We start from the raw sequence: 53,786 nt of genomic DNA on the forward strand, positions 1-53,786 counted from the left end.
ATAGTGAACTATAGAACGGGCGATCTCGGGCGCTATGAGGTGTAGAGGGTTAATGACACAATTATTTTGAAAAACCGCCATAAGGACACCCATTAGAAGAATTGAAAGTACCCACTGAGACAATAACCTCTTGTCGCAAAAATGTATTGACTTTATATTTTGAGTGAGAAGTTGGGTTGTGGTCCCATTGACTTGAGTCTTTTTGGAGCCAACTCCCTGCTGGGTTAGGGTTAGAGGAATTGCTGCCTGCTGCCACTTGCTTATTGACTTCAAAATTCACCCGTGGTTTTGGCCGATTGGGAAAAAACATATAGTAACCCTTCCGGCCACTCTTGAGACAGCGCATCCAGGCACAAAGGACCCCATGGATGCCTCAGGGAGAACCACATCTTACAATGGGTTGTCTCCCTGGATGCGAAGAGATCGGCCTGGGCTATGCTGAAGCCAGCCCACATACTTGCAACCACCTGTGGGTGTACTCTTGACTCCCCTGTGAGAGGCATGGACCTCGAGAGAAGGTCTGATGCCCGCTTCACAACCCCTGGTACATAGACAGCCCGACACAGTCCAGACATCTCTATCATCCTGCCCTCCCAGACTTCTCCCCAGCCTGTCATCTATACATTATAATGTGGGCATCTGACATACACACACTATCCAGACTTTCACACGCCTGTCCTTCTGTACATTGACTATTAATAACTTACATTTTCTCCAAAACTGCACCAGGTTACTGTCACGTGTGAGAAGGGGGGCTGGACCCAAATCCACGACCGGCTCAGGACAGGGGTAACAAAAAAGGTTTTAATGAAAAACTAGGCAAACATACAAAACTAAAGTAGACAAACCAAAATGGCAAAAGGCAAAACTAACAAAAGGCTAACCAAAACAACCACAACCAGGCTGGCAAAACAAAAGGCAAACAGAACCAAACCTGGGTGGTGACCGACAAGGAGGAAGACAGGGTAACAAGGAATGATGCAAGGAAACAGGCGAGACAACAGAACACATAACAGGACACAACGAACTGGCACGGACTACAAGGAACAAAGACAAGATATACACACAAACTGATCACACATGAGGGGCAGCTCGCTGGCAGGGGGAGAGTCCGGAAGGTGATTGGTTGGAAAGCAGGCTGGTGAAGGGGGAACAAGGTAACCGGGCTAATGGGCTGACGGAAGACAGGTGTGGTGGAAGCAGGAGGGGGAGAACAGGTGAAGAGGGGAAGTCAGAGGACATCTGGTGGACAGGTGGAGAATGGCAGGACTGGGGAGTGAAGGGAGAGAGGCAGGTCAGGAGGTGAGACACAAGGGCAGACAGGAAACACAGAAACAAGGAAATACAAACACACAGTTACAGGACCTTCTCTCACTCTCACTCAAACAAATCTCAAAATATAAAAGTGCTCCAGGTTACTGGACAGAGCTTTTCTGTACAAATAGAATCCAACTGAAAATTAATTGCAGTATATCCTACTTTATCTAACATGTTTTACTTTCCCAAAAGAAAACAGGTGCAACAGATCTATATAACAACACACCTAATGTCATTTATTTACATCAAAAGGTTATCCATGGAGCCCAGCCCAATGTAATGAAGATTTAAAGAGTCATAGTGCCATCTTGTGGTGAAAAAAAAGACTTTTTGTTTTGACTCCGCTGAGATCAGGAGATAGCTTGTTTCTCCCACACAGTAAGCAGGCTGACCAATATCATGCATGTGATAAACTGAAGCTTGAAAAGTAAAATCTATACAATTACATCATATCACCGTTTATTTCCATGCATATGCGCGAGCTTCTGTCGGCGGAGAGAGAGACACACAGAGTATGGTGGTTTCGGCGCATCGGCCGACGCTTCCGGGGGTTCCCGGGTGCACGGTGCCGGTCCGAGATTTCGGCGGGGGTCCCGACGCTAATGCGTCACCGGGTGCCCGGCGAACGGGTTTTTCGGCAGGATCGGGAGGATCAATGCGTGCGCGGTGGAAAGGACAGCGGCGGGAGAGATGGGACGTGCTGGAACGGAGATCAGTATGGCTGTATGGACTATTACAGCGGAGTTTTTACCGTTGTCTTAAATTTGACTGGCACAGAATCGGATATATGAGACTGATCTGCCGGTCACCGGTCATGGCCGATCAGCTGAAAACCGTCCGATTCCGGTCACCGGCCGATCGATCGGTGCATCTCTAATTTAAAGAGAAGTTGTCTGTGATTTCTTATGCATATGTGTTGTGGTAACTGCTGGTTGTGAGGGCCTGTGTACGAATTCACCCTTCACTGTTCACTCATAAATATACAGTGGTACTCAAACACTGTCATTTGGGGGTGAACAGCCATTTTGAGGCTGAATTAAAGGTAACCCCATCCCCTAAAAAAAAGAAAAGGAAGACCAATCCAGTACTGGATTTCCTCAAGCAAGAATCTCAAAATGAGCAGAAGCGCTATGAAGAGAGCGAGGCCAAAATTGAACGTTTCTTAGGTCTTTTTCAAGAATATATTTGTAATTTCAATTTTAAAGTTTTATTAAACAATATACTGGTATAAAAATAACATCAAGTGAATCACAAGAGAAAATGCAGCATGTCAAACGACAGTGTAAAAGTTAAACAATGGTGTGTTCTTTTTGTTCTTCCAGGCAAAAGAGTAATTTTTCAAAGTGTAAACTATTAACAGGTTAGAGTTCAGGCAGCATCCCTACTGTGGGGCTTGCACATGGCCAGAGAGCGGGGCAGCAAGTCTGTCCCTTGTGGCACTCCCTGACCTCTCGTTTTGTGCAAGGGGTTCACGTGGAGGTTGTGGGTCGAGGGTGTCCTGTGCCACATCTGCAGCTGGACAATTGCACAATTTGGATTTGGCGATCAGCAAATGAGAGAACTGTTGAGGTCACTAACAAGAACTTACATTTTGGTTCTCATTGGTGTTCATGTTCCTATGCCCTTCTGAAAAGCTTTGTTTTTTGTTTTTTCGCAAGATCACATTCTAATCTGTGTAATAGCGTTTTTATGGTGCAACTTAAATATAACTGCAGTTTTGTACATCAAGTATTGGATATCAATTTTATTTTAGAATTTTACGGTTTAATGTGATGACCTGACATTAAAAATATTTGAAACCTGCTATTGAGTTCATAAACTGGCACCATAAAAAGCCTGCTGAAATGGTATGTGTGTTGTAGCGGATTGCCTATAGGGTTTTGGGGTGCCAGCCAGAGTTTAGTCCGACAATTTTAACATTTAAGATTTTTAAGGTCAATCCCCCACATGGATACATGATTCAGTGCTCCATACACTCTGCCATGAACCCACATAACATAAATCTGAACCACCAAGCAGAATGCAAAAAAATATTCAAAGCAATAATCAGAGCAACAATGCAAACACAGGGAAGTTCAATATAAATCAGTGTATTGGAGGTACAATGAAAATCACTCACAAAAGAAAAATTTCCTTTACAAGTCCAAATAATCAACCAAACCAGATGTTATTCACCAAAATAAAGAGTTCAGAGTTCAACAAAAAAACACCACTCTTCGGGGATTCAACAATAAACAACAAAAGTTAGAAATTCAGTTTGTTCCCTTCAGTTCTCAAATCTGTTCCGAGTAAACCCTCTTCCCAAACAAATCAAAAAAGGATCTCTGGCAATGTTATCAATTCAGTTCAGTTAAGTTTTTCCCCGCGAGTAAATCCTCTTTCCAAACAAATCAATAAAGGGTCTCTCCAAAAAGAAATTTAGCCAAACATCTCCAATGCTGTCGGTTACCCCTCTGACTTGTGCACACAGGATATGAGTGCCTGGGCTAGGGTTGCCAACTGTCCCGTATTAGCCGGGACATCCCGTATTTGGGTCAAAAGTGGTTCTTACCGTACGGGATGTCATTTGTCCCGTATTTGAATCATTAAAAAATAAATAAATAAATAAATAAATAAATAATTATATGCATATTCCCTTTAAATCTGGCCTGTGTGCTGTGTGGGAATGGCGCTAGGGGGCGCTCAGTTGTTGAAAAACCTCATAAGGCCTATGTGTACTCTCGCCTCGTCCTCTTTCCTTGTCTGGAAAAAATGAGCGCAAGAGGAGATTCGGGGCCTCCGAAAAAGAAAAGACTTTGTGCATACAATAAACAGTGGGAAGAAAAGTATAATTGGGTTAAACCTGTTAGTGGTGATTTGTCCAGAGCCTTCTGCACATTGTGTCGTCGGGAGTTTTTAATCAGCCATGGAGGAGAGAACGACCTGAAACAACATGCTGCCACAGAAATCCACAAGAGGACTACACAAGCTAAAGGTGCATCTAGCATTAGCAAGTTCTTCGCCACGACTACTACCGAAAATGACAAAGAATCAGAATCAGAATCAGAATAAAGTTTATTGCCAAGTAAGTTTTCACAGTACAAGGAATTTGCTTTGGCATGGAGGTGCATACAATAACATAAAAATAATAAAATAAAATAAAAATAATAATAATACAATTAAAAATGTAATAAAAAATATAATAAGAAATAAGAAATAAAAATATGTACAAATATATATGTGCAATATAACAATATATATTTTTTTTTTCCAAGTGAATGAAATGTACAGTTTGTACAGGTATGTGCAAAAAATTTTCCAAGAATGTGCAAAGGTATGGGGGGGGGGATAAGGGACTGTGTCAGTGGGGGTCCCGGGCCTTGTTGATGAGGCCAGCTGCAGACGGGAAGAAACTGTTCTTGTGGCGTGAGGTTTTGGTCCTGATGGACCGCAGCCTCCTACCAGAGGGGAGTGTTTCAAATAGTTTGTGTCCAGGGTGAGAGGGGTCGGCCACAATCTTTCTTGCTCGCCTCAGGGTCCTGGAGGCGTACAGGTCCTGGAGGGAAGGCAGATTGCAGCCAATCACCTTCTCAGCAGAGCGAATGATACGCTGCAGTCTGCCCTTGTCCTTGGCAGTGGCAGCAGCGTACCAGATGGTGATGGAGGAGGTGAGGATGGACTCAATGATGGAGGTGTAGAAGTGCACCATCATCGTCTTCGGCAGGTTGAACTTCCTCAGCTGCCGCAGGAAGTACATCCTCTGCTGCGCTTTTTTGGTGAGGGAGCGATGTTCAGCTCCCACTTGAGGTCCTGGGTGATGATGGAGCCCAGGAAGCGGAAGGACTCCACAGTGTCGACTGGGGAGTCTCTCAGGGTGATGGGGGTGAGTGGGGCTGGGTTCTTCCTGTAGTCCACAACCATCTCCACTGTCTTCACAGCGTTGAGCTCCAGGTTGTTCAGTCCGCACCAGGACACCAGGCGGTCGATCTCCTGCCTGTAGGCTGACTCATCCCCACCAGAGATGAGCCCAATGAGGGTGGTGTCGTCCGCGAACTTCAGGAGCTTGACAGACTGGTGACTAGAGGTGCAGCTGTTGGTGTACAGGGAGAAGAGTAGAGGGGAAAGAACGCAGCCTTGGGGGGAACCGGTGCTGATGGTCCGGGAGTCAGAGACATGTTTTCCCAGCTTCACGTGCTGCTTTCTGTCCGACAGAAAGTCTGTGATCCACCTGCAGGTGGAGTCAGGCACACTCAGCTGGGAGAGCTTGTCCTGTAGCAGAGCCGGGATGATTGTGTTAAAGGCAGAGCTGAAGTCCACAAACAGGATCCTGGCGTAGGTTCCTGAGGAGTCCAGGTGCTGGAGGATGAAGTGGAGGGCCATGTTTATTGCGTCGTCTACAGACCTGTTGGCTCTGTAGGCGAACTGCAGGGGGTCCAGGATGGGGTCAGTGAAGTTTTTGAGGTGTGACAGCACAAGGCGTTCAAAAGACTTCATCACCACAGAGGTCAGGGCGACGGGTCTGTAGTCATTAAGTCCTGTGGTCCTTGGCTTTTTGGGGACAGGGATGATGGTGGAGGTCTTGAAGCAGGCTGGAACGTGGCATGTCTCCAGTGAGGTGTTGAAAATGTCTGTGAACACCGGAGACAGCTGATCGGCACAGTGCTTCAGGGTGGATGGAGAGACAGAGTCTGGCCCGGCTGCTTTGCGGGGGTTCTGTCTCTTGCTGCGTGTGAGATTTCATCTGTATATCATACAGTTAAACACGGACTGAGCTACAATAGCATGGACTGTCTCAATAAGCTTAACAATGCAAAGTTTAATGATTCCAATACTGCGAAGAAAATCCACTGTGGAAGAACCAAAGCCGAGATGCTAAGAGCCAAAGTACTTGGTCCAAAAACTGTACGAGATATTCTGAATGATCTGCCAACCGAAGGTGAGCAGGAGCCGGTCTATTTTTCAGTCGCCACAGATGCCTCGAACAAGGGGAACTGAAAAATGTTTCCTGTGTGCCTTAGATACTTCAATCCATCTGACGGAGTACGGTGTAAACTACTTGATTTTTATGAAGACAGTGATGAATCGGCCAATGGCATCCACCGAGCTATAATGGATTGTTTAGGAAAATATCAACTTAACACAGAGTGTATCACATCCTATGCTGCAGACAATGCGACTGTCAATTATGGCAAGCATCACTCTGTTTACCAGTTACTGCACAGTGAAAACAGTCGCATTTTGAAAGCAAATTGCCCAGCCCATATAGCTCACAATTCTTGTAAACATGCATGCGATCAGCTGGCGGTCAGTGGACATAGAGACAATTGTCTTGAAGATTTACAGCCACTTCTCAGCATCTGCTTCTCGGCGAGAGGAACTTCGTAGTTTTTTGGCCTTTGTGGACATTGAGTGGAGAGAAATTCTGCGTCACGTCTGCGCTAGATGGCTGTCACCGTATCCAGATGTTGATCGTCTCTTACAGAGCTGAATGAAGTGGTTTGATTTATCCTCAGACAATGTGATGATGAAGCTTAAACCAATTGGCCTCTTTGAGAAACTCACTGTCTCTGACTTGGAGAAGGTGGCGGTCGCCCTCAAGTTGACTGACACGGTGTAAAGGGCATACACCGTACTGGATGCCCCCTATGATTTCACTATAGTAAGTTGACCTGCTCATTCAAAGTAAACTCAAAATCCCTTAATGACATTTAATCTGACATACAGTGCTAATAATTTTTTTTTTTTCCTTTTTCAGATGGACATGCCAGCTTTGCGAAAATGGTGGTGTGTTATGCTAATGGAGAATTTTGACCTTGGGAGGTGAGACCACAAAAATTTTGACATTTGATTGACTTGGAAATGGTTACACAGCACTGTCTCTGTTATACCTATAGTACATTTATTTTTTCTTTGTTTAACCCTTTTTATTTGAGCCATGGCAAAATGTTTGCCCACTGGACGGAGACATCAAAAGCCCTCCTGCGAGGTGAGGTGCCACCAGTGTTCAGACTGAAGAAGCGGAAGTTGGATGACATCACTGAGGTCTGACTTTTTTTTAATGCAATCCATTTTGCTTGAGTTGTATTTGTGTTTTTCCCTTGAGACTACTCTTACACCAATGATTCAATTTCCCTATTAAATTCCCTTTAAAATTAGGTTTACTTTGGCAATATTTACTTAACATATTCTTCCTTGGTAGTATCAGTATCCCACTGCTATAATTGGAGAGCGGTTTGTCTGTTTGTATGTCCCACCATGGAGAGGAGAGGAGAGAGCAGAGGAGAGGAGAAAAGGAGAGGAGACGAGGAGAGGAGGAGGTTATAAATTCTAGTTTAGAACAATCTTGAAGGCCAGTACCATTGTCTAAGTTCTCTGTATAGTTTTTAGCTTATTAAAACAGGGTCCTTAAACCTAAAAATATGCTAAAAATTGCATACTTTACTAAAATTAGGGTGGCTCATAGCAACGGCCCCTTTTTTCCAAGTTAACTCCTATTGTGCAGTCACTGTAAAGAATGTGCCATCCCTGTAGCAATGACAGTCCTTTATGATTTAAAGTCACACCTTACGTTGTCTTTAATTTAAAAATAGACAGTGCCTAGATAATGCAAGATTAATAAATGAATACTCTACAGTCAACAGACCTAAATTGGTAAAAAACTAACAATTTTTGAGCTGGTTAACATTATGCCAATGTGGATTAGTTCAAGAACTGGCCCTGATGGGATCATTGCTTGTATTTGAATATTAAAAATGAATTATTATTTTTTTTTTTTAAAGAAAGAGGAAAGAGAGCAACTACAGCCTCAGCAAGCTGATGTCTCAGTTGGAAAAGATGATACTGTTGGTGCAGCAATTATGCTATAGGAAGACAACTTTTTTTCTCTCTCCCTTTTCCATAGGACAGAGTGGAGCCCAGGATTATACATGACTGCAAAAAGGCAGCAGAATGGGTTAAAGCAAACCAGCATGTGTTTTCAGCCAAGGTGGAGTTGCCCAATGCACTGCAGATGGGGGAAGAGGAACTGGCAGAGGCTGCACAGCTGTATGGAAAGCTTTGGGTTGAGGAAACAAGTGAGGGCCTGGACGAAGATAAGAGGGAATCAATCTTGGAGCCATTCAAGTTTGTATTTTACCAGATTGAAGACATGTTGAAGTTTTGTGAGGAAATTACAGATACCCAAGGGTATTTGACGTACTGTGAAAGGGTCCATTTTGAGCGGTGGAGACCTGGTTCTGCTACACAGGCATAAAATCAACACAGTACATAAAATCACACAAAACGTGCATACAAAGAGACACTAAGAGATACACAAGAGCATATAAAAGTGCATAATCAGGAGTTCAAAATATTGATTTCATTGGGAATAAAGGATTTCCTAAAAACATTTTTGGTTCCCCAAGGGACCCTATAATGCCTCCCAGAGTTCATCAGCTCAAACTGAGAGAATAAAGGATGAGAGTCGTCTCTAACAATGCTCAGGGCTTTGTTCCTGGTCCTGTGGAGGTATAAGTCACTCAGCTGGGTCTGGGGGTTTTTCACAATTTTGCTGGCCATATTGACAATTTCTGGCAAGTTTACCCCTTAATCTGCAGTTAAGGTTGCAACATCATTTAATGATGGAAAACAATACAGGTGAAAGAACACTTCCTTGCGGGGCTGTACTAATCTGATCAGACATACTTCCGTTTACACAGACTCTTTGTGGTCGGTTAGAAAGGAAGTCTCTTAACCAAAGAATGAGGCCACTGTTAAAGGATAAGGCTGGTGTTTTTTAATTGATTTCTTACCATCAGCAAAATAACAAAATCAGCAATGAATTTGCTTTGCTAACAAGTCTCGTCCATGTAGCCGTTGCCCAATGAAGCTATGTCTCACTGGCCATAGAACTCCATTGTATAAAAAAAAAAAAAACTATTAAAAACATGTCACAGAGCCATGCCGTTGCTCTGGCAGCATATTTCATCATCATGATGCACCGGGCCAGCCGACTTTTTCCTCAAACAAATTAATAAGCCGACCATAACCACGTTTCCATCTCAGGAAAGTAGTTCCGTAGGACCAAAAATAGTCCCCGTCATAATTAAGAATTTGTTCCCATTTTAATTTGATTTGGTAATAACTACAATATAGCCTGACTTTTCATGGTAACAGTTACTAATTTTTAAAACTAAAACTATGTCTTTGTGAGCTGTATTTAGGTTTTTAGCTTACAATTGAAGCCAATGACTTCCAGTTTGAAGGCTAAAAAGGGAACGTGGGAAGTCGGAAAGTAATGGGAGTAGAGCAAATGCATTGTTGATTTTGTTATTTTCATAGGATTTGTTGACTATAAGAAAGTCGTATCCTTTAACCTCAAGGTCAATAAGTCTTTTTAAAAGAATAGGTGTATAGTTTACACTGCCCTTTCCGACTATTTCAGCCTCCTTCCCCATAACTGAAAAATTCTTTGAATTTTTTGTTGACAAGATGGTCCATTTGGTCCATGTCATGCCCTCTCTCTATCTTGTCTTTCCTGTCTCTCTCCTGTCTCGCCATATCCTGCCTTGTTTCCAAGGCAGTGTAACCCAACTTTTCTGCTGGCCAGCCGCCAGTCTGTGCCTTCCCTCAACCTGATGATATGAGAGGGATGCACCAACCACCACGCACAAATTGGAAATGTAAGGAGATGGAAGTTGATCCTGTCTAAATCTCTCTCTGCAATGCAATGTCATATAACCCCCTCTCTCTTTCTCTCTCATGTACTGTATAAGTCACTGCATAATTCAATAACTGGATAGACATTCTGAAGTGAGCAGATTGAGTGAGCAGAAAGAGTCAAACTTCATATTATCTACTTTTAAAATTCCATGATGTGGCATAAATGGTAAAAAAAAATAAAAAAAAATAAAAAACAACAAAAGGGAATATTTATAAAGCCTCTTAAAAAAACGAGGGTAGGTCTTTTTGATATAGAATAAGGAAGCTCACCAAGGAGTAGATGTAAGAATAAATCAGATATCCTAATTTGAGATCCTTTGTAAAAAACAGACCCAGTGAGCAGAAATCATATGGTTTATTTTAAATTGTATCAACTTGGCAAAATTACAGTGAGGAAAAAGCAGTTGACTAATCTAGTAGGCTATATAACCTGGGACCTCAGTGTAGGGTCTCACCAGTAAAATCTGGCCATTTCTAGTACTGGAAACAGCAATGTGACCAACATATTTATGAAAAATAAGTTCATTATATGTCCTTGATTAATATCTAGTGAATAAACTGCAACAGTAAAATGAACAGTGCTAATGATAAAAACTTAAGTATAATTTTCATAATTGTTATTGTACATAAAATATAAATAAACGACTAGAGCATATACGTAGATAGAAAATGAAGGCAATTCATCAATATCCTGTGTTCCACAAACAATACAGTGGCCTAGCAAGTAAATATTAATTACAGTAAACAATTCTGTGATCAGTATCAGTATCACAGAAAAACTTGAAATGAACATGATTTGTTAACAGCAAATTACGTGTTGGTGAAACTGGTGGAAATGACGTATTCCCAGCACAAATCGATTACCTGAAGGAGACACGACTATAAACAGGAAGTAGTGTCACACTGAAGGAGCACGGTGGAAAGTGAAGCTGTGTTCGGTATGGTTCACTCGTTCACTCACTCACTATTCCCTATGCAGTGTTTGTCATATAGTGAACTATATGGACAATGACAGAACAAACTTTTGGACACTACATTAAACATCATGGCTTCGAAAAAAGTGAAACTTAACATTCCACAATTTGTTCCAAACTCGCCTGTGTAACATCTTCTGCTGCCCTAAAACTTTAAGGTAGGTAACGTTATTATCTTGTCATATTTGTCGCAGTGCTTCAGAACATAGAATTGAACACGCACGCTGTGGGTCTGTACAGGATCTGTGCTTAACCATGACCAAGCCCTTTCCCTAACCCAAACTTTAATAACCAAGTTGTTTTAGTTGCCTAAACTTAACCATAACCTTAACTCTAACCTTAACCAAATTTGTTTTACTTGCCTACACTTAACTGTTAATCAACCTGGAATGTAATTAAATTTGTGGCAGAGGAATGCATTTGAATTTGTGTCAGAGGAACGTATTTCAATTTGTTGCGGGGAAACAGAATTCATGAATTCAGTTCATGATGGAGAAACATTATTTTCCCATAATACGTGTCCACAGCACATAAATCGCCGTTTCAGAGTTCAGGTTCATTTCATGTATTTGTGTGAGATCATGTTGTCCAGTATAGGTGGAAAACAATAACACCTTGTCTCTTACATACAACAGCATTAAAAAGTATATTCTCCTGACTGCCATAGTGGCGCTACTAAGAGGCTAGGGGAAGCTAAGCTCACTTGCCATGTTCATTTCATTTGTTTTGTTTTTTAAGCCTAGATACTCATCATATTCTATGTTGAAGTAGAAAAGGTTATGATAAAAAGAAATTCATGCCTTCACTCAGTATGACCAGGTCAGCATTAACAGTTAAACTCAATCATTGGAAAATAAACAATGGATAACCGTAGCCAATCTTAAGCACTTATTACTCTGTGATTATTTTCCATTTACTATGAACTGTAGCCTAATATGCTGATAAAATAAAAAAGGCTATTAAAAAAAAGGTTTAAGAGGCTTTATCTCACAATATAACTATAAAAAGATTTCAATCGTAAATGGAATGTCTTTGTTCACACTACAACTAAAAACTTCCAAAACGACAACTATATTCTTGGTTCAATCTCAGAGCGATTTTTTGGATGTACAGACAACGATAAAACATTTTTAACAAATCAAAATAAATTTCTACAAAGGAAGGGTTGGGAGAATTTGTTAGTTCACTGCAATGAGTTGCTTGCAGAGGAACTGATGACAGAAGTCCAGAGGAACCCGGCGCTATTTGACAAAGACCATCGGCTGTAAAAATTACAGTTACAGTTAAATTACAACAGTATATTGTTATAGTTTATAGTTATCCTTATAGTTGTCGCTCTAGGTGTGAATGGGCCTTAACAGCCGCAACTTAGGTGGTCAGAACACACACTTTTCTGTCATCCAACTGTGATGCTCTTAGTAAACAATAACAAAATAACCATCTCTGACTGGTAAAGTCAAACTGACCTCAGAATAGATGTGTGAGGTGCGCACTGCTTCTGTGTGAAGATTGAATGGAATTATTCTACTGCATCTCAATTTGGCCATACCAGCGATAAATGTAATAATTTTGATAATTTTGAGCTTAATGCATTGATTCTAATTTTATATTTCATGGCAAGATGCAGCCTTTCTTATTCCATAGTGCCAGTCGAGCTGTTTAGGTGGTTTGCCTAATTTTGTCCTATGAAATTTTTTTTTTAATTTTAGCTTCCCAATGCGTGATGCCCTTGCGCTGCCTATGCTGACTGCATATACACAGGCATTCATTCAATACAATGGAAACATTTAATTTGCCACAAATGTACTGTATTGAATGCTGTGTAAATTCTGGAACGACTGCAGTGAGAGGGCTCATTCTCCAGTGAAGGTTGGGTTGGTCACAGTGGTGGTGGCCTTACTGAACAGTGGGTTGTCGGCCTGTTGAGGGAGCAAACACAATGATCTGTTTTCAGCTATACTAATTACAGAGACGGTTTACATAATAATTTACTTTAGATTATGCCTTGAATACGCCTACATTTATAATTCAAGATGATAGATCATTTGGCAAAAAAATTTATAAAAAAAAAATGATGACAATAATGATAATGTTTGATGTCATAATAATGAATGTTCTCTTTGATAATTGTTGTTTGTGCTTTGCTTGTCGAATTATCTGACTTTCATGACCTTTCAATTCATTGTGTTTGGATGCCAGGATTTTGAATAAAATGAAAATAGTCAAGCACATAACTTCTCTGTGAATTCAATCATGGTCCTCTTATCATGGTCTATGTGCAATTTTGTTGTGTTTTTTTTATTGTGCGTTTTAGGAAAGCACATTATTATTATTATTATTATTACTATCGTTATTATTATTACTAATATGTCAAAATTGCATTGAATTAAGCAGGCTCACCTCTGCCCACTTGGATTTCTTCTTTTCATTTTCAAACTTCCTGAACTCTTTCAGGTCGTTCATGTAGATTAGGCCTTTGATGAGCAGCAGTATCAGGAGGCCGATGAGAGCCACACCAGCAATGGAGCCTCCGATAATAGCATAAATGTTTGGTAATTCTGGACATTCTGGAACAAGAGAGATATATATATGTCAAGAAACCATTTGTGTATTGGAGTCCATGTATATTGTCATTTGGGGGGTTAGAAGAAAATTGCAAATAGTAGAGGTGACAATGGCCAGCCTTGCCTTGTGCCTGTGTGTAGAGTCTGTGTGTATTATTATGACTGTCTTCCTTTGATGAAACCTGCCTGGCCTGGATGGATTAGCCTAGGCATGACTGAATCTTATCTGAATGCAAGAGCTTTACATATGATTTTGTTGTTGCAGATGATGAGAGATATAGGTCTGTAGCTGGAACATTAAGTCTTGTCTTCCTCTTTTTGTTAGTATCAGTGTGATTAGGACAGTATTCACATGAGGCGGAAACTTTGATTTGGAAAATATCTCATTGATTAATTTGTAAAATAGAGGTGAGAGTAAATTCCAGGATATTTTGTAGATTTCTACTGGAAATCCATCCAGACCAGAGGACCTACCATTTGGCATGAGTGCTCTGTGTATTTCATTGAGATTTAGTTGAAGATACGTGGCTGTGGCCTCTTCGTCAGTTAATTTGGGAAGAGCAATGGTAAATTATCTGTTCTCCATGATACCCGTTATTCAAATCTGACTGGTTCAAATCCCTAGACAAAGAAATAAATAACTACTATTCAAAAGGTAAATCACCACAAACCAAACTACATACTCTTCAAAAACACAAAAATAAAGGCAGTCTCTCTTCTCCAAAAATTCTGCAGTATCAATTATCTCTTTCTACAAACCAACATTTTCAATAACTACAGCTTAAGAGGTCTGTCAATTTACTATTAATAGATTTGACCCTACCATTCCCACACTATACCAACATCTACTTGAAACACAAAAGCACAAAGTATCCTAAATTTACAGTAAAATACTGCTAGCAGATCACAACATCCATCTTCCCTCAGCCAAATGATGCCAGGACCTGAAAATGAATGAACAATCTCTGAAATGGCCATCCAAAAAAACTTTCACCTACACAACCAACTGCAGATTTACTATAAAAATTATAAAACTGTTCACAGAACTCACAAAATCCACATCTGATGGGAAGCACAGACTCACAGACATGCTACCACTGTTCCACAGCACAACTAGACAACTACATTCATGCACTATGGCATTGCACACCCATTCACCAACTCTGGACCACTGTCACCTCCACAATGTCTAGAATCAAGGGACACTATGTCCCTTTATCCACAACCAACTGGGCGACATAGACAGCCTTGAGCTCCCACCCCATGGAACTAGGCTGCCTCATATTAGCCAAAAATTGCATAATTAAAAATTGGAAAAAAACAAATGTAATATCTCAATTAATCACTGGGACTATCTTCTGCTAAATTACATATATATGGAAAAAATCATGACCAACAAACACTACAACACGTGGAATCCTATACTCAACCACTTTAACATCAATACTGACATTTGACCCTTTACAACTCATACCTGTAGCAGATATCCAGTGTCTTATATCCCTGTCCACTCCCGTATGTGTATGTCCTGTCTAGTTAGTCCCCACTCCCATTGTCAGTAGTTGCTTTCTGCTATCCCTATACTAATACCTATGCCCTGCTCTCAATATTGTACCTACCCCTCTTTCTCCACAGTAATATGTTGGTGAGTCAGTTCATCTCTCCACTCTTTCACTCCCTATCTACTCTCCCATTCTCTCTATCCAATTCCCTATTCTATTTACCTGACACCTTCTTCAGCACTATTATGATTTTATTACTCTGATTAGTTATTATTCTGCTTAATTATTTAATTATTTATTCTCTTGTTACCATGTCCTCCTTCCTTACAATCATTGTTGTCATTATCTGAGACTTGAGAGGGGATGCAGTAACAGGGCACTGTTCTCATTGCACATGTGTCGGTGGTGGAGCATTTGGTGCAAAACAAAGAACTTGGAATGTAAATGTAAAATTTGGAAAACAATTTTAAAAAAAAGTATAATTCTGTCTATATAAGCTTTCTGTATTTCATCATCAGCTTACCTCTGGTTTGTAGGATCTCAGCCATGTAGTTATCCTCTCCGACCAGCTGTTCCATCTTAAATCTGATCCAGCAACCCTCTGCGTCCTTCAGTTGACATTGCTTTTTTGTCATAGTGAATGTGTCTACCAATTTGTGCACAACACTGTTACAAGCTGTTGTGCAGTTTTTATTGAAGGGGCCTGTCCCAAAGCCTAGGCACTCAATGCATTTTCTGAAAAACAAGATTGACAGTAGCAAATTATACTACACGATTCTGGATCTCAAGATGGGTCAACTGTACACTTTTCAACCCCCCATGTGCTATGTGTGGTCCAAAGTTGGACATATAAGTTGGAAACTCAACAGTCAAACTTTTTGATTAAGTGACTCAGATATTTGATTACTGAGCTCCCGTGAGCAGCTTTAACAAGAGGTAAATTTGACTCTGGTGGTGTTTCCATATCTTTGCTTTTTTTTTTTTGGAGTAAAACTTTCATTTATAAGAATAAATATATAAGCCGCCTTACTGTTTGGTCTGGCAGGGGTCAGGGCAGCCATGGCATGTCTCACAGAACGGGCGTTGGTATCCCTCCTTACACTCACACTGGTTACACTTGCAAGTACCTCTGCCGCTGCACACACTGCCCTTAGAGGTGCACTGCTCATCAGACTTCTTACACTGACAGGCTGAGCCATCATATCCTGGTTTGCATTTACATATGCCACACTGGCACTTACCATTTCCTTGAAATTGAGAGGGATGGAGAGTAGTGTTAGACCAATATATCCGTTTGTTAATATATGGGGTAGATATCAGACAGTCAGTGTCCTCCACTGCCAGTTTAATGGAGGTTCCTCCCTGACCACAGCTACATAAAAACTGTCTGTAAAACCTGCAATGATGTTTTATTTTCTTTGCACACTTTATTTATTGACTTTTTAATTATTCATGTAATTGTTCAATAATGTTTTTTGTAAATTATTTCTTCATTTAAAGGCAGTAATGTATCCTAGAGTTTCCCCTACCATTGAATAGGCTGGGTGAGTCACAATGAATTTCATTCATTGGTGTCCCATGATGGTCTAAATGCAGTTTCAGAGGCTTTTCCACCCTGACAAGAACAAAATTCTAGGGAAACACTGAATCCCTGTTTTGCCATGAAAATGGTCCAATTTAAGATAATGAATATCGGGACCAATTATCGCTTTTTGATGACTTCAGTCTAAGAATAGTGATAGAATAGTGATATTTTCAAAAATCCATACAGTGAAACCCTAATGGAGAGTATAAATTATTTTCCTGTAATAATTCATACTCCCGAAATGCTAATTATTTGCAGATTATAGGAACTGTACCTCCACAGAGCTTATTCTGGAACTTCTCACAGTGTTCATCATCACACTGGCAGTAGTCACCATAGTAACTGCCACCTCCCTCCATGGCATGGCACAAGCACCTGCCACACACACAGTCTCCTCGACCCTCACATTCGGTGCCATTCTCCCTCTGGCAAGAAGCCCTTAGAGACCGCTCGTCCTTATCTCCAATGGCACATTCACACTTCTGCCCCACAAAGCCTGAATTACAACTGAATAAGGAAAAGATAGACGGGGCAATAAAAGCAACAAAAAAAAACGTAAACTATAATTCTCTAAAATGCTACATATAAAGCTGCCTGTCACCAGCCTTCCCATCCATGTCAGTCTCAAGCTTACCTGCACAGACCACAGCTGACTCTGCCCTGGCCGTCGCAGTGTGGGTGGTTACTGTTATTAGGGTCATCACACTCACACTCACAGTTCGTTGATAAGGTCACCTTCAGTTTATCTTTAATGCCAAGTGGGCTGATAGTGAAAGACCTCTCCTCCAAACACTCGTCTGCTATCACGGTGATTTTAAAAGAAATCTGGAGAGTGGGGTTAGGGTTGGGGGAGTCAGACAGTGGAATTGTCATAATACATTTTGGACAGCATTTTAAAAAATATAAAAAGTAAAAACAATGATAAACCTGTCTCTACCAAACAACAAAATACATGTATACTGTACCCATGTAGCTAAGGTAACTACAGTAGTAGTACGTTTCAAATTATTTATGATATTGACCATCAGGTGCAACATTCTGACACTTCTTAATGTCCTCTCTTTGCTGCTTTGGATAGGTTGATTACCCACCAGCTGGAAACAAATTAAATATTCCAAGCTTGAGGCTCAGAATTTGTCCCAAATTAAAGAATTAGCTCATCCACCTGAGGCTAATGTTACATGTGATGAAGAATATAGGTAGGTCGCTCACAAAACAATAAACAATGCTTCTATCCTTATTTTTTTGGCACAGGAGAACAAAGAGACAAACATTTTGGGCTGTAGTCATGTTTCCATTCAGGTTTTGCGCAAATTCAAAACAAACTTTTGAAAAGTCGACAATCTTAAAATTCAAATCTGGTGTGTTTCCATCAACGGCTGTTAAGCGAATAAGTAGTTTTGTGTTACAGAGGTGCTGATCATTACTCACAATTAGTTTATTAAGTCAGCATTGTCAATTAGCAGATCATCCTAACTGACAAGTGTTGTATGGTGATCTGATCCATTGGTAGATTGGCAGATCATCATATCTAACAAGGGTTTCAATGACAGACAAATATTGAAGACAATAAACAAGAAAAAGAATCATAAAAGACGCTTAACCCTTTATACTCTGCAATAGAAATGGTCTGCCAGAGCCTACACTGGTATTTTTGCTTACTGTGATGTCATTTTTTTGAGTATCTTCAAATGTTTCATATCCCTAAAATCTGCACAACCCGAGCTAAAAGGCTATGCAAATCAATATTAATCAATGTATATATATATATACTGTATGTACATATACATATATACAGCACTTTATTAGGAACACCTTACTAATACTGGGTCAAGGTTCAACATCTGCCTCAAGGTTCGACGTGTTGCATTCTGGGATGCTTTTCTGCTCTCCATAGTAGTAAAGAGGTTATCTGAGTTACTGAAGCCTTTCTGTCAGCTCCAACCAGTCTGGCCGTTCTCCTCTGACCTCTGACCTCTCTCATCAACAAGGCGTTTCCGTCCTCAGAACCGCCGCTCACTGGATGTTTTTTGTTTTTCGCACCATTCTGTGTAAACTCTAGAGACTGTTGTGCGTGAAAATCCCAGGAGATCAGCAGTTTCAAGTCAGACCAGCCCGTCTGGCACCAACAGCCACGCCACGGTCAAAGTCAATGAGATCACATTTTTTCCCCATTCTGATGTTTGATGTGAACATTAACTGAAGCTACTGACCTGTATCTGCATGATCTTATGCATTGCACTGCTGCGACATGATTGGCTGAATGGATAATTGCATGAATAAGAAGGTGTACAGGTGTTCCTAATAAAGTGCTTGGTGAGTGTATATATTAGACCCTCCAGGATTCCGCGATCACGGAATTTACCGCGGAAAATAGGTCCACCCACGGAATATGTGTTCATCTGCAGAAAATGTAGCATTCACTCTCGAAAACATGATTTTTTCAAAATTACCACTAGATATCACTAGGTATAGGCCCTTTTCACATTGTCATGGCAACAGCTTCTGAATTGAGAAGCAGATGCATTACAACTTCCTGTTGCCAGCTGGCCTGCCACTGGCCTTCTCTAAATCGCTCCACAACCTGCCCAACATTAACATTGGTGAAGTACAAAGACTATTTTTATTGACTCCTGGATCTAAACTAGAGAACAGGCTACAACTTCCCTCTTCGATTATGAAGGTGAGTTTTAGTTTCAGTTTTTCCTCGTCAGCTGTCATCTCTTGGCCTAATCACCGAATTTGCATAATGTTATTATGGGGCTCATTCATAAAATTTTAATTCATAAAAAGATTTAGCGTGACGTTAGAGGCAGATACCGTCATGGTGTTTTCTCATTCATAAACGTGAAATGCCGGGGCATTATTTGCGTTACCATTCTCCCCGTACTTCCACCCCTTTTGATCATTTACATATTGTGAAAGCAATTCATAAAAGCACACGGCACCACAAACGGCAGAGAAGATGACCATAGGCACGCCCCATGCACTTTTTTATCAGCTGCTGGAGTGAAGTAGAGCTGAAGTGATGAATAAATATAGATTTTTCAGAATAATCAATCATTTTTAGCTGTTTTTCCTAATGTCTGCAGAATAATGATTTCAACAGTACCTTTCATTCATTAATAATAGGGTCAATTAGGTAGCATACCTGCTATATCCAATATAATAAATTATTGTGGAAAGCAAAGTGATTCTACTGGTTTGTAAACATGTCACCCTGCGAACAGCACTTCTTACTGTCTGTTAATTCAATATTTAGCCAACAGTTTTCTTTATTACTTGTCGTTTTCATTTGAATACAGCATTCTGGATCCTGTAGGAATGGTGACTCCCTGTTTCCAGAGAGCTAATTGGTCAGAAGGCGGGCCTTTCATCCGTTTTGATCCGATAGCCTTAACTAGCCGTGAAGCATGAGTTACCGTGGTAATCTACCCCGGTTAAAAGTGAACCACCTTCGTGAGACTGAAAAGCCAGAGTTAAGCCCAAAGTTAGCTTGCTAACCCACTAATCTCACTTTGTGAGACAGGCCTCTGATCTGTGTTCAGATAAACATGTTTTCAGGGCACGAGATGTTTTGCCTATATAACCAAAAAACAGGGACATTGTAGTGAATAAATTGCTTACATTTTTTGAGGGTATTGAAGTGTAAAGAGCTGATACATCCAACGTTACTAGCCAGTCATTCATATCAACAGGAGGTAGTAGTATAATAATTCACTTATTTTCATGCCCCGAGGTCAGTAACTTTTTTAATTCTGTACTGAAATTGGAAGTATAATTATAGGAACGTTTATCCTGCATTTTACCGTCATGATATATCTATCAGTGTCCTGTAATACTCAAAACAGTGTGAGTGTGAATGAAGCTACAACATACATATCCCTCCTCCACCATCTACACACACACACATACAACAAACCATACATACACAACACGCAGAGAGAGAGATCGAGAGAGATAAACTCTTGTTCTCTCCACGGCTCCACCAGTTTCTCCTTTAGTTCGACGGTCCAACAGAACCAGGACTTCCGCTTTCCACATCAGCATGTTTACTATGTTTGTGGAGCCTTGTCACCTGTCACTACAGGTGCTGATGTCAGCCAAAGACAGTGCACCCATTGGTTGTTGTTAGTGCAGCATTATAAATGGTGTAATTGACCATCACACATCTATGAGTCAAGACTAAAGACTTAAGATAATATTAAACACATTTTTGTTCTAACGGTCAAGACGAGAAAAAGACGGCTAAGACTGAGTTTTCCACCCAACAATTGTGGTGACGGGAGCGCAACTGCTGTGATTTTTATTCTGACTTTGAAAATTTGTCTAAAACTGAAATCGCTTCAAATATCATCTAGTGTAAGGTCAGCATTAGTTGCAGGATGTGCCTGATGTTCCTGCTACAAGGCCATTCGGCTGCAAGTGTCAGTTGTGAGCTGTCAGATATCAGGCATATGGAGACATGCAGGAGCCATGTTTTGTAATTTTGTCATGTACGTAACTGACCACTATATAGATCACAGGTCTCTCTGACATCAGACTGACATCACTGACTGTGTTCATGCTGTTCCTCTCCAATGATGCATCATTAAATGTCTGCCAATTGATCAGATCGACTCCTATGCTCCAGTATCAGTATCACCATACAACACTTAGTTGTTGTCAGTTAGGATGATCTGCTAATTGACAATGCTGAGTTAATAAACTACTTGTGAGTAATGATCAGCACCTCTGTAAGACCAGCCTATAACTGTGCTGGTGTTTGTCAGTCTTGTGGACACACTGAAGAAGACAGTCAGCCCAAAACGTTTGTGTCTCTTTGTTCTCCTGTACCAACTAAAGAAGATAAGCATAATTTATTGTTTTGTGTGCAACCTACTTGTATTTTTCACCAGTTGTGCAAAGGATCTGTACCAAGTCAGGAGCTGAGTGCAAGGTTTTGATATTTTACATTTAACAGTGATAAAATGATGAGAAAATTCAACACAAAATAACCTCAAGTTGAACTTCAACATCCATTTCACAATCAGTAGTGTGTCCAGGAATGGGATTTGCTAAAGTGGGACCCAAACACATTTTGGTTTTGGTATTTGTTCACATTTTAATCCATTTGTGTCACTGAATTCAGACATAATAGAAGATAAGGCTTCCGGTATATGGCCAATGCTGGCATAGTCCACTGCCACTATTGTTTACGTTTCAGCTGCATCATATCTTGCTTACATCACCCCATTACAACACTTGGGCCGGCCAATGAGATGTCAAAGGTGGCACGGCCACTGTAGGCCGGCTCGTGGACAAGTGCCTGACAAGTGCCTGACAAGCTAAGCCAAGACGGCTTATGGCTGTGTACACTGCTTGGTCCAACTGATGGACATCAATATTTACATTCACCACGTTGTACATCACTACAACATGGTTTAATTCAGGTGCAACTTATAGTTACACTGAAATGAAAAATTGCGTAACTTTTTCACCTTTTTTATCTCATTCCAACTATCATACCATACACCTATTTAACAATTTATGCCAAAACTCACTCCCCACATTATGTTACACCCCTATATCCTGTTTCAATAGGAAATACATCAAATTAAGGAAGCAACATGCTGTCAAAATGCAGTTTAGTTAAAAGACAGTTTTATTTGATGGAAGGGGTGGAGGGGCAGGATTGTTAAAAAATCTGCGATAGTATTCTTGGCTGGAATTTGCATTCACACCTACTGGTACACAATGAGGTAACCACTAAAGATACTCTGTTGTCCAGGAAGTAAACGTAATGTGATTATGATAAAACTATCTAAAAAATTATGAAAAAAAATAAAAAATGGGGAAATTATTTGGCATTTATTATGGCTTGGAAAATCAGGTAAAAAAAAGTCATTTTTCATTTCATTGGGACTTGCTGCTTACCCTGACATATCTGGCAACCAATAAAACGTAATTACGTAACTAGTAAGGGAATTTCTCTAATAACCTGGTTTTTACATGGATTGATTTAATAATCAGTCTACCACTTGCCACACTCCACTGCGCCATGTTGTTTGATTTGTAAAAAGCTGAAAGAAATTTGACTAAAGTGTTTTCATGCCCTAATAAACTGAAAGACTGAGCAAAAATCTAGGCTCTATGCTTACTCAAATTATGATCTTACCCCGATTAAGATAATCAGATAAAGGCATTTACATAACTATTTCAGGAGTCAGGATCTAATTTGATTTTAACCTTAATCAGGGAAAGATCTAATTATTAGTGTGCATGTAAACATACTCCCTGTTCTGCACCGTCTCAGGTTTCTAGACTGCCAACCTCCAGCTACAGCTGGACGGGAGGTCTAGCTCAATAGGCTAAATACAGACAGCACCTTAAATGTTAAAGGAGCACACAGGTAATTGTTGAACTGACCTCCTGTCCCACACCCACGTTGTCACAAACCCCTTCGGTGTCCCGAGATGGTCCTGGATGCTGACAAATAGGGGTGTAAATGACTCTCACATTGTCAGGGAGATCATCATGGGTCACAGTTACTTTGGAGGACAACCTCTGCCATGGGTGACAAAATTTGAGAGGGGTGATTAGAGAGGGGCCAGGGGAGATTAGAGAGACACTAATAACACAACAATGTTACCAGATACTATGGATATAATAGTCAGGTCAGTTTTAAACATGCATGTGCTCACAAAAATACAAAAAAGCAGAACATTTTATGATAAGGGCGGTTAACTTACCCCGTAGGCACTTTCAATCAATGCAACAACATTTGTAGAATCTGATGATAGAACTCCCACTTCAGATTTTGGAATCATTTTTTTGAGTTGCTGTGATAAAAGATATGACGATGGCAAAAGTCAAACATAACTGTCAAAATGTATGCCCTTTAAATGATATAATGATGATAAATATTGACAGCAAGTTAAAAAAAGAGGGACAGATATGAATAGTTAAGCTTATTTACCCTGTACACTCCCTCCACGTTTTTTGTAACAGCAAAGATTGGTTGAATATTGTTTTTTTCCAACTGCGTAGCCAATTGTCCAACAGATGGGTAGTCCTACACACAAAGATATTCAATTTAGCAATCACAATGGTAAGTTGCAAACTTAGAGCATCTTGGTAGAGTATATCCTACTTGACTTCCTTGGCATTGTCTGCCAATTGCTGCTGTGGCACCTGAATTTCCCCAAGGGGATCAATAAAGTGCCATCTTATCTTTATCTTCTTATATCCATAGTGGCACCTCTTCATTGGAAGATCTTTCGCTAGATAATAGGGATAGTTAATAAGTGTCTTATAGACAGCCATCAATCTCGTAACTTCTGAATACATGCACTGTTCTACAGTGTTGGGGGTAATGTGTTACATAGTAACACATTAGAGTAATCAGATTACTTTTTTGTGGTAACAAGGTATTATCAGTTATTAGTTACTTTCTCAAATTTATATTTCTGTACTTTTATTTTTCTTTCAAATGGTTAAATGTTTAGTTAGTGTAAATTAAAGTAGGCCTATAAATGAAAGTAAAAATGAAAGTATTGCGCTACATGATTATTATTAAAAGCAGACTATACAGTAGGCTGGCGGTGCAGTGGAGGCTTGTAGGTCACGACTTGCTTTCAGAATGAACACAACAATAAACTGCAGAACTTGGAAATATTCACATTACTTTGAACTGATCGAAGAGAAGGGTAACATTATTATTAACTGTAAGTTTAGCTTTCACTATCATACTTAAGATTTGAATTGAAAGCGCTTGTGAGTGCTGTCTGCCGTTTATTTTGAGACCAGACAGGATCAGTTAACTCCGTGATCTGACTATTTACTGTGGAACTAGGTAAATGAAAGTTACTTTGATGTTTTCTTTAGATAACAGTAGATTGTTACTTAGTGATGATTTCTATACAATAAGAGTGATGACATCAGCAGAAGACGTATTTTAAGTGGGCAACATGAAAGTACTCTAACGAGTTACTTTTAATAAAGACTAACTTAGTAACGTAACTAGTTACTATTTAGGGCAAGTAATGAAGTAACTAGTTCATTTCAAAAGTAACTTTCCCCAACACTGCTGTTCATCTAGCCAGATGGAGGCAGGAGGATCAGTCTCAGATTAGGGGAGACAGGCCTGCAGAGTTCAGGTGACTAGATGAAAGAAGAAACTTAATAAAGCTAAAATAACTGTATTCCTGGTTTTGCTAAAGTTGTTGTTGGTGCCATCATATAAAAGTGATGCTCGTACTTGAATGCTTGTACACAATAATATTCAGTTCGTAAGAAAGTCTGAACATGTCAGAGCCATGTGGTTATCTGAAATTAATCAACACCACTCCACCCAATCAGAATCAAGTATTCATCCAGGCCATTGTATAATAAATAATAATGGATGATATTTTGAGTGCTTACCTTTTTTGTCATGTCATGTTTACTCTAGAGGAAGCTGAGTTTTGAGGGAAGTGGCAGAAAATATTAGTGATAGCCAGGTACGATCACCTTCAAACAGGGAAATGCTAGTAAAACATGGACCAAGTGAATTGTATTTTTCTTTTTTTTTTAGATTATTTGGGAATTTTGCCTATTTTGGATAGTTGACAGTAGAGATAGTAGTCAGCTGTTAGTGCTAAGTGTGATGGAAATCTTTCATCAATTTAGAATAATATATAAACTAATTCCACTGAAATATAATACAGAGGTATGTTATAAGATCTTTAATTTTATCAATTTCACTTTATATATCACTATGCAGTTGTTAATCAAAGTTAACAACTGCATAGTGATATATAAAGTGTTTCTGTGAAAAGCTCTGTTTCACAAATTATCGCAATACCTGCCATGTTATCACAGTATTTGTCATATGGCCTAATTTGTTTTTGAGGATAAATAATGATAAAAAAACACCATCAGAAATTGGGTTCTGGCAATAAAATGAAAAGAAAAAAATGAAAAGAAATAAAAAGATCTGCAATACTAGAGGTGCCATGAGCCATGCCAAATAATGTAAAAATGCATGAAATTGCACATAGTGAGCAAAAAGTATTCTGGGGGAGAATGTTACCATCAGGATACAACTGTTTGTTTAAACTTAAAATCAAGTTAAGAATTTCAAGAATTTCTCAAACATTGCATTAAAATGAAGCATTTTGTTAAAAAAATAAATAAAAATCCACTGAGGAGGCACGCTCCCCTGGATCCCCCTAAAGAGGTAGGTACCCCAGTGAATTCTGGCCACTGACACCACTGCCCATACCATGTCATTGCTCTTGGCATAAAGATGGTCTTCTATGTGGCATTGTTCATCATTGGGGTCCAGTATGCCTGCCAGTTTGCCATCCCCAGCCATGTGGAATCCAGCATCAGTGGTAAGTACAATGAGCCGTGTGCTGCTGTTCCTCCAACCTATCTTGTCCTGTGCAGAAGGCCCAAATAAATGGAACTGACGACTGCTTATTTAATTAGAGCAAGGCCGTGATCACATAAAACCATTTTTTTAATGCCTTCTTTCAGTTTTTTTTCAATGGTTTGGTTGGGACAGGCACAAACTATGTGACTGCGTTTTGGCCGCAGTGCGTTCTGTGGCCGCTCCAAGTTGTCCAGCATGTCTTAGCTTTAGCTGTATCAGTGTGCAAAAAGCCCTTGAAATGGGCAGTATCTAGGCAGAGCTCTTAACGAGATGATAAAACTCTCAGTACTCCCTATGAGGATGTCATGTACCCACATCCTCCTTTTCAGAATGGGCTCCTAATGCTATTCTACAACAGCAAGAAGAGCAACTTTCTCTTGTCCATTTTCATTTTCAGCAACAATTGTTAATCCAGGTTAGCTAGCTAACGCTAATTAGATATCTTGCAAGTTGTTGTCAAACTGTGTTGCATAACAATAAGAATGTTGTAACTTCTTGATCTATCCGTTACTAGCAACGTTCAGAGCTGAACTTTTCTTTTGAGCTTGATAAAAAATAGTTCTATCTGATCACGGCCAAACAACAAACCCATACTTGGTCAGAAGTTCCCATTGTTAATACAGTACACTGTTATCTCTTTGGTTGGCTTCTTACCCCACAGACAGCAGCCTGCATCATGGCATCAAGACTTCCTTCAGGAGAGTCCAAGTTCCCAGAAATGAACTGCTTTCTCACTTTTGCTTTGAACTCATCCTCCTTGGATGTCATGCTGAGAACATGCCTATAGCCAAAGGCAGGCTGGCATTGCTGCTCCTTCGCATCACAAGGCTTCTTAAGTTTTTCCTTGTTGGTGTTAGTGAAAGGCAGGACTGTCTTATCCACAAAGGAGCCAAATCCTGCAGTGTCAAGAAACAACTATTACCCCTGATTCTGCATTGGTTTTGTCATGAAAGGAGGAGGTGGGATGGCAAGCAAACACATCTTAAAAGGTACATAAAACCTTTCAGACCAATGAGATGTCAAAAGAGCTTATAATAGTATATTAGACCATCAACATTATCAGACTGAGATTGCAATCAGTAATCTTGTCACCTATTTGAGCATGTTCAGTGATTTTCTTCAGAGTCGCAAAAAGCTGCTGTCCCAGTTCTTTGACATTTCTCAAATCATCCGCCATGGAGTAGGACAGGTCCATCAGGTAGTATAGATCAACTGGATAGCCCTGGACTCTTTTAAAAAACAGGGTGAATGTGGTAGGCAGCCCTGCAAAGACAGCAAAAACTATAGTTTTGCATACATTTTATACAAGGAAGGATAAAAAATATTCAAATATTTGCAGTTCAGTGAATCTAGGTTTATGCAACACTGTTCAGCACTGAAAAGATGGGCAACAGATCAGGTGGAAAAAAATAGCGTGGCCTAATTTATGCTAGGCAGTATTTCAATGCTAGATAATAGGGGTGGGTGTCTCTACTTCCACAACAGATTTGATACAGAGGTCAAATATTAAATTATTAATTATTAAATATAAGGTAAAATATTACATTTATTGATTTGCAATTTCAAAAGCTGAAATTGAAATATATATTTTTCAATGTTCACAAATTCAGATCCAAAAATTCAAGTTTCAAAATTTAAAAAAAAAACATATTCAGGTTGCTCAAATTCGACTGGTCAAATTCGGTTCCAGAAATTCAAGTCGAAAAAATTAAAATGGAACATCATTCAAATTCAACTGGTCAAATTCAGATCCAAAAATTCAAGTCGAAAAAATTCAGTTTGCAACATCCAGGCTACCACGGGCAGGCTAAAGCAATAGAGTCTGAATGTAATCGAACCGATTTCTGGCATATCAGAGCACGGTCCGCGAACTGTAATCTGTTATGTTGTCTGTCTGTGACGTGGTAGGTTGCACTGCTGCCTGTCTTGGCCAGAACACTATTGAAAAAGAGATTTTTAATGTTAATGAGGCTTTTCCTGGTTAAATAAAGGTTAAATAAAATACACCATAGTCGCATTTCTTGAACTGTGACCAATTTGCGCATCTGTCCAGCTCACCATGTGAAGGTGATGCATGTCTCTGCCAGAGTATGGACTCGAGGGAGAGAAACACACAGAGTAAATGACATTATTAGGTGCTAAAATTAAAACAAGATACGCCTATAGTATCATCCTGCATCGATTCAGCTGTGATTCCCTCCCATCTCTGGCCTAATTCAAGCTGTTTGAATCGATGCAGCAGTATCCTAGACATTAAGCCTGGTGCATAAATTTGAATCGGTGCATTGTTACAGCCCTACTAGATAAACAAGATCACAGAACTCAAAGTATACCCAATAGTGCTACCTATTGGGTATACCTAAGTTGATTCCACTCACCAGGTCGCAGTTTCAATTTAATCTCTTGAGGATTTAGCTGGATGGGCTCCTGCTGGTCGAATGACTTAGACAGAGGCGTGTCCTTAACTATGTCAATGTTGTTCATAGGAGATATGATTTCTCCCGTCATGCAACCTCTCTTCATCAGCTCGGATCTGGTATCACAGCGAGCTGCTTCCTGTTCCCCTGGTTTGGTGAAATTCTGAAAATGCACAATACAAGATTAAAACAAAGATTTTGGTTTTCACACTTTAGGTGATGTTGAACTTTGGTAGTACCTTGGGTAGCTTCCAGGCCATGATAAAACCCTCAAATTCTCTGTTATCTGTTGCTCCGGTGCTCCGGTAGAGACAACTGGAGAACTGAGTTATTTATCTTTTTCCCATGGCGCAGCTGGGGGCATCATGAGCCAAATTCAGGTAAGGTCAGACTGTCAGTCAGTCAGTCAGTCAAGTAATGCTTAGTGAGATGATGCTTCGTCAGATGGCCTCTAGAGGGCGTCTTTGACTGTGAGATGCACTGTTCCCATATAGAGACACAAAATCAAAAGTTGGTCAGTGTGTAGAAATGGATCTAAATCGATCTCTAATGTGCCTGATGTGCGCATCATGTCATGTCTGTAATTTGGAGATGTACAGACAGTAGACCAGCAGTATTGAACTCAATCCACAGAGTCTCCCGGTGTGAAAACAAAAGTGAAACTTAACATTCTACAGTTAGTAACAGAGATTTGCAGACAGTAACTGGTCTTCGCTGCCCTACAAACTTTAATGGATATCGCAATAAAGTCACATGACTTATTTCCATTGCGGTCCTGAGGTCTAGGCTAGGAGGCAGGCAGGAAAAGGGAGTGACAGGTATATGCTACTAATTTCCCGAAAAGATGTTTCACTATACTAATTTACTCAGCATCCATTTTTTCTGTTATTTTTTAAAACTATTCAGAGAGTGGGCAGATTTAATTTAGTTTGGGATTTTATTCCACTCCTCCCCGCCTGTGTAGAGAAATGTACTTCTCCCTACTTTGCTTTTTAGGTTGGGTTGTTTCAGGTTAGATACACTAGCCCTCGTATTCAGGCCATGAGAGACCCGAACATACTGAAAATACCTGGTAAAATAATTTGGACATAGACCGTGTAAAATCTTATAGACCATAATAAGTTTTAACTGTTGAATTCTACCTTCAACTTTTAGTTACACCACTGTACCAGGTTACGCAGGTGTAATCATAGTGGCATTGAATTAATGATGTAGCTAATGTCCTCATGGTTTCCTTATCAAGGAATTTGGATATTCTTGCAAGATACTTTGTCTTTGAATGGACCTTCCCAATGACAGAGAGGGCCATAGACTCACTAGTCATACACTGTTCCAGTTCGCATCCAAGATAAGTAACAGAACGCTTTTCCTGTATCTTTGTTCCATTACATTCAGAAAAACTGGTTAGGTCCCTTAAATTATGCCTTGTTCCAAAAACAATACATTCAGATTTGCCTAAGTGCAAGGATAACTTGTTGTCACATAACCAACTGCTTATTTTTTGGAGCTCTTTACCAAGTGATATTCTAACTGTTTCTAAGCACTCTCCAGTTACCAACAAAGCTGAATCATCCACATACAAAAATAAAGGACATGAACAAGCTGCCTCCATGTCATTTATATACAATAAAAACAATAAAGGACCAATTATGCTTCCTTGAGGGACACCACAGGTAAGGTTTTTGGGCTCTGAGAGCATACCTTTGGAGCATTTGGACTCTACCAGAAAGGTATGACTTTATCCATTTCAAGGCCTCCCTATTAAAACCTATTGCCTTTACGATCGACCTTCGAAAAGCATTTGACACAGTGAATCCACTGTGTCAAATGCTTTTCGAAGGTCGATCGTTGCCATTCCACAATACTTGCCACTGTCAGTTTCCTTTTTAATTAAGTCGGTTACAGTAAATAAATCATGCAAGTCTCAGTTGAGTAAGACTGCCTAAAACCTGACTGAAAATCATATAAAATATTAAATTGGTTAACATATTTAAGGATTTGTTCATAAAGAGCTCTTTCCAGGATTTTACTTAGGATTACACTTAATATAGATACAGGCCTGTAGTTACTTTGTTCAACCTTACTGCCCTTTTTAAAAAAAAAAACAAAAAAAAAAAAACAGTAACTCTGGCCTTTTTAAATTCCTGGGGGACTTTTGATTGGGAAATTGAAAGATGTATAATGTGTGTGACATAGGGAGCAATAACCTTTGCAGCATCTCTCAGGAACTTAGCTGGGATGGCATCTTTGTTAGTATCCAAGCCCCTGAGCATTTTAGTGATCGTTGTGATTGTTATCTGGGTAAAAGAAAACTGCTCTTCCCTGATCCCTTTAGACTCGTAATACTTTTTCACCTGAGGTTCCCCATAGCCTCCCGTATTAACTGGAAGTTTCTGCACTAAGTCACTTGCTATGGTTGTGAAAAACGGTAGATGTTACTTAAAGGAATAGTTCACCCAAAAATGAAAATTCAGTCATTATCTACTCACCCCCATGCCGATGGAAAGTCGGGTGAAGTTTCTTAGTCCACAAAACAGTCCTGGAGCTTCATAGCAAAACAGCGTTGCAGCATTCTCCTAAACAACCGAAGTTGCTAGGGACTTCTTTTAAAACGTAAAAAAAAAAAAAAAAAAAAAAAAAATCAGCTCCAATCCAAGCCAATCAGCTCGACCGGCGTAACCCAAGCTTCTGAGTAGCAATGTAAACACGGAGGTATGCAGAAGTCGCGAGTTCTGGTTGATCTCGTCTAGCGGCGCATGTACACGCCTTCGAGCTTGTGCACTCACTTCAGCATGCGTGCTAACGTGAACGCAGCTTTGAGCTCAGTGGCTACAGTGAAGATTTTGGCTAAAAAAAGGGTGTAAATGACGTCTTTTCAAGTGAACTTGGGATCTCGGGGCTTCCGGAGACTTGGGTTACGCCGGTTGAGCTGTATGGAGCCGTTTTATGGGTTTTTTTCGGTTGTTTTTTTACATTTTAAAAGAAGTCCCCAGCAACTTCGGTTGTTTAGGAGAATGCTGCAACGCTGTTTTGCTGTGAAGCTCCAGGACTGTTTTGTGGACTAACGGCCGAAATACATGGGACACGGATGAACACGCCACACGTCTGCCGCAGAATGCCCGCAGCAGAGCGCGTCCATTATAATCAACTGAAGCTGCTACACGGACCTCGGAAGCCACGCGCACTTGCGCGGGCATCGCACGGCTCATCTCTATTTTTGCGCGTCTGGTCTATTTTTTCCCCTCTACGCGCGGCTACGCGGCCCTCAAACAGGTAAAAACTCCATAGAACTGTGTAAAAGACGAGTACAATCTGTTTAAAAATGATTAAAATAAATACCTCATTGTACCAGAGGCAATGTGACGCAGCAGAGCAACCTTGTGGGTGTTTTTACATTGCACAATAAAATAAATCAATCAAATCAATGTGTATCCATGTAGTTAAAGCGATCTAGTTAATTAATTCAGTACCAGTTAATATAGCCTATACTTCCAAACCCTGCATAACCAACTGTATTATCACTTGGCAAAACTCAATATGCACACCGTAGCCGATCATCTATGTGGCAACCACATGCTACAAAGACAGAGTCTGTGTAGCAGGTAAAAAGCCCCGCTCCGCCCCGCCTACGTGACGCGTCACGTCAGTGTCCCATGTATTTCGGCCGTAAGAAACTTCACCCGACTTTCCATCGGTATGGGGGTGAGTAGATAATGACTGAATTTTCATTTTTTGGGTGAACTATTCCTTTAAGGCTGTGTCCCAAACGTGATTATTAGTGATGATTTCTGTACAATAATAGTGATGACATCAGCAGAAGACGTACTTTAAAGGCATGATCTTACATGGGTAATGTGAAAGTATAACTGGACGCGCCAGATAGTTTGTTACACAGAACCATCTGGGAAGTCGTCTTTGGAAACTGTTTGGAAAAGGGCAGGCACTTTCAAAAAATACTTGACAGGTGATTGGATGAACCATCTGTCTATCACTAGAGATGCACCGATTGCAATTTTCTTGGCCAATTCCGATTTGCGATTTTTTAAAAGTCTGACCTGCCAATTCCGATTTTGGCCAATTCCGATTTTCTTTCTGAGAACTATAATTGACAGCATACACAAACATTTTTGTAACTTTTCTTTAATGGAAAATTAAAATTCAATTGTATGTTCATAATAAAACATTGACTATTAATAACTTACATTTTCTCCAAAACTGCTCCAGGTTACAGGACCTTCTCTCACTCAAACAAATCTCAAAATAAAAAAGTGCTCCAGGTTACTGCACAGAGGTTTTCTGTACAAATAAAATCCAACTGAAAATGAATTGCAGTATATCCCACTTTATCTAACATGTTATTACTTTCCCAAAAGATCGGCCGATCGATCGGTGCATCTCTAATTTCGACACCTCTAACCACACAGTCGAAGAGCAGAGCCATAACGCCCGGGCCACACCGCTTGCGTGAGCGGTGCGTGACGGCTGCCTCGCTGAACTGCTGCGGCTCGCACGCCTGTGGTGTCCACACAGAGAGCGTTGCTGCTGCGGCGCTGTCTATCTTTCTACATTGAGTTTGCCTTTGATAATGGCCATAGAATGTTTCATTTCATGTCATTATAAATGTCATTTATATGTTGATGAGCGGTCCGAAAAGTCAAGAGTTGTACCAAAGAAGCAGTCGCGTGGTTTTTGTTTACCCTCGTTCAGAGAGAGAGAGAGAGAGAGAGAGAGAGAGAAAGAGAGAGAGAGAGAGAGAAAAAGAGAGAGAGAGAGAGGGAGAGAGCCTATAGCCTACGTGGGGTTTCTGCTATGACTACCCTATTTCCACAATTAAAAGCCAGCAGGCTACTCCACAAATTTAGCCGTGCAAGTCACTGAATTTTCTACAACACGGTCCTGCAAATATTTAACAAAAGAAGCCTTGTGTTAACAAATGAAGGGATTCTGTCCACAGAAACGCTAGAAGGCTTTTAATTTGAAATGGAAACAGAACGTGTTGGGGTAAAAAAAATTTTTTTTTTTTCATGTCTGTGACATATTCTACAGATATAGACATTGAAACTGTATTGAAAGGTGTAATGTTGCTGGTATGATATCAATATGACTACCAACAGATCATTTTCCCTGTCTATTTTTGCTGAGAACCGCACGCATCACGCTGAAAAATGCTGCTGCTCACCGGGCTGTGTGGCTGCTCTAACCTGTTAACATGGGCGGCGAAAAATAAAAGCAACAGGTTCCGCGACGCTCACGCAGGCGGTGTGGCCCCGAGCGTAAGGCATTCACACCTCGCTCACAGCATATGTAGCATGTGTATCTATTGGAGACACCTCACACATGCGGAGTGTGTTGAGACACACACGTCTCTGCACACACACATTTTAAGCACTGGTAAAACACAATACCAAGATTCCCAGCAGATACTTAAGTCATAAAGTTCTTTCTTACCAGTTGTTTGCACCACACACAGTATGGTCCAGATTTGATACAGTCACCACAAGAGTTGATCACTGACTTAGAGCATACGTCCTCTTCTTGAGAAAACCCTACAGGGAAAAACATATATTGTCTCACGAAATTTAGTTCTCAAACACATATTATGGGTTGTGCACATGAATAATGTGAAGATTACGTTTCTCCACCACGAAAGGATTATGTGACAAAAGCATGAACTAGCTGCACCATGTTCACATTTGTCATGTGTCATAAGTGAGCACTGTTCCTTTAATTGAACAAAATGCTTCTCACATGTGGACGTTTAACCCCCCCCCCCCCCCCCGAAAGCAAGAAGGGCGAAAGTTAAAGAGAAAGTAAAGCAGAAGGCAGCTAGAGGGACTACATTTTGTTTAGCTTGTACTATTATGCTAGAAATATAATGAAATCAATGTGAGACAAGCAAGATCCTGTACAGGCCCAAGTCGCAAAGTCCACAAAGTGTGGATGACTAGGAAACACAAAAGAAAACATTGTCCACCGATCTGTTCATGTTCAAATCACTAATCAAAACTCACCTTTTCAGAACTGCTTTTAATGTGTGATTAATGCTGTGTGTTATATGTTTTTATTGTGTTGTTTTCTATGATTATGTACCGTTATCGAGTGTGTACCGTTAAGTCCTAATCGCAGCGGCACAGGTTCAAATCTGGCCCGTGCCCTTGGCTGCATGCCATCCCCTCTGCCCTGTTTCTCTCCTGTCTCTTTCTACTGTAACTGTCAAGTAAAATGCCAAAAACAACAACAACAACAAAAAAACAACTTACCATTTCTACCCATCAGCAGGAGCAGAAGGAACAGCAAACATCTATCCATTTCCTGGTGACAAAAACCAAAGAGAGCCACAAACACTCAATAAAATCCATGGTAGTGGACCAGAATTTAAGATTTCCCACATAGTTTCACATTATTAAGGTATAAAGGGGACTGAAAAGACTTTCATTTTCACATTTTTGAGAAATGGTTGGTTTGCCTACTGACTGCTAATATTAATGCATAACTTGTGACTGCCAACTAAAATTTTGATCACCACTATTAGAGTTTACACTGGACATGTACAAAGAATTAGCACTGCCATCATTATATGGCACACATAAGCCTGCAGCCGGAAGCTCTTTTTCCCTTAATTTATGTAACTGCTGAAGTTATCAAAGTAAGTGAAGCCATTCAATCATCATACACAAGATGTTGTGCTTATAGCCTACATGATTGATATTTCAATTTGATAGCAGGGATGCTCCTGAATCCGAATAGCCTACCATATTCGGTGAAGCACAAATAATAATTTACTAATAATAAAAAATATGTTCCTTGACGATTTTCTCATTGAACTCAGAAGAGAAAAGTTTAGGTTTGTGTTCCATAGTCTGCCTGTCACACACACGGAGCCGCAATAGAGAGAGAGAGTAAGTGAGAGAGTTGCTTGTTCGTACGCATTTTGTTTGCTCCGGGAATAATCAAATTATTTTGACTACTAATTTAGCAGTCAGTTCAGTACAGCAGGGATGTTGTGTCTCCCCATCGATCCACACTACTTGTCTTCACAAAATACAACTTAGAGACATTTAAGTAGTGGCACAGTAGCCAATGATATAGGCTATTCCTCCCAAGGAAACTTTTGATTTTCCTTCTTAAAAATCAGTTGATACAAAAACATACCATGAACACAAAAAAACTGCATGTTATTTCATTTGCACTTTTCATCTCTAAGATTTTTTTTTACCAGTCCCAGTCTGTTCAGTATAACCCAGTAAGGGGGTGGTTGGGTAGGTTGTGCAATTCAGTATCTCCCAGTTAGCAGTGGGGGCTTTGTTCAGGTTACTTTAGTAGAGAGTCATCCATCTTGACACACATTTAGAAACAACACAAACAGTAGACAAACATAATAAAAGTACTCAAAGTTCCAATCACTAAAACTCATCACTAAACCACTAAAACGATTAAAAGATTAAATAAATAAACGTTGCTTCTATATCATCTGTGCGTTGTTGCTATGACTTGTTTATCTGAGTGATGGCTGCTGGAACAAAGCTATTTTTATACCGCTTTGTTCTGCACTTTGGGACTATAAAACCTTCGTCCAGAAGGAAGAAGCTGAAATTCACTGTGCAAAGGGTGGCAGTTGTCATTTACAATCGAGCCAGTTGTAACTGTCTAGTGTACAGGGTCACTGCTGGGTTAAGCTGTGACTCACCAATCAGCCTACTAGACCATTTCACAATCTGATTCAGAGAGTTTCTGTTCTTTAAAGATAGGTTTCCATACCATGACACCAAAGAAAAAGATAAAATCGATTCAATAAAAGCACAGTAGAATAAGGTCATCATGATTATATCGATGTGGAAATAGGACAGTGCTTCGTCCAGTTTCATAGAGTAGTTCAAAGTGAGAATGAGGAAATATATTTTGATTCATCAAGACATTTTTTCAGTTTATATACTGTTTAGTGTCTCCCAGTGCACATGCAGTTCATACCAGCAGACAGACACAATACTAGCCTAAGTGACAAGTCTGCATTTCAACATTACACTTTAACATTGACCACCTCATAAGTACATTTGAGACATACATAAATACACTATATTCTTTCCAACTCCTTACAGAACCAACAAACCAATCTGGAGACTAAAGACATCCACAAGTGAGGTTCATGTTCATGTAGGCAGTGATGGTGACTAAGCTGTTTCCTAGTTTTACATAGAAGTATTACTGTTTGAAGTATACACTGATTACTGATAAAACATACACTGAGTTTAAGATGCTATTTTGTTATTGAGACTAATTTCACAATAAATGACTGGATAGTAATGATTTGTACATTTTATTCCAATAAAGAGACCATATACATTTGGGCCTACCTAGGACATGGTGCTGCTCTGCTATTAATATCCATGGAGCTGCGTTCATGTCATATCAGTGGAGGCAGAAGAATGGGATGACATCTCATTGCTACAACTTGGAAGTGTTTAACTTCGCCCACATCCAAAATATTTTTTTATCTCTGAATTTAAAATCCATCATAAACAAACAGCAGCATATATTGCCACTTTTCATAAATAGAGTTGGTTGTATAAGTGTGAATATAAATTATAATCTTTTATTTTTATTCCCATAGACTGCTGACATTACCAAGTGGGACATATTGGAGACTGTTTTTTCCCCAGTTGGAAGCTCATATTTATGGTAAATATGAAGTGACGTGAACACAGCATGAGGAACCAATCATTTGGTAGATATGACTTGCTCTTGTCCTTAAAAAGGCATAGCCAGCAACTGTAAGTGTAGCCTGAAGGGGTGGAAATCTAATCTAGAAAATAACAAAAGCACACATCCCAATCCTCAACAACAGGTCCCGAAAATCCAAAACACAAACATGCCAGCACAATACTCAAGGTGTGCAAATTTATGAATAGAAATTGATTCATAGGTAACATTTGGACTTGGTCTGATGAAAAGCAGTATGCTCAAATGTCGTATGTATCGTGTCACAACATCTTGGGAGCATATAATAGAACGGGGATTCTTTTGTTCAGATCTACCAACAAAAAAAAAAGTTTGTATTTTTTAAACCAAATCAAAAGTAGCAGCCAGTTATCTTATTCTTGGCCCTAATCGTGTCACTTTTTCTTGACACCAGAATAATCAGAAGTTACTTCAGTCAACTTCCTCTGAGAAGACAAAAGACTCAAGTTCCTCTTTTAGCAAAATATGAAACCACAGACTGTTGATGTTTTACACTAGTAGACTGTGGCTATGTGAAGATGTTTTACCTTTTCCATTAATATCATAGCAGTCTAAACTTGTGATGTGATACGATACAGAATTGAAAAAAAATAAAATAAAATAGGGCCTTCCAATTTTGGTGGCGATGTTCGATGACACTATTTTTTATATTTTTATTCTTTACTCACACATCAGGAAAAATTATAAATACTAGTGACATTACCACTGTTTTAATAAAAAAGTGAAGATGATTAGAATAGTTAAAAATCTGTTTCTTCATCATTACACAAAAAGTAGTACTTACAACCAGGATGCTGCAGCTCCCCACCTTCACTGTGGTTGACAGTTGCTTGAGACTCTATATCTAGATGTTGAGGCACCACCCATATGGCAGGAAGTGTGAGGCAACCAAAGTCTGTGTGCAACAGGAACAGAAAGGGTGGAGTCTGAAAAGAGGTTTTTAGATCATACTTGGTTTGTTGTGTACGAATATAGATATATATCAAATTACATTTTCTTCTTGAGGAAGACCTGTTAAACCTGATTACTCAGAGACTGACTGACAAGGAGCCCTATTGAGAGTGAAATCCCTTGCGTGATGCTGAATTTATATGTTAAATTAGTGGTACTACAAACTAGATACATTGCGTTTCCTCATTTTACTGGCCCACAATTTCAAGGCTATCGTAAAATGGCTTGATCAAGAATAAGCGGATGGGCTCTATTTTGTAACTAATGAAAGTGAGATTTGAAAGTTCTAATTGTTTGTGTGAGGATTGAAATGTAGGATCTTTCCTGCATATAGGGTATGTGTAGGCCCCAATCCGAAACTGTCTGTGTCCCATCTCTGCCAGAGCCAGATGTACCAGGCATTTTAGTTGAATGTCAACCTAAAGCAATAATATCTAAATGGCTAATGAACAACTGTTCATTAGCTTTGTTTCCGATTATTTTACCAAGGTCAAGACATTGTTAAAGCTACAATCTGCAACTTGTCTCCTCAGTTGGTCAAGTTCCGACATCTAGCCTGAGGCTGAGGTAAACAGCATCTGTAAAGCCATTATTATTCCATTTAACTTAACCAATAGATACTGTATAAATGAATCTTATAGAGGAAATGGGGGTGGGGATCCCTTTCAGTCAATTCACTTGGTGCAGTGAAATAGATATGTGACTTTTAAGACCCTGTGCTGAAAAATCATGCGTGTAGAGCCAGGCGCTTACATGTCTCAGACAGACTGATCAACGTTTGTGAACATAAATAAACCTCCCAAACCCAGAAACAAGAGAAGTTAGATTTAAACTTGTATTAAGTATAAAGTCTGGGGCTGTTCAAAAGGGAATTAAATGTAAAGGTGACTGGAAGAGTTCTAGCAGTTGGCATGCAGAAATGCGTCCTGCCCCTTTAAGAAGCCATGGTAATTTGTGCATTAGAGAACATAAACTGAGGGAAATTGAGAGCAAACTAGAGGATTGGGAAGTGAGAGTGAGAGAGAGATTTAGAAAGTTTTGTCCCAGATTCAATCAACAAAACACGTATGTGCATCTAAAGTTCTGGGGCCTGTAAGCACAATTTTGTGCATAAACCATGGAAACCCACTTTCTAAGTATAGAATGTTTTAACAGTCAGAAATATGCCTGCTATGCTTTTGGAACATTGTTTTGGTTGCAGTAACAGATTACGTCACTGAGTGGCGCTCCTTGTTTTTACTGAGTTACAGCAGCAGGTTGAGTACTACTCCCAGTCTGTCCCCCGACGAATAGCTCGTCTCTTCAGTAACGACTTGGTACATGTTAAACCATATTAATCTACACATGTATGTTGAGAGAATATAGTGCTGTAGAGACCAGGAATTGTATGGTTGACAAGTACAGGTGAATAAAGTGGTACATGTGACAATCCCAATACTGACATCGTCTGGCTCTGTCAAGCTATCCAGGAGTATTTTCCTAAAGCTAATATAAACTAAGACACGACCAAGCGTGTTACAATGTGATTTATCAATTTGTAAATTACGCACAAACTCATGGTAAAAAAAAATATAATTGTGGGTTAAATAGGCATTGCCTATGATCCACAAAAGAACAGACATTAGGAAATACTTGAAATGACAATTCAAAAGAGAAATTAATTGTTAACTAAGCACATAGCATTAATGCCAGTACTAAATATAGTGCATAAAGTCCCACTAAAGTGTCTGCCTTGTAAGCATATTTGATTGAATGATTGCCAATTAAGCTATTTTAAATACATACAGATGGTATACCTCTGGCACTGTTCTGATCCCTGGTGACAATGCATTAACAGCCTTGGTCATCTGCCCCCAGGCTACAGCTTTTTTTTCTTGGATAAACCACTTAATTTATAGAATTTTTACCTTTAAAGTCATTAAATGTGACTGCCATCAGTGTAAATTAGCTTCACTGTTTGTATGTCTCAAACACAGGTCAAGCACAGTGTAATAATCCAATCCACAATCGTCAGTCCACATTCCACAGTCCAAAAACAGTATCCAATTTGTCAGTCACTTCTTACCATTACAATTTACAATTTACAATCAGAACAAGCACGGATCTAGGACATAGGAGATAGCAGTCGGTCAGTAAGTGTTTTGAATCTTTGTTTCTGGGTTAGATTTGTATTTAAGCTGTTGTCAGGCTTTGTTGTGGCTGAGCACTTCCTGGTTTCACTCTCTGAGTTTCGATAGGTGGGTCAGCTGACGCGGGTGGAAATCTGAAAGGGGCGGGTTCAGCCGTGGTAACAGTTGTGGCATTTCCTGGTATTTAAACATGTAAGTTGCGCTGTAGCATCAGCGGAAGCGTCAGCCCTTGTATGCCAGTCCTTCTTGTGTGAAGACCTAATTGGGTAAAGACCTTCGAGTCTACCTGTGTGAGTCCACTGAGCAAGGACACAGATAAGCTAACCAGTCTGGCTTCAAATGCTAACACTCTACCGAGACTGCGCTCTTGTCTGTAGTGGAAACTCTGCGATCAGCTAGAGCTGCCGTCAGTCCTCTGTTCTAACGTTGCTTGACCTATCAGCTGCCTTTGACACAGTTAACCACCAAATCCTCCTCTCCACACTCGCTGAGCTTGGCTTCTCAGGATCTGCTCTCCGCTGGTTTGAGTCCGACCTCTCAGGAAGATCCTTTAGAGTGTCTTGGAGAGGGGAAGTGTCTAGATCCCACTGCTTGTCCACAGGGGAACCTCAAGGGTCAGTGCTTGGACCCCTTCTCTTTTCAATATACACCACCTCACTTGGTGTAGTCATCCCCTCACATGGCTTCTCATATCAATCATATGCTGATGATACCCAGCTCCTCCTACCGTTCCCGCCAGACGACCTCGGCGCGGATATCGGCATGCCTCGCCGATATCTCGGCATGGATGAAGGAACGCCACCTTCAGCTTAACCTGTCAAAGACTGAGCTCCCTGTCATCCCAGCCAGTCCCTCTGTACAACAACAGATCAGTATCCAGCTTGAATCAGCTCAGCTCATTCCTGCAAAGTCTGCCAGAAACTTGGGTGTCATGATTGATGACCAACTAACCTTTAAGGAGCATGTGGCTTCTGTTGCTTGGTCATGCCGATTTGCCCTGTACAATATCAGGAAGATCAGACTCTACCTGTCTGAACATGCAGCCCAATTCCTAGTACAGGCGCTTGTAATATCATGCCTTGACTACTGCAACTCCTTACTGGCAGGGCTCCCGGCATGTACGTTCAAACCTCTACAGATGATACCACAGAGACTCAGTTTGCTCAACCACTTGCATCCACCTTCCTGTACACTGAGTGAGTGCACTGGCAGGGCTTAAGTAGGGAGCTCCTTGATTGATGATGGGTTCTCTCCACCTCTGCCACACGGAGGGAAAGTACTGGCCCTCCCACACTCTGCCTGTTGTCCTCTGTGTGGGAATGGGTGCTGTCCCTGGGGCTGAAACACAGTGGAGCTGTCTCTCTGGCCTGGGGCTCCACATCCCCTCCAGCTCCATGCTTGTACGGGGAGCTGCAGCCCATAGACACTTGTCTCTTTGGGAGAGGGCGTCGGCATTCCTGTGGTCCTTCCTAGTATGTGCATCATCCACTATATTGCCAAGCATTGTTTTTCCACTATGGCATGATTCTTTTCATACTTTAGAAGCTTAGGACTGATGTACATTATTCATCTTATGTTTCTCGGGAACCAGTGGCTGTATACATAAACATTCTATACTATATACAATACTCTCAGAGAGCTCTTAACTTAGCCTAAAACTTCATAGGAAGGACTTCTAGTGACCAATGACGTTAGAGAAGAAGCGTGACACTGCTACAGTAACTTTATTGTAGTAACTTTATTTCTTCCTTTATTTGCTCCTAATGTTCTTCTGTGGTGTTTCACATACAATTTTATCGCCACCTTCTGGCCTTGCATGCTTATGTGAGCGTTTTAAATCGTTTTTGCATAGTATCAGTGCGTAGCTGATTCACTTTTTTTTTTTTATTTATATACTGCGATATCTAATTCACTTTTTTTTTTATTTATATACTGCGATATCTAATTCACTTTTGAAATGCTGTCATATAGGCTTTTGCTGTCTTGGGATGTGTTTGAGTAGTTGTGTAAAAACATGTCATTGGCCTACACAAGGCTAATAGAGATTAAGTCATATATGCAATACCAATCAATAAGGAATAAACAATGTGATGATAGACTGTGGGGTTTCTTTGGGAAGAAGAAATACAGACAATCAAGGCGTGAAGTCTTTATAAATACATTTTATTCTTAACAAATAAGCAAATATTAACAGTAACTTAAAGGCATAATCAGTAGGATTTCCCTAAAAAAAACAATGCTCTGCCTTTAACCAACAAGATATATACTAATAGATTTTGCGTACAACACATGGGAAACGATGAGAGGTCAGTTGGTGTGGGACGGGGGTGCATCCTAAGCAGAGGTGGGATGTAACAAAGTAAAAATACTTCATTACTGTACTTAAGTATGATTTTCAAGTATCTGTACTTTATTCAACTTTTTCTTTCACTAAAGAATTTTTACATTTACTCAATACATTTCAAAAGAAAAATCTGTACTTTCTACTCACTACATTTTCAAAAAAAGACTCGTTACTCTCTGGAAATCATCAACTGATTTTCTAAAAAAAATTTACATTCCATGATCAGACAGCTTCCATCCCGGAAGCAGCTGATCAAGAGCCAGATGTGACAGAGAGAGAGGGACAGAGAGAGAAGCAACACGAAGAAGAGAGAAGCAACAAGAGAGATAAAATTAACATTAGTGATTTGAGCAGCAGACTTTTTCTCATCTGGGATTCAGAGGAACGCTCAACAGAAAACCAGTTTAGAACATTAGAAATGACTTTTGGAGAACGACTTTTACTTTTATATTTAAGACCATGTACTTTTATACTTTGACTTGAGTAAAGGATTTGAAACGGTACTTCAACTTCTACCAGAGTATATTTTTAAATGTATTTGCACTTTTAGTTGAGTAGGGAATTTGTGTACTTCTACCACCTCTGATCCTAAGAAACCCCGAACGTTGGGGATTGAATAATCCCAAACGTCATGTGACGGCCAAGGTCCTCATACTGGCTATGGAGGGGTAGCTTCAGAATGATGGCACAGGTGTTTGCTTCCGGGTACACCCATCTCCCACCATTCAGAGTGCTGTGGAGAAACTCTATGGAAGGTGTCTCCCTGAAACCGAATGGTGGGATGGCGGATGCCCTGGAAGCAAAGACCAGTACATCCTCTAAGGACACGGACAAATTCTCCCCACCCTCTTCCTCACCCTCAATTGCAGCATCTCCACCTGTAACATACAACCAAAATAACAATGTAATTCAAATATAATTAACACTTGTCACTTAATTCAAATATATACACACACAAAGACAGATAGACTGACACACACACACACACACCTGCTATAAATACATAAATAACTAAGCGGCCACTGGCGATGTTTACTGTTTTTGTTGTTGTTGTAAATACAAGCAAATAGGTCAATTTCTATCACTTGAATATTGTATTTCTCTCCTATTTTTAAAGGCTGAAAGTCAGTGGGTGCAGGTTTGTTACTAGTAGGTTCCCAAATAACAAAATTACAACAAGGTTTTAACAGGCCTGAGTTTCAATTTTCAAGTTTCATAATCCCTGTTCTAAACCAGATTACCTTGTCTGTGCATTTTATCAGAGTTCCTGTTTTAATTAATCCTTAATCAAAAACAATTCCATGACGACTTCATGACATGTCATGAGCACAATTTCCATGGCAAAGTTTTCATTGTCCGAATATCAAAATGTTGCACTATTTCTGTTGTTGTGTAAATAACTTGCAGTGGAAATTAAGAAGCAGATTTTGAAGAGGCTATTTCACAGCTTGTTCCAGCTAGCGAGAACTCTTGTTATTGGGTTTATCAAGGCTTCACGTTAACTTGATCTAACAGTCAACTTGACTGGAAGAGAAGTTGAAACCTAGTTGAAAACTGAAATTCTAAACATCTTCACATGGAAACATCTTTTTTATAACCTAACATAAACTCATTTTCCACATCAAAACAGGTCCTCCAGCAGACCAAAGTGAGCCTCTAGGGCATTTTTTACTCCCAATGCCTCCAATCCGTCTTTCAGCCTTTCAATAACAAAAGTACAGACATTTTCAGATTTCTAATATGTTATCATCAGTAGGATAACATACATTTTTGACATGCAAAAGAAATGTAGATATGCAGTTTAATATGCTTTGGAGTGGAGTGGATGATCAAGTTGTCATATTGAAAGGTCTTACTGTTTGAGCACTGCCTCCAACCGTCCTTCCACATAAAATTGCATTGCTGACTGGACAAGTTCATCTCTGCCCTCTAGGCTTGTGATACTGGTCAGGGCACCAAGCATGTTCAGGCTGTTGCACGCCTCCAAAATTGCTGTGCGGGCCTCAGTCAATGACTCTGCCTTTATAATCTAAAAGCTGATGTTGACAAAAGAAAAGAGTTTCTGTTGAATTTTAAGCTCAATTGTGCTCCATTCTATCCTAAATAGATTGGTACCAATCTGTACCAGTCTCTGTCCAAGAGACCCCAAACATTTTCAAATTGATGAAGTCAGAAGTCTGTTTTAAATGGTTCACAAGTTCTCACATACACATACATATGGTTTACAAAAAAGGGATTTTCAATCAATTTTTTTTTTTTTTGAGTTGGACATCTGTTTGGCTTGGGCCAGGTAATTTAAATATTACCTATATATATATATTTTTTTTTTTTTACTTGATTTTACTTGAGTTTTAATTTCCTTTGAACCGTCTTTTATTTCCTTTAAACAAATATTTTTCTTTTCCTATTCTTATCTTTTCCTACACTGTATTTGTTTTTATACACCAAATTGTTTTTATCTGTTTTCGTTTAAAACCTGATGATTTTATGACTTGTCTGTTTTATTTTGCTGCCTTTGTGAAGCACTTTGTAACGTGGATTTTGAAAAGTGCTCTATAAATAAAGATTATTATTATTATTAATAATAATATATATTTTTATTTTATTTTATTTTATTTTAAATATATATGTCAAACTAAAATTAAAAAACTAAAATAACATTCTAAAATAGGTCCATATTTGTAGAGATATAAAGATAGTGGAGTAGTGCACTCCACTCCATTGAACTCCCACAACCCACAACTCATTAATCCAAACCTGGTCATTTATGTTTATGACTTTGTTATATCTTCCCTTATATTTTATGTCTACAGTTCTATTGTATTTAGTTAAAAGTCATGTATGGATGTATAGGTGATTTGTAATCTGTAAATTGGTCATTCATTTGGTCTTTGACTGCAACGTGCCAACAAAGTACCACACTACAAAATGTAATGTTATGGTTATACTAATGCTGCTGTTAGTTATTATATAAAAAAACATATCTGGCAACCAGAACAGCGACAATGTATCTTCTTAGCTATCATACACAAATAAAACATTCATTTGACTATCCTGAAACTTTCATTCAACTTCACAGCACTCAGCACAATTTGGAAAGATTAGACTACTTTTAATGTATACACTACACTTTTAGCCAAATATGTGTGTCACAGTTAATTTACATCAAAGAAATAGACCAAATAGGCCAGATTTCTAACTTAACTTCTCTAGTTGTTCACGCAGCTCTGTGTCATTTACTTCGGTTATGTCCACTGGGGTGTGGGGAGCCCTGACAGCTGTGCGAAAAGTCGTTTGGACAGCACACGGGGCCCCACCCCGCCATGGACAAAGCAGACAGACAGCATCATACCCAGCAGTCTATAGGTTCCCCTGGTTAGCCCTGTATAAGATGGCATTACAGAGAGAGATTTATCATTAGCTTTACCATTAATTATGTCACTACCGGTAATTTATACAGCTGGCTCCTGACTGTTTCACACAACAGATACACATACCCATGGCACAAAGAGCAAGGCTCTTGCAATCCTGGGGTCCCACAAAATATTGCGAATTAAGGATGGATTGCATCAGGAGCCTAAAGAACTCACGGGTAGGGCCACCATTATCAATGGAGCCCTCCACATGTCCACATGCGTCCACAAAGACAATGTCTAGCCGCCTGCATGGATTAAAGGCCCGTCTCCTGATGGCCCTCAAAGCACTGTCCAACACGCTTGACCGGACAACATTTATGTTGTTTGACATGGGGGCAGCCTCCTCCATGTTAACCGCTGATTGCAGTTGTAGAACTACTCCCCTCAAGTCAAGGCTGTAAAACAAAGTAACAAAGTCACAGTAATATAATCAAAGTGGGTGTAACTATGTAGTTAACCAAGTAATGTTGCTGCAAAATATGGCAAACACTGGAGGTATATATAGGGGTAATATTTCTTTTGTTGAAATTAGTATTGGTATAGTAACTTTGTACTCCTTACAGTCAAATTCATAACAGCATTTCCACTTTTTTTTTTTTTTTTATTTATCTACATTTGCTAGAGTACCCTGATAATGATTTGCACCTGTAAAAAGGACAATTTGGTGGGAAATAGTCCACAGTACACCTGCCTCTCCAGAATATTTTTCTCTCCAGCCACAGCCTCTATGGAAATGTAACAATCACAGTGATTTCACTGGCAACAGAGCAAAAAAGGGAAGGCGTCAAAGGCCAGTCAAATGTCGCCATGTGTAACAGTCGCAAATGTGCCGACTATGCTTTTGGAACATTGTTTGGTTGCAGTGACGGATTGTGTCACTGGGTGGCGCTCCTTGGTTTTACTGAGAGATACAGTCACAGGTTGAGTACTACTCCCAGTCTGTCTCCCGACGAGTAGCTTGTGTCTTCAGTAACGATTTGGTACGTGTTAAACTATATCAATCTACATGTATGTTCAGAGATTATAGTGCCGTAGAGACCAGGCACAAGTATAGGTGAATAAAGTGGTACATGTGTGAAATCCCAACACTGACGTCGTCTGGCTCTGTCATGCTATCTGGGAGCAACCTAAAGCTAATATAAGCTAAAACACGACCAAGAACATTACACACGCCTACCAAACACACACAAGGAGTGGAGGGGGTGAGCATTTACTTCTGGTTACTATGTTATGTTATGTTATTACTACTCAACAAGGTGGTGTATGGGGACCTCCTGTCCACACTTCCGGCATGTCTCTTTAACAAGGTCATCATCCTACAAACAGTAATGCAGATGTTAATGATGGGTTCATAGCTAGACATCCACTGTCGGTGGCCGACACAAGGGTATATCTGAGGGCCCAAAACCTCAGTAAAGCCTTTTGACCATGCCCCTAATGTGGTCAAACGGTTTGGCCTACCAACTGCTGGCTCACTGAAATGGCTGTGACACACTAAATAAAACAGGACCATAATTCTTTTTATCAATTACACCTGTGTTTACCCGGCTATGACATGTCAAAATGGCTGCTGTGAAAAGGGCCTATTGGCTTTATTGATCATTGACACAAGCACAACTGAGAATTATTTTTTAATCTTACTTTTTGACTGAGGGCCTCCTGTTCAGCCATCACGGTGAGGTCATCCTGGATGGGCACTACATAGGCTACAGCCTTGTTGAGTCCACTTTCATGTTTTAAATAGGATGCAGTGTAACCTCCTTGTGGGACTGGCAACTCCATGCGTTTTCTGCTCCTGCAGCACCTCATTAATTTGAACCCCCCCCCACACCACACAGTGCAGGAAAAGCCTCCTCCAATTTGGCTTTCACACCTGCAGCAGAACCATTTGCGTGAAATGTTATTATTTCTCTTCCAAGTCCACTTCTTTGTAGGATCAAGGCCTCCTCAGCTGTCGGAATAGCATCTGTGGACACCAGTGCACAGCAGAAGAAAGTAGGTTCCCATTGGCCACTCACATGTCCGTTAAAAAGACCACTTCTTCTTCCCCTGCTTCTCGGGTAGGGGCTATGAAATAGCCTTGAAAGTGTGTTTGACGTGGATGATGGATGTGGTTGACAAGCCGGTGCCCGTGGTGCAACCCCATGTGCAGGGGTAGGAGGGGTGGCAGCAGGTGGGAGTGGGCCAGAGTGACTTGAAACAGTGGGAGGAGGAGGAACAAGCGTGGGGGGATGGAGACAAGGATGTGCTGGAGCAGGATATGCAACTGTTGGGTAATTGTGTGGAGCGCGTGGAGCATATGCAGGTGCAGGAGGGGTGGCACTGGTGGTGGGTGTGAGCGGGCTGGAGAGGGTAGTGTCAATGGGAGGAGGATTGGGGGAGGGGACGGTTGGTGTGGGGGGAGGGGGAGTAGGAGTCGGGTTGTGAAGCGATGAACTTTGGTGCTGTAATAGACTCGTCACACTCGCCAGCATCGAAGCCACGCGATGTAATCGTTCACTGTAAAGAAAACCAAAAAATAGAGGACAAGACTTAGTTTGATGGACCCTGTGTGGTAACCCTTCCTTTTACAGTCCCCTAAAGTATTTACCTGGTAAATATATGGTAAATTATAGTATATTATTGGGTAATTACCACTGTAAATAAGTAGGTAAATACAGAGAAACTACAGCTGAAATACTAAGAAAAACCTCCACTATTACCCATCAACTCAACTAACTACCGTGTAGTTGTGAGCGTTTTGGTTGGTAATAACTCAGATATAATTGCGTACTTCCTATGAAAGTAGGCAACCAATTCTTAGAAACACCTCCTCTGTTACCCATCAATTCAAGTTACAATTGTAGTTATCCAAGGTTTATGTTCGTAACAGCCCAAGTTTAATTATGTACTATCTAGAAATTAAGGTAGTACTTTCCAATAAATTACTTTTTCTTATATAGTCATTGTTCATGGCTACACCCATTTTTAAAGGGTTTATTAGATATACCTTAGAAACTATGGAATTGTTTTTATTTAAGTTGAAAAATTACATCAATACTTACCTGGTAACAACCTCCGCAGGAACAGTTTTCCTCTAGTGTCATGGTACATCTTCTTAAATACTGGATATGTTCTTGCAGATGTTTTTATAATTTACTCAGTAATTAAGCTGAAACTATACTGTAAAAGGAAGCCTTGTTTGTTTCCATGGTATTACCATGTTCTTACCATATCCTTTGTAATAGAATATTCCATTGTCCATGCAATTCAAATGAACTTGTACCATATATGTTCCACAACATTACTAAGTAAAACATGACAATTTACTCAGTAAGTAAGCTGAAACTCTACAGTAAAAGAAAGCAATGTTTAATCCCATGGTATTACAAAGTCCTTACCACATCCTTTCATCAAAATGGATGGTTTCCTTTCCCATGCAATATAGACAAACTTGTACCATATGTTCCATAGTGTTACTAACTAAAACATGACATTTTATTGAATAAGTACGCCGAAACAGGAGAACTGCAGGAGAAATTGAGTACTCCAATTTCACAATAAATTAAATAAGTAAAGCTCTCTGAATTAATAAATGGCGGTGCCTCCACTTAGTAGTGTTTAAAGAATTTAAACAATATCTACTAAGAATTTCAATAACTACAATTAACCTGAACTCAATGCCCCCCTTTGAAATATGTGACTGTATAAAATTGCCACAACTCAACACCAGATCCTTAAATGCAAACCAATTGCCTTTAGTTATGCAACTAGCAAGATGTGAAATATAAAAACTGAAAATAAAAAACAACAACTTCCAATTATCAAAGCAAATACCCAGATATTCCAATATCAATCTTTTACATTCCACAGAGTAGGGCTGAACAATTAATCAAAATTTTATCGAAATCGCAATATGGCCTACTGCAATTTTCAAATCGCAGGAGGCGCAATATTTGTTAAAGGTGAAATGTGTCAAAATAGCATTTTAAATGAAATATTGTGGTGCTTCAGAGATGTCCTGGCCTACACATCATATTCTACAGACTTAAGAAAACATCTTTGTTTGGTACAGATCCCAGCAAAAATCACACCATAATCATTTGAATACATTTTTCAATGAAAATGAGAATAATGATGTAAAAATTATCATTCCATCTAATATCACAAATCATATCGCAATTGCAATATCAGTCAAAATAATCGCAATTACATATTTTTTCAAAATCGTTCAGCCCTACCACAGAGGCAAAGTGTGTACCTTAAAATTAACAGACCAATCTTACTTCCTTTAGCTTATTCTCAAATGAAATACAGCAATTGTGGATACACACACACTCAACAACAGTCTTTGGAATAATAGTAGATCTACTAAAATAAATAAAAATGTCCAAATTAAATAATCGTTGCAGGCATGAGTCGTTGCTGGGGTGCGTAGAGGCCTTTAAGATAAAGATAATGGCCCTCATTTACCAAACGAACGTACGACAAAACTGGGCGTACGGTCATTTCCACGCAAAGCTCGGCATTTATCAATTTGGACGTGAGCGGAGGCTACGATCAAATCTCACGTCAAGTCTCAACTTGTGTAGCAAGTTTTGGAGTCAGCGTGGACTTGCAGTGCAGCAGAGTAAATCTGGCTGAGTCAGAGAACTGTTAGGATTAGACCATATAGTATTCTGACTGGCATCTAAGCATATGCAGCCACATATTCATCACTTAAAAATATGTAGCCTATGGCAAAATATTATATTTTGTAAAGGCCTACATCGACTATGTGTCATATAGCCCATCCCTAACAATAATAGGTATTTTCAAATTGTTTGCAATTAATGGGGTTAACAGTTTTCTGGTGTAAGATTAATTTCTCTTTCATTTTGAGATAGCCTACTTGTTTGAGGTCTGACCATTTTTTCTTCACCTAAATGTAAAGAATTGCGAAACAAGCTATTATATTAGGCTACTATTATATATATATAGGCTATACATATCACGGATGTATAAATTAAATATTCAAACCTCAGCTGGAATGTTGATGGCCGCAGCAGTTATTTCTTTCCATGCTGCATTTTTCCGACTTCTTTTGATGCCACTTTTCAGGCTGCCAAATAGAACTAATTGGGTCAATTGGACTTCAGACGTTAGAGTTTCTATTTCGAGGTTGGAGAAGTTTCTCTTCTTGGACGTATTACGCCTCTCCATGTCGTAAACTCTGGGGGCGAGGCCTCTAAACTGAGAATATTTAGGGGCGTGACATTTAAATGACGATTGTTTTCAGCCTCCACATTTATCAACGCCCGATCATTCATACGCTGTGATTGGCGAGATACGAACGTTTCATGATCACACGTGAACCCTGTCGTAAGATGATTTCTGCGCTCGGATCTGCGCTGGTTCTACGTAGATTGATAAACGAGGGCCATTGCGTCCACTTGCTCTGAGCAAGGCAAAAAACCAAAAATAACGCAGTGCACAGACCTCACGACCTGATGACAGAGTCTGTGATGGTAGACCTGATGAGGGCGATGCAGGAAAATGGCGCGTGAGGCCGCCTGCAGGCGGATCCAAACAGGCAATCGTTGTCCTCCTGAAGCGAAGCATGTGGAAACAGGCTGGAACAGTTCTGTTGTCCTCCTGGCCCACGGAGGACCAAACCGGCCGTTCACTATCCAACACCATGGGATGGTCATTCAGTTCAGTCTGAACTCAAAACCTGGAGATGACCCTGAAACAGCCTCACACCCCCAGTCTTCAACCTTTTGCTATAACTGTAAAGTTACAGCGAAAGGTTGAAGATTATTAATTTGACATTTTTATTTATTTTAGTGGATCCACTATTATTCCAAAGACTGTGTTGTTGAGTGTGTGTGTATCCACAATTGCTGTATTTCATTTGAGAATAGCTAAAGAAAGTAAGATTGGTCAGTTAATTTTAAGGTACACACTTTGCCTCTGTGGAATGTAAAAGATTGATATTGGAATATCTGGGTATTTGCTTTGATAATTGGAAGTTGTTTTTTATTTTCTGTTTTTATATTTCACATCTTGCTAGTTGCATAACTAAAGGCAATTGGTTTGCATTTAAAGTATCTGGTGTTGAGTTGGTAATTTTATAGTCATATTTCAAAGGGGGACATTGAGTTCAGGGTAATTGTAGTAGGCTAATTGAAATTCTTAGTAGATATTGTTTAAATTCTTTAAACACTACTAAGTGGAGGCACCGCCATTTATTCATTCAGAGATTTACTTATTTATTTAAATAAACTAATTTCAGTAAGTCAAAATTTTGAAATTGGAGTACTCAATTTCTGTTATGACCCGTTAAACAAATACATTCATTTTACAACGTTTTGTGTGTTGTTCTTGCATAGATTTAATCATATTTTTTTCACTTTACTTAAAGTAAACAATGACCACTTATAGTGACTTATAACCAGCTTGTAATGTATTATATCTGCCTATACCTCAGGAATTTCATTACTTAACTTAAAGCACCCAATGACCACTTAGAGTAACTTATAATCACATTATAATGCATTATAACTGATTATAATGCATTATAAAATTATTATAATGTATTACAACTATGAGAATTATAATACACTATGATCCTTGCAAAAAAAAAATGTCAGTGAGTGACCAGCAATTATGAAGTATTTTGATACTTGACCTTATAAGTCATTATAAAATGCTTTATGTGTGATGATTATTGTTATAAAGCATTATGAATATTTATGAGTGCTTATAACTATAATTATACAGTGCTATAAGCAGATTATAACGCATTATAAGTATGTTTATAATGCATTATAGACATGGGCGTCATAGAAAGTGTTACCAATATGAATATTTTCTATATCACTCTGTGTTGTGTCTGTTTCCTTTTTCTGTTGAGAAAATAATTTTGAGACTTTTGTGAGTCTTGAGGTGCTGGAATGGTCCTTCAGGTATTGCCAGCCTTTCAATCTCATTTGTAAATGCTTTGTAAGGCATAGATAGTCCTCACTTTAGATGAGGTCACACAAAATACTTAACAACTAGTAAATGCTTTCTAACTACCTGAATTAATCATGAATTGCAGTATTAATAAGTGTTATAAACATCTATTAACACACTCACTAACCATTAGTGCATGTCTAAATCATTATATGGATAAATGCATGCCTAAATGTACATCTAAATAGTTTGTCAATCATCTAAATGATCTTATGAACCATTAACAACTCCTAAATAACTGGTTTGTAATTGATATATACTTAATTTAGAAATGGTGAATCCATCATTTATAAAGTATGAAAATACAATCATTAAACACATTATAGATTAGCTTATTAATCAAGAATAAAACATTTATAAACTGTGTTTATGAATTACTTACTAATATGTATTAATGTAGGAACAATACTTTATAATTGGTGAATTAAGTATTTACTAATACTTAAATAATGCTTCATAGCATGCAGTTATTATAAAGTGTTACCAAAATTAATTTTGTTTTCAGAGTACAAGAGGTTCAGCCATTCTGTGCCTTATGCCAAAGCTACACCAGTTACAGCTCTGATCCATCCACTCATGCTGGAGTGGTCGCATCAGAAACACAGCCACTCTAGACAGTGCAGCCTACACATGTGTGCAGTTCCTTGCCGGATGATGGGTCAAAGCTGGATCGGAACCTGAGTCCTCAAGTTACAAACAGCTTTTTTTGGTCAGACTACGCAGCAAGCTCATGGGTGAAATGTCCACCGAAGGCTGTCTGACAGAAGTTTGACAATAATAATACATTTATTTAATGGCGC

The 53,786-nt window shown here is 39.6% G+C and overlaps 1 protein-coding gene across 1 annotated transcript; it reads right to left on the bottom strand.

Moving 5' to 3' along the window:
* Positions 1-10,332: 10,332 nt before the first annotated feature.
* Positions 10,333-37,996, bottom strand: itgb2 (integrin, beta 2). The gene is made up of 16 exons (XM_071535690.1): positions 37,956-37,996; positions 34,696-34,747; positions 33,884-33,981; positions 28,397-28,598; positions 27,111-27,281; positions 26,673-26,914; positions 25,866-26,024; positions 23,580-23,675; positions 23,353-23,442; positions 23,030-23,167; positions 17,256-17,446; positions 16,896-17,128; positions 16,067-16,283; positions 15,560-15,771; positions 13,371-13,537; positions 10,333-12,889 (listed from the first exon to the last, which is right to left on the bottom strand). Exons 2-16 carry the CDS (start codon positions 34,742-34,744, stop codon positions 12,824-12,826), a joined length of 2,331 nt encoding a protein of 776 aa, XP_071391791.1. The 5' UTR covers positions 34,745-34,747; positions 37,956-37,996; the 3' UTR covers positions 10,333-12,823.
* Between the last annotated feature and the right edge of the window lie 15,790 nt (positions 37,997-53,786).

This window comes from Centroberyx affinis, unplaced genomic scaffold (assembly GCF_046629955.1).
Source record: "Centroberyx affinis isolate AG114_WGS23_722 - 3 ecotype Tasmania unplaced genomic scaffold, CSIRO-AGI_Caff_v1 ptg002747l_1, whole genome shotgun sequence".
Lineage (NCBI taxonomy): Eukaryota > Metazoa > Chordata > Actinopteri > Beryciformes > Berycidae > Centroberyx > Centroberyx affinis.

Excerpts from the sequence above, each read along its gene's own strand:
- itgb2 (XM_071535690.1), bottom strand. The coding sequence starts at position 34,744 with ATGGATAGATGTTTGCTGTTCCTTCTGCTCCTGCTGATGGGTAGAAAT. Across the intron at positions 27,282-28,396 it reads TAAATTGAAACTGCGACCTG|GGCTGCCTACCACATTCACC; the intron begins GTGAGTGGAATC and ends CTGTCTTTGCAG. Across the intron at positions 26,025-26,672 it reads TGCAGGCTGCTGTCTGTGGG|GACAAGATAGGTTGGAGGAA; the intron begins GTAAGAAGCCAA and ends CCTTCTGCACAG.